This window comes from Tachyglossus aculeatus, chromosome 15 (assembly GCF_015852505.1).
Source record: "Tachyglossus aculeatus isolate mTacAcu1 chromosome 15, mTacAcu1.pri, whole genome shotgun sequence".
Lineage (NCBI taxonomy): Eukaryota > Metazoa > Chordata > Mammalia > Monotremata > Tachyglossidae > Tachyglossus > Tachyglossus aculeatus.
The window spans coordinates 13,346,422-13,418,510 of record NC_052080.1 but is presented as its reverse complement, the minus strand read 5'-3'; the positions used below and the strand labels follow the sequence as shown (position 1 = coordinate 13,418,510).

The window sequence follows — 72,089 nt, the reverse complement described above, 5'->3', positions numbered from 1 at the left end:
ATAATGGGTCTCCCCTGCTTCAAAGCCTTATTGAAGGCACATCTCTCCAAGAGGCCTTCCCTGACCAAACCCTCATTTCCTCTTCTCCCACTCCCTTCTGCGTCACCCTGATTTGCTCCGTTTATTCCAACCCCACACTCCCAGCTTCACAACACTTATATCCATATCTGTAATTTATTTGTATATCTTAATATCTGCCTCTCCCTCCAGACTGTAGCTCGCTGTGGGCAGGAATCACGTCTTCCAACTCTGTTGTACTGTATTTTCCCAAGCGTTTACGTGGCTCAGTGGAAAGAGCCCGGGCTTTGGAGTCAGAGTTCATGGGTTCGAATCCCGGCTCCACCAATTGTCAGGTGTGTGACTTTGGGCAAGTCACTTCACTTCTCTGGGCCTCAGTTACCTCATCTGTAAAATGAGGATTAAGATTATGAGCCCCCCAGGGGACAACCTGATCACCTTGTAACCTCCCCAGCATTTAGAACAGCTTAATAAATGCCATCATTATCATCATTATTATTACAGTGTTCTGTCTGCGGTGAGCACCCAATAAGTTTGATGGATTAACAAATACCACCACCGTTTTTATCATTTTATCGCCAAAGCAAGTCATTTGGTAAATTCATTCAGCTGTATTTATTGAGTGCTTACTGTGTGCAGAGCACTGTACTAAGCGCTTGAGAAGTACAAGGCATGGCACTCATGCTCCCAAACAGAAAGCTCTGATATAGCAGACAGCTTGGTGACAGGAGGCCTAGAACTACAGTGCTTGGGTGATCTGCAGGATTTTTTTTTAAATGGTATTTGTTAAGCGCTTACTATGTGTCAAGCACTGTCCTGAGCGTTGGGGTAGATACAAGTTAATCAGGGTGGATACAATCCTTGGCTAAAATGGGGCTCCAAGTGTAAGTAGGCGGGAGAACAGGTGTTCAATCCCCATTTTTCACTTGAGGAAACTGAGGCCCAGAGAAGTGAAGTGACTTGCCTCAGGTCACACAGCAGGTACGTGGCGGAGCCGGGATTAGAACCCAGGTCTTCTGGCTCCCAGGCTCATGTTCTGTTCATTCCCTTCAAGGCCCTACTGAGAGCTCACCTCCTCCAGGAGACCTTCCCAGACTGAGCCCCCTCCTTCCTCTCCCCCTCCTCATCCCCCCGCCTTACCTCCTTCCCCTCCCCACAGCACCTGTATATAAGTATGTATGTTTGTACGGATTTATTACTCTATTCATTTATTTATTTTATTTGTACATATTTATTCTATTTATTTTATTTTGTTAATATGTTCTGTCTCCCCCTTCTAGACTGTGAGCCCACTGTTGGGTAGGGACCGTCTCTATATGTTGCCAACTTGGACTTCCCCAGCGCTTAGTACAGTGATCTGCACACAGTAAGCGCTCAATAAATACGATTGAATGAATGAATGAACGAATGAATGAATGAATTTAGCCACACTACTTCCATCTCCAGCTTGTCACATTGCTGTTTCAGGCCACCCCTCCCTGCCCTCTCAGAAAGCAAACACAGTATAGCAGTTTTCTCCAGATCTTCTTCCAAGCGCTTAGTACAGTGCTTTGCACACAGTAAGAACTCAATACAATAGAATGAATGAATGAATGCATTTACTGTGTTCCAAGCACTGTGCTAAGTGCTGGGGTAGATCTAAGATAATCAAGCGAGACACTTCGGGCGGGGCAGACTGCTCCTCTCTCCCTTCATTTTCTGCACTCTTACTATTACAAGTTGCGCCGTGTCTTTCTTCTTGCTTTCACTGGCAGAGTGTCACTGGTCATTGTTGTATTGTACTTTCCCAAGCGCTTAGTACAGTGCTCTGGGCACAATAAGCGCTCAATAAACCCGATTGAATGACTGAATGAATGAATATCCGTGTGCCTTTTTCCCTCATTAGATTGTAAGCTCCTTGAAGGCAGGGCTGCGTCTTAAACTTTTAATTCACCCTCATGCAGAAAACACTTAACAAATAGGACTGATTAACTGAAGAAGTGCGGAACCCAGAGAAGCTGAAACGTGTCCAATATTAGATTTTCAAAATCCTTTCATCCACACTAGGCTGAGAAGCCCTTCAGTCTGTCAATTGATAGTATTTATTGAGCTCTTACTATGTGTACTAATCGATAGTATTTATTGAGCTCTTACCGAACGCTTACTATGTGTACTAAACGCTTGGAAGGTATTGTAGAGATGATAGACATGATCCCTGCCCTCGAGAAGTTGACAGTCTAATGGGTTATAAAGTCTTGGAAAACTTTTTAAAGCTGTAAAGCTTTTTAAAGCTGGATTTTAATCGGTTGGAAAACTCTAGTGGATTGTAACAAAGCTCTTTGAAAACTCTAGTGGATTGGAAGTAAGCGGTTTGAAAACTCTAGTGGATTGTTAATGGACTTGTAAGTAATCTCTTTGAAAGCTGTAGTGGATTGTGAGGGGATTTGTAAGTAACCTCTTCGAAAACTCTAGTGATTGTAAGTCAGCTCTTTGAAAACTCTAGTGGATTGTGAGCTTTCTGAAAACGCTAGTGTATTGTAAGCAAGCTCTTTGAAAACTCTAGAGGATTTTAAGCTCTTTGAAAACTCTGGTGGATTTTAAGTCTCCCCCTCCTCCCCCTCTCCATCCCCCCCATCTTACCTCCTTCCCTTCCCCACAGCACCTGTATATATGTATATATGTTTGTACATATTTATTACTCTATTTATTTAATTTACTTGTACATATCTATTCTATTTATTTTATTTTGTTAATATGTTTGGTTTTGTTCTCTGTCTCCCCCTTCTAGACTGTGAGCCCACCGTTGGGTAGGGACCATCTCTATATGTTGCCAACTTGTACTTACCAAGTGCTTAGTACAGTGCTGTGCACACAGTAAGTGCTCAATAAATATGATTGATTGAAGTGAATTTTAAGTAAACCCTTTTTAAGCTCTTTGAAAACTCTAGTGGATTGTTAATGGATTTGTAAGTGATCTCTTTGAAAGCTCTAGTGAATTGTAAGGGGATTTGTAAGTAACCTCTTTGAAAACTCTAGTGATTGTAAGTCAGCTCTTTGAAAACTCCAGTGGACTGTAAGTGATTTGAGAACTCTAGTGGATTTTAAATGAATTGTAAGTAAGCCTTTTTTAAACTCTAGTGGGTTGGAAGTAAGCGATTTGAAAACTCTAGTGGATTGTTAATGGATTTGTAAGTAATCTCTTTGAAAGCTCTAGTGAATTGTAAGGGGATTTGTAAGTAACCTCTTTGAAAACTCTAGTGATTGTAAGTAAGCTCTTTGAAAACTCCAGTGGACTGTAAGTGATTTGAGAACTCTAGTGAATTTTAAGTGAATTGTAAGTAAGCCCTTTTTAAACTCTAGTGGGTTGTGAGCCCTTTGAAAACTCTAGTCGATCGTAAGTAAGCTTTCTGAAAACTCTGATGGATTTTTGGATTGTAATTAAGGTCTTTGATAGCCCGAGTGGGTTGTGAGCCCTTTGCTGGGATGTTGGGTCTGCCCTGTGAGCCCTGGAAGATCAATTGATCAATCAGTCAATAAATCAATCACTCGTATTTATTGAGCCCTTAGTGTGTGCAGAGCACTGAACTAAGGAAGATGGTAATAGTGATAACAATCATATTTGTTAAGCGCTTACTGTGTGCCAAGCACTGTTCTAAGCACTGGGGTACATAGAAGCTCATTAGGTTGGATACAGTCCCTGTCTCAACTGGGCTCAAAGTCTTAATCCCCATTTTCCAGATGAGGTAACTGAGGCACAGAGAAGTTAAGTGACTTGCCCAAAATCACACAGCCGACAAGTGGCAGAGCCGGGATTAGAACCCATGACCTCTGGGGTCAGTTCTTTGGCGCCCACTCCAAATCCTGCCTGGAACTTGATTGGGGCCATATTTCAGGTTTGCCAATAGCAGAGCCACCTTTCCATCTGCACTAGCTGGGAGTGGCCTTGACAACACACCTCTCTGGCCGCAAAAGCAGCGTGAGAATCAGCGTGGCTCAGTGGAAAGAGCCCAGGCTTTGGCGTCAGAGGTCATGGGTTCAAATCCCTGCTCCGCCAACTGTCTACTATGTGACTTTGGGCAAGTCACTTCACTTCTCTGTGCCTCAGTTACCCCATCTCTAAAATGGGGATTAAGAGTGTGAGCCCCCCGTGGGACAACCTGATCACTCTGTAACCTCCCCAGCACCTAGAACAGTGCTTTGCACATAGTAAGCATTTAATAAATGCCATCATTATTATTATTATTATTAAAAGGTGCAAACCCTGAGCTTCTGAGCCTGCAGAGGCAGGTGGAGCCTGAAAATTCATAGCTTTAGACAGATCCACTCAGGAACACCACAAACTATACAGAGGAAATAGAGTAATCCTAGCCCACGATCAACTGGCTGGCTTCCCCATCAGTGCGGCCAAGTGGATCGAGCCCGGACTGGGAGTCGGAAAGATCTGAGTTCTAATCCTGCTGCTTGTCTGCCCTGTGACCTCGGGAGAGTCATTTCACTTCTCTGGGCCTCAGTTCCCTCATCTGGAAAATCAATCAATCAATCCATCGTATTTATTGAGCGCTTACTGTGTGCAGAGCACTGTCCTAAGCGCTTGGGAAGTACAAGTTGGCAAATGGAACTTAAGATTGTGAATCCATGTGGGACAGCGACTGTATCCAACCTGGTTTGCTTGTATCCACTCCAGCCCTTCGTACAGTGCCTGGCACATAGTCAGCGCTTAATAAAAACCACAATTATTGTTATTATTATCATTCTCTATTTGATTAGAACAGTTATGTGTCTATGGCTTTAATCGTTTCTTCTCCTTGCTTCTACTTTTGATTACTGACTGCATTTTTTAAAGAAAGCTCCTCATAATCCATTAGGTAAATTGGGTCATGAAAACTTGGAGAAATATTGCGGTCAATATCTGTAGACTTTAAGCCCCTTTCAAGACCGTAAGCTCATCGTGGGCAAGGGAACATGCAATTCTGTGGCATTTGCAAGTGCTCAGTACCACACTCTGCATAGTACAGCAGTGACGGATGTTTATTGAGCACTTCCTCTGGGTAGAGCGCTATACTGAACGCTTGGCAGTGTTCGATAGACTTAGAAGACACAATCCCTTCCTTCATGGATCTTAGAATCTAGTGGGAAAGTTAGACAGAAAATAATTTCCGGTAGGAGGAAAGAGAGAATGGAAAATGGATCTGTGAATGACTAGTGTTTATTAGTAGAATGTTTCATGTTCAGGTACCTTAATATTTAATGAGAGTTAAGCCCTTTTGTGCTAAGCACTAGAGTAGATACAGCATTAAGCAGATCAGACACAGTCCTTGGGGCTGACAGTTTTTACAGATGAAGGGAAAAAGAGAATGGAAAAATGGATATGAGAGTGATTGTTTATTAGTAGCATGTTTCATATCCAAACACCTGAATATTTAATCATAGTTAAGCACTTATTATGTGCCAAACCCTGGGGGTAGATACGATATAAGCAGATCAGACCCAGTCCTTGTCCAAATGGGACTGACAGTTTTTGTAGATGAGGGAATTGAGGCACAGAGCAGTGACTTGCCCAAATTCGTACAAGTGGTGGAGCTGGGCTGAGAACCCTGGTCTCTTGGCTTCCACTTCTAGACTCCTTTCCCTATGCCATGCTGCTTTACAAATCTTAAAAGTGTACTTGACTGGTTTTCACAGGACTATGCCAAGAGAAAAGGCTCAAGGAAAAACTATTAGGTGAATGAATGAATGAATTCAATCGTATTTATTGAGCACTTACTGTGTGCAGAGCACTGTACTAAGCGCTTGAAACATCTGTTGTGTTGGCCGGGAATCGAACCCTGGCCTCCTGCATGGCAGGTAACAATTCTACCACTGAACCACCAATGAATGAACCTTCATAAACAAATCCCCCGTCCCCTCAAAGAGGAAGAGGAAACAGAGTGAGCAAATGTCTCTCCCTTGTAATCTGCCAGGATTTTTTAAAGAAATTGCCAAAGAAAGCTGTTCAGAACAAGAGGAAAAACCGCTATCTACATCTATCCAATACAAAGGCACGTTTACGGTTCTTCTAGGTGAAGGCGTTGTTGTAAACTGTGGTTTCTGCTTTGGAGCAGAAGTGGCTTGGCCTGGCAGAAAGAGCCCGGGCCTGGGATACAGGGGACTTGGGTTCTCAAGCAGCAGACAAGTGATGGACCCGAGATTCGAACCCAGGTCCTCTGACCCTCGGGCTGAAAAGTCAGAATCCCAGCTTGCTCTTCGATTTGAATCCGCACAGGACGGTTCTGTGAGAAAGCGGTTTTACCCTGCCCCAGGACAGAAGCCTTATAATAATAATAATAATAATAATGGCATTTGTTAAGCGCTTACTATGTGCAAAGCACTGTTCTAAGCGCTGGGGGGGATACAATGTGATCAAGTTGTCCCACGTGGGGCTCACAGTCTTAATCCCCATTTTTACAGATGAGGTAACAGGCTCAGAGAAGTTAAGTGACTTGTCCAAGGTCACACAGCAGACTTGTGGTGGAGCCGGGATTCGAACCCATGACCTCTGACTCCAAAGCCCGGGCTCTTTCCACTGAGCCAGGCTGCTTCTCCTGCATCTGCCTCTCTCCCTCACAACACTTAAAGTAACATTTTTTCCCCAAATGTACTCACTCGAAGCCCCTCAGAATTAACCATCCTAAGAAGCAGTGTGGCCTAGTGGATGGAGCCCGGGCCTAGGAATCAGAAGGACCTGGGTTCCAATCCCGGCTCCGCCCCGTGTCTACTGTGTGACCTTGGGCAAGTCACTTCGCTTATCTGGGCCTCAGTTACCTCACCTGTAAAATGGGGATTAAGGGTGTGGGCCGCACGTGGGACACATGGACTGTGTCCAGCCTGATTAATTTGTATCTACCCCAGTGCTTAGTACAGTTCTTGGCGCAGAGTAACAAGTGCCATAATTATTATTATTCTTGGCAGAAGAAAAGTATGTGTAGAAATCAGGCCTGCTGCTGACCAGATGTGACCTAATGGAGAGAGCACAGGATTGGGAGTCAGAGTTCTAATCCCGACTGCCACTTGCAATCCATCTACCCATCAGTGGTATTTATTGAGCACTTAGCAACTATTATTACTAGAACACTGGCTCATCATCATCATCAATCGTATTTATGGAGCGCTTACTGTGTGCAGAGCACTGTACTAAGCGCTTGGGAAGTCCAAGTTGGCAACATATAGAGACAGTCCCTACCCAACAGTGGGCTCACAGTCTAAAAGGGGGAGACAGAGAACAAAACAACATACTAACAAAATAAAATAAATATAATAGATATGTACAAGTAAAATAAATAGAGTAACAAATATGTACAAACATATAGACAGTGGAAAGAGCCCGGGTTTGGGAGTCAGAGGTCATGGGTTCAAATCCCTGCTCTGCCCATTGTCAGCTGTGTGACTTTGGGCAAGTCACTTCACTTCTCTGGGCCTCAGTTACCTCATCGGTAAAATGGGGATTAAGACTGTGAGCCCCCCGTGGGACAACCTGATCACCTTGTAACCTCCCCAGTGCTTAGAACAGTGATTTGCACATAGTAAGCGCTTAATAAATGCCATTATTATTATTATTATTTTCTTGGATGAGTTATAGTAGCATCCTTAAACATTACTCTCGCCTTCAAGGAGTTTACAATCTCCGTGTCCTTGGGCAAGTCACACAACCTTTGCCTCAGTTCTTCATCTGTAAAATGGGACAAAATACCAAACCTCCCTCCATTTTACTGTGAGCCCCATGAGGGGCAGAAACTCAGTCTGACTCCAATGCATTGTACTCTCCCAAGTACTTAGTACAGTGCTTGTCACATACCAAGCACTTGCTAAATTATACAGTTATTATTAGAGCAACATCAACAGGTGGCTAGTATGGTCTCAAGACTGAAAGACCACAAGAATCCTGGTGGGAAGGAAGGGTGATTATTAATAGTAATAATGGAATTTGTTAAGCACTTACTATATTCTAAGCACGGGGGTATCTATAAGATATTCAAGTTGGACACAGTCCCTGTCCCACATAATAATAATGGCATTTATTAAGTGCTTACTGTGTGCAAAGCACTGTTCTAAGCGCTGGGGAGGTTACAAGATGATTAAGTTGTCCCACGTGGGGCTCACACTCTTAATCCCCATTTTACAGATGAGGTAACTGAGGCCCAGAGAAGTGAAGTGACTTGCCCAAAGTCACACAGCTGACAATTGGCGGAGCCGGGATTTGAACCCATGACCTCTGACTCCAAAGCCCGGACTCTTTTCCTCTGAGCCACGCTGCTTCTCTACATGGGGCTCCCACTCTTAATCCCCACTTTAATAATAATAGTAATAGTAATGATAATGGTATTTGTTAAGCACCTACTATATACCAGGCACTGCACTAAGCCCTGAGGCAGGTACAAACAAATCGGGTTGCAGATGAGGTAACCGAGGCACAGAGAAGCCAAGCGACTTACCGAAGGTCACACAGCAGACAAGTGTCGGAGCCAGGATTAGAACCCAGGTCCTTCTAACTCCTAGGCCCGTGCGCTATCCATGGGGACACACCGCTTCCCTGTCTTGCCTGATTGCTCCCTGTCTTCCTCTTCTTCTGCCTTTTATTCTCCCTGCTCTCTTCTTTTAAAAGTGGCCATATAAATTCCACCCACCAGAAAACCTGACGGGCGAAGTGATTTAGGTTTAGGTTGGCATTTTAAAAATATTTGGAGGCTGCTTGGACTCAGACAGGCACATTTGTCATCTTCAAATTACCAATTCCCCCAAGACTCCCCTTCCTCTCCATCCCTCTCTCTCTCCCTCCCTCGGCCCCTCTATCCCTCCTCTTCATCTTAAAGCCGACTGTATTTTTTTTGGTTCCTTTAAGCGGTGCTTACTCTGTGCAGAGCACTGTAGTAATCAATCAATCAATCAATCATATTTATTGAGCGCTTACTGTGTGCAGAGCACTGTACTAAGCGCTTGGGAAGTACAAGCACTTGGGAGAGTCCATTAGAGTGAGTAGACGTGAGCCCCGTCCACAAGGAGCTGCAGGGAAGATAGACTCTGAAATAAATTTCAAGTAGGGGAAGTAATTGAGTATAAATATGTGAAGTGAACTAAGCACTGTGAGGAGAGGGGTTCATTCATTCATTCATATTTATTGAGCACTTACTGTGTGCAGAGCACTGTACTAAGCGCTTGGGAAGTCCAAGTTGGCAACATATAGAGACGGTCCCTACCCAACAGTGGGCTCACAGTCTAGAAGGGGGAGCCAGAGAACAAAACAAAACATATTAACAAAATAAAATAAATAGAATAAATATATACAAATAAAATAGAGTAATCAATACATACAAACCTACATACATCTCAGCATTCAAGACTGGAAGGTGCACATTGGGTTTGCCCCTTGCTAAACCAGTGACTCCCATGATAACATAATCCTGGATTGCTGTGTGGGCCGGGACAGGTTCCTCAACCTCTCTGGGCCTCTGTCTTACGTTAGGTGGGGATAATATGTATCTGCCTCACAAGGATACTTCCTTGGGAAAAAAAATCAAAACATTCCTGAAATTCAATGCACTATTTTTAAAATGGTATACGTTAAGTGCTTACACTGTACTGAGAAGCAGCGTGGCTCAGTGGAAAGAGCCCGGGCTTTGGAGTCAGAGGTCATGGGTTCAAATCCCGGCTCCACCAATTGTCAGCTGTGTGACTTTGGGCAAGTCACTTAGCTTCTCTGTGCCTCAGTTCCCTCGTCTGTAAAATGGGGATTAAAAACTGTGAGCCCCCAGTGGGACAACCTGATCACCTTGTAACTTCCCCAGCGCTTAGAACAGTGCTTTGCACATAGTAAGCACTTAAGAAATACCATCATTATTATTATTATTATTACTGAGCGCTGGAGCTAATCAGGTTGGACACAGTCCCTGTCCCACGCGGGGCTGTCTCTATATGTTGCCAACTTGTACTTCCCAAGCGCTTAGTACAGTGCTCCGCACACAGTAAGTGCTCAATAAATACGATTGAATGAATGAATGAATGTAAGTCTTCATCCCCATTTGACGATGAGGCTTTAGGCCTGTCATGCTTGCCTGAGGTCACACAGCAGACAAGCGGAAGAGGTGGAATTAGAACCCAGATCTCCCGATTCCCTGGTCCGTGCTCTGTCCACTAGGTCACACTGCTTCAGGACCCGAGGAGTCAGCAGCCCACTGTTGGGTAGGGACCGTCTCTATATGTTGCCAACTTGTACTTCCCAAGCGCTTAGTATAGTGCTCTGCATACAGTAAACGCTCAATAAATACAATTGATGATGATTGATGATGAGTCCTGAAAGAAGCACTGAGGTTTGTGGAGGCATGATTCCGGACAGCAGCTCACCTCTCGACATCCTTAATAAACACGCTTGGCACTTTTGTTCATTCAGTCGTATTTATTGAGCGCTTCCTGTGTGCAGAGCACCGTACTAAGTGCTTGGGAAGTAGAAGTCGGCAACATTCATTCATTCATTCATTCAATCGTATTTATTGAGCGCTTACTGTGTGTAGAGCACTATACTAAGCACTTGGGAAGCACAAGTCGGCAACATCTAGAGACAGTCCCTACCCAACAGCGGGCTCACAGTCTAGAAGGGGGAAACAGACAACAAAACAAAACATGTAGACAGGTGTCAAAATCGTCAGAACAAATAGAATTAAATCTATATAATAATAATAATAATAGTATTTGTTAAGTGCTTACTATGTGCAAAGCACTGGTCTAAGCGCTGTGGAGGTTACAAGGTGATCAGGTTGTCCCATGGGGGGGCTCACAGTTTTAATCCCCATTTTACAGATGAGGTCACTGAGGCCCAGAGAAATTAAGTCACTTGCCCAAAGTCACACAGCTGACAGTTGGCGGAACTGGGAGTTGAACCCATGACTTCTGACTCCAAAGCCCGGGCTCTTTCCACTGAGCAATGCTGCTTCTATATGCACATCATTAACAAAATCAATCAATCAATCAATCGTATTTCTTGAGCGCTTACTGTGTGCAGAGCACTGTACTAAGCACTTGGGAAGTACAAGTTGGCAACATATAGAGACAGTCCCTACCCAACAGTGGGCTCACAGTCTAGAAGACTAAATAGAAGAATAGAAGAATAAATAGAATAGTAAATATGTACAAGTACATTTCTCTTCCCTCCCTTCTCTATTGTGGTGGAGCTTTGGTTGAAACGTGATTCCACTTTATTTTGTTTGGTATTCCTGCTGTTAGCTCATCCCCTGTGGTAATAACCCCCATCTTTCCCACAGCAATGGGAAGCTGAGAGGTTGATTATGAAATTACAAGCGGAGAATTATGACCTTTTGTAACAGAGAGAAGTGGGAGGTGAAGGTCTGGGAGGGGAGAAGTGTTTCAAATTTCACCACCTTTTTTTTTTTAAAAAAAAAGAAATTTTGAATGGCGTTTAGCACTTTCATTCATTCATTCAATCGTATTTATTGAGCGCTTACTGTGTGCACAGCACTGTACTAAGCGCTTGGGAAGTACAAGTTGGCAACATATAGAGACGGTCCCTACCCAACAGTGGGCTCACAGTCTAGAAGACTGTCAGTCCTATCAATCAGTGGTATTGATTGAATACTTACTGTGTGCAGAGCACTGTATTAAGCACTTGGGAGAGTCCTATGCAACAGAGTCGGTAGGAACATTCCCTGCCCACGACCAGCTTAACAATAATAATAATAATAATAATAATTATGGTATTTGTTAAGCACTTACTATGTGCCAGGCACTGGGTGGATACAGGCAAATCGAGAAGGACACGGTCCCTGCCTAAGTGGGGCTCACAGTCTCAATCCCCATTTTCCAGATGAGGTAACTGAGGCCCAGAGAAGTGAAGTGACTTGCTCAAGGTCACACAGCAGACAAGTGGAAGAGCCAGGATTAGACCCATGACCTTCTGACTCCTGGGCCTGTGCTCTATCCATTGTGCCACACTGCTTACTACTATGCCATGCTGCTTCCCATCTAGAGAGGGAGACAGACATTGATATCACAATTCTTCTTATTATTATTATTTTGGACTGAACCCTGCCAAGTTCCAGCACAAATTAGAGGGAACGTTTTGACTCCGATCAGAGACCGATGGGCTAGATTGGGTAGAGCGCTGAACACAAAATCTCCATTTAAAGGGAACCTATTCAAGATCTCTAGCGACTACATTGCAATGGTGAAACGTCTGAATTATTCCTCCGAATCGGCCTCTCCGCAGTCTTTTGATCCTGCATCTGTCCCATCTTCTGTCCCTGCCGTCACCTTTACGGAAATTAAGCATTCTGCTACTTGCTCTACTTTCCGTTGTCAATCCCCAGACGGAGGCAGAGCCCAAAACGTATAATGAAGCCGAGTTTTATGTGACAGGGATTCTCTCCCTCCTGTTCCTAGAGAAAGCCAGACAAGGGAGAACTGTCAGATCAGCGGATGATAAAGGGACGGGGGGGAGAGAGAGGGTGTCTGTCCTTAAACGTTATTTTGGTTTGCCGTTCTCACGCTCCGTGCTTCAGCGGTGATAGACGGGCTGTCTATTTACACACGGCTCCCTTTGGAGGAGTTGAAAGCCTTAGGTTTCTAACCAAAATGAATCGCTACGGGCTTGGGAGTCAGAGGTCATGGGTTCTAATCCCAGCTCCGCCACGGGCCTGCTGTGGGACCTTGGGTAAGTCACTTCACTTCTCTGTGCCTCAGTTCCCTCATCTGTAAGATGTGGATTAAGACTGTGAGCCCCACGTGGGACAACCTGATCACCTTGAATCCCCACAGCGCTTAGAACAGTGCTTTGCACATAGTAAGCACTTAACAAATGATGGCAATATTATTATTATCAGTGTTCAGTTGGGATCAGAGCCGTGTTTTAATTAGGTGAACGACAGGAACACTGAGCCTACCCTTTGGTTTGCAGTCTTGCCTCACTGGGAGATGGCAGGGGCAGGGCCGGGTATAATAATAATTACGGTACCTGCTAAGCGCTTACTATGTGCCGGGCACTGTACTAAGCGATAGGGTCTTGTCTTATGCTGTCGAGTCATGTCTGACCCAAAGCAACCCCAGAGACACATCTCTCCCAGAGTGCCCTACCTCCGCCTGCAGTTGTTCTGGTGGTGGATCCAAGTGATAGGGTGGATAGAAGCAAATCGGGTTGGACATAGTCCCTGTCCCACGCGGGGCTCACAGTCTTAATCCCCATTTTACAGATGAGGGAACTGAGGCCCAGAGAAGTGTAGTGACTTGCCCAAGGTCACCCAGCAGACAAGTGGCGGAGCTGGGATGAGAACTCAGGTCCTTCTGACGCCCAAGACCGGGCTCTAGCCACTAGGCCACGCAGTGTTTACCAAATATCACAGTTTTTATTATTGTGGAATGCCTGTTAGGATTTTCTGAGTTTGTCATCAGAAAACTGTGTGTGTGCGCGCGCATGCGTGTGATATTTAGTGAGACAAAAGGGTTGGGGTGGAAAGTTCTTTTTCTCTTGCAGGGCCAGGATAAATCACTGCTGAAGATATTTGCCCCACCCTTCCCTCAGGCCTTTCCCAGGAATGTGGAACTCGGAGCCAAACCCTGCTTCCCACAAGCAGCAAACTCTTTTCATTCCTGTTACACTTAGCATCAGAGGCAGAACTGAACTTCATTCCATCGATCAATCCAATTTACTGAGTGTTTATTGCGTGCAGATCACTGTACTAAGCGCTTGGGAGGCTCCAGTACACACAAGGAGCTTCTAGTCTAGAGGGGGAGGTAGACATGAATAGAAATTACGGATCTGTAGCTAAGTGCTGTGGGGCTGAGGGAGGGGCGAATAACAGTGCTTTGCACATAGTAAGCGCTTAACAAATACCAACATTATTATTATTATTAAATGGAGCGAGTCGGGCAGAAGGGAGTGGGGGAAGAGGAAAGGAGGGTTTAGTCGGAGAAGGCCTCTTGGAGGAATTGGGCCTTCAGTAAGGCCTTGAAGAGGGGGTGAGTCACTGTCGGTCTGATATGAGGAGGGAGGGCTTTGCAGGCCAGGGGAAGGATGTGGGCGAGAGGTTGGAGGGCGAGATAGAGGAGTTGGAGATGTGATGAGAAGGGTGGCATTAGAGGAACAGGCTCGGAGGAGGAGGAGGAGAATAGTGAGGTTAGGTCGAAGGGGGCATTTCAGAAACGCTCAAAACGAGCTTCCCAAGCCAGGCTCCCTTTTCTTTTTCCCGTGAACAGATGAGAACCCCGCAGAACTTATGTACATACATTTAAATTATATATTATAAATGATCTATATTAATATTTAGCTCCCCCTCTAGACTGGACAGCGCAGCATGGCCTAAGGAGATAGTGCGGCCTAGTGGATAGAGCAAGGGCCTGAGAGGCAGAAGGACCTGGGTTCTAATCCCAACTCAGCCTCCTTGTTCGCTGGGTGACACCAGGCAAGTCACTTCACATCTGTGCCTCAGTTATCTCATCTAGAAAATGGGAATTAAGACTGTGAGCCGCATGTGGGACAGGGACTGTGTCCAACCCGATTAGCTTGTATTTTTCACTCAATCGATTTATTGAGCGCTTACTGTGTGCAGAGCACTGTACTAAGCGCTTGGGAAGTACAAGTTGGCAACATATAGACACGGTCCCTACCCGACAACGGGCTCACAGTATCTACCCCAGCACTTAGCTTAGTGCCCGGCACATAGTAAAGCGCTTAACAAATACCATTAAAAAAAAGCACTCTAGTTAAAACTGAATGATTGCTTGATTTTTCTACTCTGTATGTGGTAAAGTCAAAGGATCACTCTTCCAGTCAGATAAATATTTCCATTGCTTGCCACATGTCTTTCTTTGTGGCTAGTGGTTTCGAAAGGAACTTTTGTCATGGTCAGATTTACACAGGCCACAAACAACGTGTCGGTGGCTAACCCTTAGAGTTTATAAAAGAAGTCAACAGAAACCTATGAAACATTTACGGTGTTTTTAAAATGCACTGATTGAGAATATTAAGAGTAGACTCTTAGGTGGTTTGAATCTCCCTCAATCTCTTTCTCTGCTTCTCTCTCTCTCTCTCTCTCTCTCTCTCTATATATATATATATATTAATGTCTGTCTCCCTCTCTAGACTGTAAACTCGCTGTGGGCAGGGAATGTGTCAGTTTATTGTCATATTTTACTCTCACAAGTGCTTAGTACAGTGATAATAATAATAATGGCATTTATTAAGCACTTACTATGTGCATAGCACTGTTCTAAGCTCTGGGGAGGTTACAAGGTGATCAGGTTGTCCCACGGGGGGCTCACAGTCTTAGTCCCCATTTTACAGATGAGGTAACTGAGGCCCAGAGAAGTTGTGTCTTGCCCAAAGTCACACAGCTGACAGTTGGCAGAGCCGGGATTTGAACCCACAACCTGTGACTCCAAAGCCCGTGCTCTTTCCACTGAGCCACGCTGCTTCTCTAAGCAGTGATCTGCACTCAGTAAGTGCTCAATAAATACAACTGACTGAGACCGCCTCCCCTTCCTTCCCTCTTCCCCTCCCCAGCCGCCGACTAAGTCTCCATCTGAATCATTGTTCTTGTTCTTCAACGCCCCAAACCATCTGCACTTCAGCCCCAACTCATTCGTGCCACAAACAGGAAACAGCAAGAAGGAGACAACGGTTGCCCCTGGTTACCATCCTGAGAACTAGATAACACATTTTTGTTAATGGAATTTGCTAAGCGCTTATTGTGTGTCAGGCACTGTACCAGACTCTGGGGGGGATACAAGCTAATCGGGTTGGACACAGTCCCCGGCCCACATGGGGCTCTCAGTCTTAATCCCCATTTTACAGATGAGGGAACTGAGGGCCAGAGAAATTAAGTGACTTGACCAAGGTCTTGCAGCTAGCAGTTGGCGGAGCCGGGACTACAACCCTGTTCTTTCTGACTCCTAGGCCTGTGCTCTATCCACTAGGCCACGCTACTTCTTGTCCTTCGAGAGAGGTTCAGATTGACACCGAAATCCGATCTTTTCGAAGCTCGCCTCACCCCTTGTTCAGAAAAATATCGTAGGGGAAGGATTTTCTTCCGTTAGATTCCCACTGGAGGTGGTGCTAGACCGAACAAATAATGGAACTCAATGTTTACTGCGAACACCATGCTTCTCGGGGATCAGGAGGCAGAGAGCTCTTCGATGAGTCAGGGCTCATTTAAGGTTTCGAGGGAGTTTCCTCTGACTTCTAATCCAGGTCTGCCTCGAAGGCACGGAGAAACTGCTCTGCAGCCTCTGAAGAGATCCTCAATCCCACTGCTTTTTTCTTTTTTTTTTTTTTATGTTATTTTTAAATGCTTACTATGTGCCAGGCACTAAATCAAGCCCTGGGGTACCCACAAGCTAATCGGGTCGGGCACAGTCCCTGCCCCACATGAGGCTCACACTTTAAACCCCATTTTCCAGATGGCATAACTGAGGCCCAGAGAAGTGAAGTGACTTGCCTAAGTCATGCAGCAGACAAAATTACTGAAAAGGAATATGGTAGAAAGCATGACGGAGAATATTTTCCTCTCCATCCAGTCCATTCTGGGAATTTTAACCCTCATCATTCAACCATATTTATGGAGCAGCTAATGTGTGCACAGCACTGTACTAAGCACTTGGGAAGTACAAGTTGGCAACATATAGAGACGGTTCCTACCCAACAACGGGCTCACCCTCATCATTCAATCATATTTATTGAGCACTTAATGTGTGCAGAGCACTGTACTAAGTGCTTGGGAAACTACAGTACAACAATAAACAGTGACAGTCCCTGTCCACAACAAGCTCACAGTCTGGAGTCGGGGAGACTGACATCAATACAAGTAAATAAAATGACAGAAATAATAATAATAATAATGGCATTTGTTAAACACTTCCTATGTGTAAAGCACTGTCCTAAGCACTGGGGGGGATACAAGGTGATCAGGTTGTCCCCCGTGGGGCTCACAGTCAATCCCCATTTTACAGATGAGGTAACTGAGGCCCAGAGAAGTTATGACTTGCCCAAAGTCACACAGCTGACAAGCGGTGGAGCTGGGATTAGAACCCACAACCTCTGACTCTCAAGCCCAGGCTCTTTCCACTGAGCCACCCTGCTTCTCTACTGTACATTAGAAATGTGCCTAAGTGCTGTGGGGCTCGGAGGGGGAAGAGCAAAGGCAGCCAGTCAGGGTGACTCAGAAGGAAGTGCTTGATAAGGAAAAGTGGGGGATAATCTGGGAAGGCCTCTTGGAGGAGATGGGACTTTAAGAAGGCTTTGAAGCGAGGGAGAGCGGTTGTCTGTCACATTAGAGGAGGGAGGGTGTCCCAGGCCAGAGGCAGGACGTGGGCGAGGGGTCGGCTGTGAGCCAGTATGTATCCATAATTGATTAATTTATATTAATGTTGGTGTTCACCTCTAGACTTTAAGCTCGTTATGGGCGGGTCTACCAACTCTGTTGTAGTTATATTCCCGAGCATTCAATACAGTGTCCTCTACACAGTAAGCGCTCAATAATTACCTTCAATTGCTTATTTTAATGTCTGTCTCCCGCTCTACGCTTTAAGCTCCCTGTGGGCAAGGACCCTGTCTCCAGTCAATCAGTGGTATTTATTGAGCCCTTCTTGTGTGCTGAGCACTGTACAATTCTATCGTAATAATAATAATAATGGCATTTATTAAGTGCTTACTACTTGCAAAGCACTGTTCTAAGCGCTGGAGAGGTTACAAGGTGATCAGGTTGCCCCACGGGGGGCTCACAGTCTTCATCCCCATTTTACAGATGAGGGAACTGAGAGGCCCAGAGAAGTTAAGTGACTTGCCCAAAGTCACACAGCTGACAGTTGGCAGAGTTGGGACTTGAACCCATGACCTCCGACTCCAAAGCCACTATCGTACTCTCCCAAATGCTTAGTACAGTGCTCCGCAGACAGTAAGCGTTGAATAAGTACCGCAGATCGAAGAATGATCTGTTGCCCCGCAACCCCGCTGCTGAAAACCACTTAAAATGCCCTTGAAAACGTAGCTGTTCTTGAAAGGGTAAAACGAAACAAAATAAGATCAGTTACACTTAGAGGGAATCTACCGGTAGGCAGTGTAACTTTCCAGTTTCCTTGTTTTCCTGTTAATCACAACCTTCTGCTTCCAAGTGGTTAAGCAAGACAATTTAGTTGTTGCTAGGGGACCAACTTTATAAACAAAGCCAGTTCCCTTACAGCAGGAAATTGCAGAGGCCACTGGCAGGTTGTACGGGTGCTTTTACTACAGATTTTATTTATATATATATTTATATATTTTAAATAGAAGTTGAGAGGGAAGGCAACACCAACCATCTGGGACACCAGAGCTGTGACGACTTCTTCTGGGCACCTGTGAGTGAGATGAGCTTCCTACATCCAAAAGACTGCCATCCATCAGTGGTATTTATTGAGCGCTTAACTGTGTGCAGAGCACTTGGGAGAGTTCAGTGCAGTAGCTCGTACTCCAGACTGTAAGCTCGTTGTGGGCAGGGACTGTGTCCGTTTTTTGTTATATCGTCCTCTCCCAGGCGCTTAGTGCAGTGCTCTGCACACAGTAAGCGCACAATGAAGGCCATCAAATGAGTACGCAGTGTGGCGCAGTGTGGCTTGGGAGTCAGAGGTCATGGGTTCTAATCCTGGCTCCGCCACTTGTCAGCTGTGTGACTTTGGGCAAGCCACTTCACTTCTCTGTGCCTCAGTTCCCTCATCTGTAAAATGGGGATTAAGACTGTGAGCCCCATGTGGGACAACCTTGATTACCTTGTAGCCCCCCCCCCCAGCGCTTAGAACAGTGCTTGGCACATAGTAAGCGCTTAACAAATACCAACATTATTATTATTATTATTATAGGCACAAAAGGAACAATCAATCAATCAATGGTATGTATTGAGTGCTTACTGTGTGCAGGGCACTGTATTAGACGCTTGGGAAAGGACAATGTAACAGAGTTGGTAGATGCATTCCCTAGTCACAACAAGCTTACAGTCTAGAGGACAAACTTACAAACTGTGATATCGCTTAGAACAGTGCTCAGCGCTTAGAACAGTGCTTTGCACATAGTAAGCGCTTAACAAATACTATCATTATTATTATTATTATATCATCCAGATCAATCAGTAGAGTTTACCTACACTCTTCGGTTCTGACTTTGGGCAAGTCACTATCTTCTCTGTGCCTCACTTTCCTTATCTGTAAATTGGGAAAAAATTCCCAGCTGCCCTTCCGTTTTAGACTGTGAGCACCAAATGGGACAGGAACCAATCTGACTGAATCCTATCTATTCCAGCGCTCAGTACAGTGCTTGGAACATAGTAATCGCTTAACAAATGCCACAGTTATTATTCTAACTTTGCACAGAGCTCTGTACCAAGCTCCTGGGAGAGTGCAATAAGGAGCACTTAACAAACACTACTAGTATCATTAATTTTCTAACCATGTATAGAGCACTCTCAAAGCACCTGGGAGAGATCGATGGAAGTAGAAGACCCAATTCCTGCCTATAAATAGTCAACATTATAGTGGCTTAATGGGGAACCGAGACGGAGTTTCTCAAGAAACCACTAGTGAAGAATCCACTTCTGTTTGTTAAAAATAACGATGCTGCAATAAGAGATTGTCAAGAAGCCGCATTGCCTAGTGGATAGAGTGATAGAGAGTTGGAGGACTTGGGTTCTAATCCCGGCTCCGCCACTTGTCAGATGAGTGACTTTGGGCAAGTCACTTCGCTTCTCTGTGCCTCAGTCACCTCCTCTGTAAAATGGGGATTTAAGACTGTGAGCCCCATGCGGGGCAGGGACTGCGTCCAACCCGATTAGCTTGCATCTTGCCCGGTGCCTGGCATAAAGGAAGCAGGGAACATGTCTAATAATAATAATAATTGGCATTTGTTAAGCGCTTACTAAGTGCAAAGCACTGCTCTAAGAGCTGGGGAGGATACAGGGTGATCAGGTTGTCCCATGTGGGGCTCACAGTCTTAATCCCCATTTTACAGATGAGGTAACTGAGGCCCAGAGAAGTTAAGTGACTTGCCCAAGCTCACACAGCAGACATGTGGTGGAGTCGGGATTCGAACCCATGACCTCTGACTCCAAAGCCCGTGCTCTTTCCACTGAGCCACGCTGCTTCTCTAAGTGTCTACCCACTCTCTTATATTGTACTCTCCCAAGTGCTTAGTATAGTGCTCTGCGCAGAGTAAGCGCTCAATAAATACGGTTGATTATAATAATAATAAATTGTAGTATTTGTGAAGTCTTACTACGTGCCCGGCACTGTACTAAGCGTTGGGGTGGAGACAAGCAAATCATGTTGGACACAGTCCCTGGTCCACGTGGGGCTCACAGTCTCAATCCTCACTTTACAGATGAAGTAAGTGAGGCCCAGAGAAGTGAAGTGACTTACCCAAGGTCACACAGCAGACAAGTGGCGGAGCCGGGATCAGAAGCGTCGAGTGATGGACCGCTAGGTAGTCAGTGTTTACAAATACCAGAAGAAATGAGTGTCATAGAGATTGTGGGACAGTCAAAAGTGTGAGCCCCGAGATAACTTATTCTGGCAACCAAAAACCGGCCCGGTTGTGAAGCAGGAAGTTCACACCCATCTCCAATTAGTGGAACAGCGAAACTGCCTGCTGTGGAATGAGTCATGATGATGATGATCACCCTCCTCTGAAAGTTTCTGCTTCCTTATGAAGCCAAATGAAGTGTTTAATGTTTCAGCAGTACTAGGAAGCTATTAGTTAATTATAAGGCACTTCATGAATTCCAAAGCCTTTGAAACTCCGAAGGAATTAACCACCCCCTGTGAAGAACGTTAATTCTTGGTGGCACTTACCACGTGCCCCACAGTGGAATAAGCTCCAGGTTAGATACAAGATCATCAGGTTGGACACGGATCTCATTGACTATCCGTTCTCCCTCCTTCACCCTCACAATGATGATAAGAATAATAGTGATGATAATTGCTGTGTTTGTGGAGCCATTACCGTGTTCCAAGCCCTGTACTAAGCCCTGGGGTAGATACAAGATAATCAGGATGGACACGGATCCGATTAAACACCTGCTCCCCCTCACACATCGTAATAATGCTAGTAGTAACAATGCTAGTAGTACTAATGGTGGGGTTTGTTGAGGGCTTACTGCGTGCTATAATAATAATAATAATGGCATTTATTAAGCACTTACTATGTGCAAAGCACTGTTCTAAGCGCTGGGGAGGTTACAAGGTGATCAGGTTGTCCCACGGGTGGGGTGGGGGGGTTTCAAAGTCTTTATCCCCATTTTACAGATGAGGTAACTGAGGCACAGAGAAGTGAAGTGACTTGCCCAAAATCACACAGCTGACAATTGCCGGAGCCAGGATTTGAACCCATGACCTCTGACTCCAAAGCCCGTGCTCTTTCCACTGAGCCACGCCGCTATAAGCACCGTACCAAGAGCTGGGGTAGATACAAGCTAATCAGGTTGGACCCAGTCCCTGTCCCACGTGGGGCTCAGAGTCTTAATCCCCATTTGACAGATGAAGGAGATGAGGCCCAGTGAAATGACTTTCTCAAGGTCACACAGCAGATAAGTGGAGGAGCTGGGATTAGAACCCAGGTCCTCTGACACCCAGGCCCAAGGCTTACATTGCTACTGGTGGAAGCACTGGAAATTCTGCTGGGGTTTTTTCATCCCATCTCCAGAGGAAAGGACACTGCTCTGGAAATCGGGAAAACAGGGTCCTGCTGGCTGGATTTTGCTGACAGAGGTGAAGACTTCTGATTGAAGAATCAATCAGTCTATCAATGGTACCTATTGAGCGCTTCCTCTGTGCAGAGCACTGTACAAAGCGCTTGGGAGAGCACACTACAACAAAGTTCATTGATTCAATCGCATTTATTGAGTGCTTGGGAGAGTGCAGTATAATAATAAACAAACACCTTCCCTGCCCACAAGGAGCTTAGTGTCTAGAGGGGGAGACAGACATTAATAGAAATAAATAAATAACGGATATGGACGTATGCGCTGTGGAGCTGGGAGGAGGGGTGAATAAAAGGCCCAACAGCGGGCTCACAGTCTAGAAATTAATTAATAAATAATTAATAATAATGATGGCATTTATTAAGTGTTCACTATGTGCAAAGCACTGGGGAGATTAGAAGGTGATGAGGTTGTCCCATCTGGGCTCACCGTCTTAATCCCCATTTCACAGATGAAGTAACTGAGTCCCAGAGAAGTTAAGTAACTTGCCCAAAGTCACACAGCTGACAATTGGCAGAGCTGGGATTTGAACCCATGACCCCTGACTCCAAAGCCCGGGCTCTTTCTACTGAGCCACGCTGCTTCTCTATTTTGCGGTATTTGTTCCCAAGACAGAACACCTACTGGGATAATAGCTCGAAAGCACGGCCTTGGCACTGTCTTGCAGTTACTTGGGTTGCAAATGAGCGCCATTCAGAAAAAAGTCTCTTTCCCACACTTTAAAATGGGAAATGTAGGCAAATAGGCTATTTACTATTTGCTCTCTGTGCCCTTATGTCAAAAAGTCTAACAAGTAAGAAGTGGTGAGGCATGATGAGAAGCAGCCTGAACTAGTGGAAAGAGCACGGGCCTGGGAGCCGGAAAACCAGAGTCCTATTCCCGGCTTTACCTATGGCTTGCTGTGTGACCTTGGGCAAGTCACTTCACTTGTCTGGGCTTCTGTTTCTTCAACTATAAAATGGGGATTCAATACTTGTTCTCCCTTCTACCTGGAGCCCCATGTGGGACAGGGACTGTGTCCGACCCAGTTTGCTTTGTATCTACTCCAGTGCACATAGTAATAATAATAATAATAATTGTATTTGTTAAGCACTTACTATGTGCAAAGCACTGTTCTAAGTTCTGGGGAGGTTACAAGGCGATCAGGTTGTCCCACGGTGGGGCTCACAACTTTAATCCCCATTTTACAGATGAGGTAACTGAGGCACAGAAAAGTGAAGTGACTTGCCCAAAGTCACACAGCTGACAGTTGGCGGAGCTGGGATTTGAACCCATGACCTCTGACTCCAAAGCCCGGGCTCTTTCCACTGAGCCACGCTGCTTCTCCACTCAACAAATACCACAATTATTATTATTATTATTAATAGTATTATTATCCCATCGTAAGCACATAAGAGTTTCCATAATAATACTGGTTTTAGCAGGCAGATTTCCATCTGTTTTTTGCTTAATAAATGGATATCGTTTTGTCATCATTTAATGACCTTTTGGACTGTGAGCCCACTGTTGGGTAGGGACCGTCTCTATATGTTGCCAATTTGTACTTCCCAAGCACTTAGTACAGTGCTCTGCACATAGTAAGTGCTCAATAAATACGATTGATGATGATGATGTTTTTTGCTTAATAAATGGATATCGTTTTGTCATCATTTAATGACCTTTTGGACTGTAAGCCCACTGTTGGGTAGGGACCGTCTCTCTACGTTGCCAACTTGTACTTCCTAAGCGCTTAGTACAGTGCTCTGCACACAGTAAGCGCTCAATAAATACGATGGATTGATTGATTGATTGAAGCAGCATGGTGTAGCTGGTAAAGCACGGGCCTGGGAGTCAGAAGGTCATGAGTTCTAATCCTAGCTCCGCCACTTGTCTGCTGTGTGACCTTGGGCAAGTCACTTCTCTTCCCCCCCACCTTACCTCCTTCCCCTCCCCACAGCACCTGTATATATGTTTGTACATATTTATTACTCCATTTATTTTACTTGTACATATTTATTCTATTTATTTTATTTGGTGTATATGTTTTGTTGTCTGTCTCCCCCTTCCAGACTGTGAGCCCGCTGTTGGGTAGGGACTATCTCTCTATGTTGCCAACTTGTACTTCCCAAGCGCTTAGTACAGTGCTCTGCACACAGTAAGCGCTCAATAAATACGATTGATTGATTGATTGATTGAAGCAGCATGGTGTAGCGGGTAAAGCACGGGCCTGGGAGTCAGAAGGTCATGAGTTCTAATCCTGACTCCGCCACTTGTCTGCTGTGTGGCCTTGGGCAAGTCACTTCTCTTCCCCCCCACCTTACCTCCTTCCCCTCCCCACAGCACCTGTATATATGTTTGTACATATTTATTACTCCATTTATTTTACTTGTACATATTTATTCTATTTATTTTATTTGGTGCATACGTTTTGTTGTCTGTCTCCCTCTTCTAGACTGTGAGCCCGCTGTTGGGTAGGGACTATCTCTCTATGTTGCCAACTTGTACTTCCCAAGCGCTTAGTACAGTGCTCTGCACACAGTAAGCGCTCAATAAATACGATTGAATGAATGAATGAATTTAATGATCACAGACCATTTGCTGTCAATGGTTTCTTGCATTCAGATTCAGAATGGTGATCTAATAAGTGCCTCTGGTTAGGAGGAGGGCAATTGAATTCAAACCTGGATGCGGAAATATTATAAGCTAAGTCACTGATTTCATTTTTTCAGTTTGATGAAACGTATGATTGGGTTAGAACCTTGCCCACCTGCACACATGGATCGGTCTTCAGTTTCAAAGATGTCATGATCGAGGGTGAGATTTTTGTCGCAGTGTACAAAGTGTAGGCTGAACAAAACACCACTCTGTCCTTGCCAGGTTTATCAATCAGTCAGTCGTATTTATTGAGCGCTTGTATGCAGGGCACTGTACTACGCGCTTGGTAGAGGACGGTGGAACAGAGTCAACAGGCCCACAACGAGCTTACAGTCTTGCAGGGAGACAGACATTCATACAAATAAATACGTTATGGATTCGTATACAAGTGCTGTGGGAATGAGGGAGGGGTGAGTAAAGTGTGCATAGCTGGGAAGCCTACTGCACAGGGCACAGGATTGGGAATCAGAGGTTCTCTGCCACTTGCTCGCTGTGTGGCCTTGGGCAAGCCACTTTACTCCTCGCTACCTCAGTTTGTCATCTGTAAAATGGGGATTCAATCCGTTCTCCCTCCTATTTTAACTGCGAGCCCCACGTAGGATCAGGTAGACTGCGGGACAGGCACTGTGTCCGATCGGATTACCGTTTATGTACCCCGGTGTTTAGCAGAATGTTTGGTGACTAGTAAGCACTTAACAAATATCACATCATATTATTATGATGATGATGATCATCATCAATCGTATTTATTGAGCGCTTACTGTGTGCAGAGCACTGTACTAAGCGCTTGGGAAGTATTGGCAACATATAGAGACAGTCCCTACCCAACAGTGGGCTCACAGTCTAAAAGGGGGAGACAAAACCAAACATACTAACAAAATAAAATAAATAGAATAGATATGTACAAGTAAAATAAATAAATAAATAAATAAATAGAGTAATAAATATGTACAAACATATATACATATATACAGGTGCTGTGGGGAAGGGAAGGAGGTAAGATGGGGGATGGAGAGGGGAGATGGGGGGATGGAGAGGGGATGATTTGGATGATGATTTGGATAGCTGTCTGAACACAAGTAGTGACTTTAATGTTCTTTCCTTTGTTTCTCTTCTGTATGTTGAACAGCAGAGATAGAAACAAAAAGCAACAGAATCCAGTCTTTAACATGGGGATTCAGGTAAGAGAAAATCCTCTACATTCATGCAGAAACAGATACGACCAATATTAAAAATATTTCCATCTTGTGGCAATATAGAGGTGGGCTGGGTCGCAAAAGAATGATTCAGTGGAAAGGAAGCTAATGTATTCTTTTTTTAAAAAAAATGGCATTTGTTAAGCACTTACTGCCGGGTAGATACAAGCTTATCAGGTTGGACACAGTCCATGCCTCACATGGGGCTCCCAGTCTTAATGCCCATTTTACAGATGAAATATCTGAGGCGCAGAGAAGTGAAGTGACTTCATCAAGGTCATTCAGCAGACAAGAGGCAGAGGTGGGATTAGAACTCAGGTCCTCTGACTCCCAGGCAAACTGCTTCTCTTATTCCTAGTCTGCAGGCTTATTCCCATTGTGTTTCTATGCTGCACCAAAAAGGAAGACCAAAACCAGATCACATTAGTAGTATTCTGTGATCTTTTAACTAGATAGTCGACTTAAACGCCAGTTTTAATTAGCCATATAAATTCAATAAAAAAATAATGGTTGGCCATTTGGTTACACTTAGATATTTTTCTTCCCTTAGAAAGTAAATTGCTGCTTTGCTGTCTTTTTTCCCTCTCTCCTTTGGGATTGAGATGTTTGTGGCTGTCAGGAAACACCTGGCCAAGGTTTTTCATTCATTCATTTGTTCATTCAAACGTATTTATTGAGCGCTTACTGTGTGCAGAGCACTGTACTAAGTGCTTGCGAAGTACAAGTCCCAACATCTAGAGACGGTCCCTACCCAACAGCGGGCTCACAGTCTAGAAGGGGGAGACAGACAATAAAACAAAACATATTAACAAAATAAAATAAATAGAATAAATATGTGCAAATAAAATAAATAGAGTAATAAATCCGTACAAACATATGTACATATATACAGGTGCTGTGGGGAGGGGAAGGAAGTAAGGTGGGGGGGATGGAGGGGGGAGAGGGGGAGAGGAAGGAGGGGGCTCAATCAGTCAATCGTATTTATTGAGCGCTTACTGTGTGCAGAGCACTGTACTAAGCGCTTGGGAAGTACAAGTTGGCAACATATAGAGACGGCCCCTAACCAAAAGTGGGCTCACAGTCTAGAAGGGGGAGACAGAGAACAAAACAAAACATATTAACAAAATAAAATAAATAGGATATGTACAAGTTAAATAAATAGAGTATTAAATACGTACAGTCTGGGAAGGTTTTAATTCCTCTTCTGCAGAAGAGAAGGTTTTCCAGGATCAGAGAGGTAGGAAGGTGTTTGAAATGAATGAAAGTGGCGGAGCGGGATTAGAACCCACGACCTGTGACTCCCAAGCCCGGGCTCTTTCCTCTGAGCCCCGCTGCTTCTCTCCTCAGCACCGCCCCTTCCCTCCCACGCTCCGCCCCCCCTTTTAAAATGGCATTTATTAAGCGCTTACTATGTGCCAAGCACTGTTTTAAGCGCTGGAGAGGTTACAAGGTGATCAGGTTGTCCCACGTGGGGCTCCCACTCTTCACCTCCATTTTCCAGAGGAGGGAACTGAGGCCCAGAGGAGTGAAGTGACTCGCCCAAAGTCACCCAGCAGACGAGTGGCGGAGGAGGGATGATGATGATGATGATGATGGCATTTGTTAAGCGCTTACTATGTGCCAAGCACTGTTCTAAGCGCTGGGTAGGTTACAAGGTGATCAGCTTGTCCCACGTGGGGCTCCCACTCTTCATCCCCATTTTCCAGAGGAGGGAACTGAGGCCCAGAGGAGTGAAGTGACTCGCCCAAAGTCACCCAGCAGACAAGTAGCGGAGGAGGGATGATGATGATGATGGCATTTGTTAAGCGCTTACTATGTGCCAAGCACTGTTCTAAGCGCTGGGGAGGTTACAAGGTGATCAGCTTGTCCCACGTGGGGCTCCCACTCTTCACCCCCATTTTCCAGAGGGGGGAACTGAGGCCCAGAGGAGTGAAGTGACTGGCCCAAAGTCAACCAGCAGACATGTGGCAGAGGCGGGATTAGAACCCACGACCTGTGACTCCCAAGCCCGGGCTCTTTCCTCTGAGCCCTGCTGCTTCTCATCATCATCATCATCAGTCGTATTTATTGAGCGCTTACTATGTGCAGAGCACTGTACTAAGCGCTTGGGAAGTACAAATTGGTAACATATAGAGACAGTCCCTACCCAACAGTGGGCTTCTCTCCTCAGCCGGCCCCCTGCTCTCCCACGCCCCGCCCCCCTTTTTAAAATGGCGTTTATTAAGCGTTCACTATGTGCCAACCACTGTTCTAAGCGCTGGGGAGGTTACAAGGTGATCCGATTGTCCCACGTGGGGCTCCCAGTCTTCATCCCCATTTTCCAGAGGCGGTCACTGAGGCCCAGAGGAGTGAAGTGACTGGCCCAAAGTCACCCAGCAGACAAGCGCTTAGTACAGTGCTCTGCACACAGTAAGCACTCAATAAATACGATTGACTGAATGAATGAAGTGGCGGAGGCGGGATTAGAACCCACGACCCGTGACTCCCAAACCCAGGCTCTCTCCTCTGAGCCCCGCTCGTTCTCTCTTAGAGCAGTGAGCCCGCTGTTGGGCAGGGACCGTCTCTATATCTTGGGCGAGTCACTTCACTTCTCTGTGCCTCAGTTCCCTCATCTGTACAATGGGGATGAAGACTGTGAGCCCCCCGTGGGACAACCTGATCACCTTGCAACCTCCCCAGCGCTGAGAGCAGTGCTTTGCACATAGTAAGCGCTTAATAAATGCCATCATCATTATTATTATTCCCGCCAACTGTCTGCTGTGTGACTTTGGGCAAGTCACTTAACTTCCCTATGGCTCAGTTACCTCATCTGGAAAATGGGGATTAAAACTGTGAGCCCCACGTGGGACAACGTGATCACCTTGTAACCTCCCCAGCGCTTAGAGCCGTGCTTTGCACATAGTAAGCGCGTAATAAATGCCATCATTATTATTATTATATGTTGCCAACTTGTACTTCCCAAGCGCTTAGTCCAGTGCTCTGCAATCAGTCAATCAATTGTATTTATTGAGCGCTTACTGTGTGCAGAGCACTGGACTAAGCGCTTGGGAAGTCCAAGTTGGCAACATATAGAGACAGTCCCTACCCAACAGCGGGCTCACGGTCTAGAAGGGGGAGACAGAGAACAAAACCAAACATACTGACAAAATAAAAGAAGTAGAATAGATATGTACAAGTAAAATAAATCAATAAATAGATTAATAAATATGTACAAACATATATACAGGTGCTGTGGCCTTCAGGAGGCCTTCCCAGACTGAGCCCCCTCCTTCCTATCCATCCCCCCTCTTCTTACCTCCTTCCCTTCCCCACAGCACCTGTATATATGCATATATGTTTGTACGTATTTATTACTGTACTTATTGATTTATTTTACTTGTACATATCTATTCTATTTATTTTCTTTTGTTAATATGTTTGGTTTTATTCTCCGTCTCCCCTTCTAGACTGTGAGCCCACTGTTGGGACTGTCTCTATAGGTTGCCAACTTGGACTTCCCCAGCGCTTAGTCCAGTGCTCTGCACACAGTATGCGCTCAATAAATACGATTGATGATGATGATGATGATTACTCTATTCATTTATTTATTTTACTTGTACATATCTATTCTATTTATTTTATTTTGTGAATATGTTTGGTTTTGTTCTCCGTCACCCCCTTCTAGAATGTGAGCCCACTTGTTGGGACTGTCTCTATAGGTTGCCAACTTGGACTTCCCAAGCGCTTAGTCCAGTGCTCTGCACACAGTAAGCGCTCAATAAATACGACTGATGGATTGATTGATTGACAGTAAGCGCTCAATAAATACGATTGATTGATTGACAGTAAGCGCTCAATAAATACGATGGAATGAGTGAATGAACAGTGCTTTGCACATAGTCAGCGCTTCATAAATGCCAGTATTATTATTATTATTATTCTCTCCTCTGCCCCAAGCGCTTAGTACAGTGCTCTGAACACAGTAAGCGCTCAATAAATTCGATTGATTGATTGGCCCGCCCCTCCTGTCGTCTGCCCGCCCCCTGCCCGCCCTCCCTCCTCCATAGGCCCGCCCCCCGTGCCGCCCACCGGCTCTCCGGGCGGCTGATCGTCGGTGCCCACCGTGCCACCGCTGCCCACCGGTCGCCATGGGCCGCTGCCCACCCTGCTCCAGCCGGGGACCCCCCGCCCTCCTGGTCCTCCCTCTCCTCCTCCTCCTCCTCGGACCCCCGGCTCCAGCTACAGGTACCCCCCCATTCCCCCCGTGCCCCAGCCCTGCACCCTTGGGCACCCTCCGACCAGGGTGGGCTTCCAAACCCTCCAACCCCCAGATTCCCACCCGCCTATAGGCCTGGGGAAGACCCCCTCCCCACCCCCGGCACCCCCGCGGAGTTGGGAAAATCCCTTTTTTTCCTCCCCCCCATGGGCGTGGGCTCTGTGGTTTGGGACAAAAGAAGAGGCAGAGTTAGGCTAAGAGAGCTTGGAAAAATCACTTTATCTCTTCTGGCCGTACTGTGTGCAATCTAGGACCTCCTTCCCTTCCCCACAGCACCTGTATATATGTTTGTACATATTTGTTACTCTATTTTACTTGTACATATCTGTTCTATTTATTTTATTTTGTTAATATGTTTGGTTTTGTTCTCTGTCTCCCCCTTTTAGACTGTGAGCCCACTGTTGGGTAGGGACTGTCCCTATATGTTGCCAACTTGGACTTCCCAAGCGCTTAGTACAGTGCTCTGCACACAGTAAGCGCTCAATAAATACGATTGATTGATTGATTGTACATATTTATTACTCTATTTTACTTGTACATATCTGTTCTATTTATTTTATTTTGTTAGTATGTTTGGTTTTGTTCTCTGTCTCCCCCTTTCAGACTGTGAGCCCACTGTTGGGTAGGGACTGTCCCTATATGTTGCCAACTTGGACTTCCCAAGCGCTTAGTCCAGTGCTCTGCACACAGTAAGCGCTCAATAAATACGATTGATTGATTGTACATATTTATTACTCTATTTTACTTGTACATATCTGTTCTATTTATTTTATTTTGTTAGTATGTTTGGTTTTGTTCTGTCTCCCCCTTTCAGACTGTGAGCCCGCTGTTGGGTAGGGACTGTCTCTATATGTTGCCAACTTGGACTTCCCAAGCGCTTAGTACAGTGCTCTGCACACAGTAAGCGCTCAATAAATATTGATTGATTGAGAGGCCCAGTTGGATGACAGCCCAGCACCACTCCGAAAAGACTTTTTATGAAAGGAATGTGCGTGTTGGGGAGGGGCCCGGGAGAAGAGAAGCCGAGTGGGACACCAGCCCGGCACCACTTGAAAAAAGACGTTTTGTAAAGTTTGTCTAGGGCCCCTTCCCTGGCCCGCAGCGAAAGCCAGAAACAAACAAAAAAAACCCACTTTCTTTTCCCCAGAATTGAGGGTTTAAAACAAAACCCGTGCCCAACGTGGTTAGGATAGTGTTGGTTGGAGTTCTGAAATTTCCCCGAATGAGAAAAGTGTGGGGAGAGATTGGGGGGGGGGGGGGGCGGGCTTTCTCTTTGACAGGGTGGGGGGCACATAACTAGCTTGCAAGGCCCGATTTGTTGGTAATAGGCGGGTGGTGGGAATTGGTTAAAGTCCAGATGGTTGTTTTGATGTTTCACAGACAGGCCTGGGGTGTGGCTTTATTCCAGTCCTAGCCTGCGATCAGGAAAAGGGGTGGTTTTTAACCACTATTAGTAATAGCAATAAAAATGATAGTATTTAAGTTCCTACTGTGTGCCAAGGAGCGTGCTAAGCACTGCAGTACAGGTCTGACAGTGAGTGGGATTTTAGTTCTAATCACCGACTGTTGATCCCTCTACCGTTTCAGGACTTCTGCTTCCAGAGGGTGTTTTTTTTAAGATGGAAGTTGGGGATTCGAATAGGCATGCACGGGGAAATTTAGGAAGCCGAGCATCCCGTACTGGAATTTCCTCCCAGTTTCCCGTGTCATCGTTGCTGTTCCTTTGCCCGTTTCAGGACAGAATGATAAGTTCATTCATTCATTCATCATATTTATTGAGCGCTTACCGTGTGCAGAGCACTGGACTAAGCGCTTGGGAAGTCCAAGTTGGCAACGTATCAACGTATAGAAACGGTCCCCACCCAACAACGGGCTGGTGGAATAAAATCTTAATATTTATGTGATGCCTCCCCAGGCAGGTGGCCCGATATGAAGCGTTGGGGGTTCAACAACAGTCATGGGAGAGTTAAGATTATAGAAGGCTGTGGGGGTTTTTTAGGAAGGAGAAGTGAATTTTAAATATCGGACAACTGGCCAGACTGCCCTGATTTATCGGAACTCTTGCTGCCGCTATTTCCAACCAACATAAATGCGTTCACGATTGCTTTCTTCTGAGTTTTTATTATCACGTTTAACAAGTCACCTTTCGGCTTGGAAACATTTTAACATCTGTTTTTATCAATCAGTTGTATTTATTGAGTACTTACTCTGGGCTCTGCATTGTAATAATAATAATAATGATAGCATTTATTAAGCGCTTACTATGTGCAAAGCAATGTTCTAAGCGCTGGGGGGTTACAAGGTTAACAGATATTAATAGTAGTAGTAGCAGTGGTAATAATAATAATGATTATGATAGCATTTATTAGGCCCTTACTATGTGCAAAGCACTGTTCTAAGTGCTGGGGGTTACAAGGTTAACAGATATTATTAATAGTAGTAGTAGTAATAATAATAATGATTACCAACGCTTGGGAGAGTACAGTAGGCTTTGTAGATGTGATTCCTGTCCACAAGAAGCTTGCAGTCTGTTAACATTCGTTTCTTCCTCTGCAAGTCACTTTTTTGCATTGAAGGGAGCAATTTTCTATTCTTTTTCATTGCTCCATCTTGGAGCAGGACAAAATATGGCTGTCTGTATTTAACTGAGAATGAATGCAAATGCGGTGCCAGGATTTCATTAAAATTGCATCACGCAAACCCCATCTTACAGTGCTTTGTGTTAAAAGAAATCAATTCTTCCAACTGTAAAAACCATTTTGCATTTTGCTGACAGACACAGATTCTTTTTTTCACAGTACAGGTTTTTCTAGCCAAAAGTTAGAGGAGCAGGAAGTAAATACCACTTGGTGAAGTGAGAGGACCATTGGAATGATTTTATCTCTCCTGAAAAGCAAACCATCAAGACATTTTTGACAACCAGGGCTATTAACAACAGCATGTGCCTCTGGGCGTTTAGTAGATTCTGTAGATTTAGTAGAGGCAACTGACTGCTTTTGATAAAACTGCACATGAATTCCTCATGGTCAGGGATCATGTCTACCAACTTCGCTGAATTGTACTCTCCCAAATGCTTTGGAAATCAGAGAACCTGGGTTCTAATCCCAGCTCCGCCACCTGTCCTCTGTGTGACCGTGGGCAATCCACTTCACTTCTCTATGCCTCAGTTCCCTCATCTGTAAAATGGGGATTAAGATCGTGAGCCCCATGTGGGACATGGACTGTGTCTAACCCTATTAGCCCGAATCTCCCCCAGTGCTTAGTACGGTGGGTAGTAAGCACTTAACGAATACACTAAAAATAAAAAGGTGTGCAGTACAGTGACTTGCACACAGTAAGCAGTAAATAACTGTGTGCAGAGCACTGTACTAAGCTCTTGAGCACTGTGGTATGCATTCAGAAAATACCATTTGTTAGTGAACACAGCCGAATCCGTCCCCATTTGAATCCAGAGTCAAATGTTGGCCTTCACTCTGTGGTGGGGGCCTTGTGAATTCAGTTATTCGGTTTAGAAAGACAAGCGCCTTCAAAATATCATCAAATTTGTGCAATTCCTAAAAGGGTTTTCCTAAATCCACAAGCGAGCGGTCGTTGTGGGTAGGGAACATGTCTACCCAGTCTGTCATATTGGACTCTCCCAAGAAGCGCTTAGTACAGTGCTCTACACACAGTAAATGCTCAGTAAACGTGGTCGGTTGGTCCATGGTGGGTTTGTCCCATTGATGTAAAGGAGATAGGAGGGCGATTAGATACCACGACCTTAAAACCAAGAGGTCGGTGGACATCAGGAAGGGGGAATTGTTTTTGGTTCTTCCAGGCATCTTCCTGCCCTTGTCAGAAGCAGAATCCCCGGCTGGGTTGGAAGAACAGATGGGGTGAGGTCGAAAACATGCTCCCATCTAGATGAAGGAAGTGCTCTGATTTAAGGGAGCTCATCATTTTCCCAAGATCATCTCCAAGAGACTTCCCTAACCAATCAATCGATCGTATTTATTCAGCGCTTACTGTGTGCAGAGCACCGTACTAAGCGCTTGGGAGAGTACAGTACAGTCGGAAGATGTGTTTCTTGCCCAGCACTTAGAACAGTGCTTTTCACGTAGTAAGCGCTTAATAAATGCCATTATTATTATTATTATTATTATTGTTATTACAAGGAACTTACCCCCTAGAGAGGGACCCGGCCTTGACTATTAATCGATTACAGATACGTGCCTCAGTGGGGCTGTGGATGGGGTGAATATCAGGCTCCCAAGGGGACAGTTCCAAGTCCAGAGATGACGCAGATGGGAGAGGGAATTGGGGAAATGAAAGCTTAGTCAGGGAAAGCTTCTTGGAGGAGATGGGATTTTAAGCCAAATCAAGCACGATCGGAACAATGGCCACTTTAAATGAGAGCTGGATTTACCGAGGTTGGGATAGGTTCTTGGCAATGACAGGCTTAAAAACATTACTTAGGCTTATTAAACAACGAGAGCCAAAAAGAATCCCTACGTATTGGTGTCCGATGCCATTTATTTTGCCCAGCTCTTAGGCCCGTCATTGTGCTTTCCAAAGCCAGAGGATACATAAAGAAATACTGGACCAAACGCAACTTCTTTTTCGACGGGAGTAAGCTCACTTATGGGGAACGTGTCTACCAACTCTGTTATACCATACTCTCCCAAGTGCTTAGTACGGTGCTCTGCGCACCTGTAGCGCTCAGTAAATACCATTGATTGCCATGTACATAAATGCTGAGGGAGTGGGGATGGGGGTTAGCTAAGCGTTTAAGGGTGGGGATTAACGCATGGGGGAGGCAGGAAGGAGGGAGAACAGTGTGGGGTGATAAGAGGTCAGTCAGGGAAACCTTCCTGGGGGCGATATCCTTTTAGAAGGGATATGGAAAAGGCTGGTGTGTCAGATAGGCAGGGGGAGGGAGTTTCAAGCAGGAGGGAGGGGCGGAGAAAAGGTTGGAACAGCAGCGGAGGCGAGGGTGAGGGACACTGAGTAGGTTGGTATGAGCGGAACAAAATATCCAGGCCGGTTGTAGCGGGAGAGGATCAATTAAGCGGTTTGGGGATTTTGTTTTTTCTTTAAACATTAAAGTTTTCAGTCAGTCATCTTTCACCTAGATCAACTAAGTATGTCTGGGCAAGGAAAAGTTTTCCAAAATTAGTTTGTATTTACAGATCCATAAATAGACCGGTTCCATATTCTAGATGGACAGGACAGAGTTTTCTGGACTGTAAGCTCATTGTGGGCAGGGAACGTGGCTACAGATACTGTGGTATTGTGCTCTCCCAAGTGCTTGGTACAGTGCTCTGCGCAGTTAGCGCTCAATAAATACGATTTGATTGCTTTTCCGGTGAGGATGGGAGAATAGAAGGCAAAAATCAACAAGAATCCCGTTCTACTGAGAGTAAAAGCACACACAAGAGGTTTAGGCCAGGACACATTGGAAATTATTTGTGACGTAGTCCGGGATGTGAGATCAAAGAACAGCTTAGCTTCGGTTGGTTGGAGAAAGAGCCTGAAGAAATCATGAACTTTTAAGGAGACAAGTCAGCCAGGGAGTGGAAGCTGAGTTAAGTAGTGCTGTCTCTCTGGCTTTTTTATGACTCAGAGTAACTCTTTTTCTGCTCCGCGTTTCCTTTCAGCAGATTCGTAGATGGGTTTTTTTTCCCCCTCAACAAAGAAATCACATTTTTTGTTTGCCACTTTTAGCTTGGATTTAGTTGATCCAGGAACTGGGGCGTGTTTGTGACAGGATTTCTCAGCCTGGGTGATTTCTTTGAGCTGTGAACATAGAACAAACCTAACGGAACATTATCCAATTCCTCTGTCTTTGGGCTGGGTGAATCCAGCCACGATCTCTGCTGGTAAATGCTTGAAAATCCTTAGAATTGGACTATCCAATGTGGCGGGCTCCTACGGGGTTAGGGAACTGTTTTTCTAATGATGAACAGATGAATAAGAATGGTGATACAGAAGAAGCCTTCCATCTGGGAAATCTGTTTTCACTTGAAGTTTGGTGGAATTGCAGGGCTTATTCAGGTTTTCAGGGTGACCCCGGGTAATCAAGCAATCATTGGTATTTATTGAACGCTTACTATGTGCAGAGCACTGTACTGAGCACCTGGGGGAGGACAACACAACAGAATTAGCAGACACGTTCCCTGCCTGTAGATGGGATGTCTTGCTCTTTGGCTTTTCCTAGAGGGGAGAAAGTCAGGGAGGGTGTTGGGAAGGGAGTGGGGGGGTCTTGCTTGTGAGGGGAAGTATAACTTGTACTTCCTAAGCACTTAGTACAGTGCTCTGCACACAGTAATCACTCAATAAATAGGATTGAATGAATGAACGGATTACTAGGCCATGCCGCTTCTCTGTAGACCCTGATGTAGACTTCGCGAAAGAAGTCCCCTCTGGCTTTCAAAATTATTATTAGTCGTAGTGATATTAATAATAGTAGTATTATTAATTGTTGATAGTAATATTAATTATTGATAGGAGTGTTAGTAATACTATTACGACTGATAATAACGATGGTGTTTGTTAAGTGCTTGCCATGTGCCAAGCACTGTACTAAGTGCTGTAGCCCGTTGTTGGGTGGGGATTGTCTCTATCTGTTGCCGAATTGTACTTTCCAAGCACTCAGTACCGTGCTCTGCACACAGTAAGCGCTCAATAAATACGACTGAATGAATGACTGAATGAGTGGGGAGAGAATAATCAGATCAGGACATAGTCCCTGCCCAACATGGGGTTCGCAGTCTAAATAAGAGAGAAAACAAGTATTGAATCTCCATTTTACAGGTGAGGAAACTGAGGCCCAGAGAGTGAAGCGACTTGCCCAAGGTCACAGGCAGACAGGCGGCGGAGCCAGGATTAGAATCCAGGTCCTCTGACTTCCCAGGCCTGTGCTCTTTCCCCTAGGCCAAGCTGCTCCTGAGCAGCCCCAGGGCTAATAGGAGGCTATGAGTCATCTTCCAGTCTGGGTCCAGAGGCTGCAGAAAAGTCACAGGAGAATCCCCAGGGCAGGTTCAAATCAATCAATCAATCAATCGTATTTACTGAGCGCTTACTGTGTGCAGAGCACTATACTAAGCGCTGGTCTCATAATAATAATAATAATAGCATCTATTAAGCTCTTACTACGTACAAAGCACTGTGTTAAGTAAGCTCTGGGGAGGTGATCAGGATGTCCCATGGGGGGGCTCACAGTCTTAATCCCCACTTTACAGATGAGGTCACTGAGGCACAGAGACGTTAAGTGACTTGCCCAAAGTCACACAGCTGGCAATGGGCGGAGCCGGGATTTGAACCATGCATCGTCAATGGCCCCCCACCCACCCTTGTCCCCCCCTCGCCCCTGGCAACCTCCACCCTATCCCACTCCTGTCTACTAAACGTCACTGAACTGGATTTGCCCCGGCTCAGGTCAGATGTCCCCGTCAACTGACAGCTGGTAACCTAAAAGTAGCAACTTTCTTTGTTGGTCAGAGCAGGCCCTGGGCCGCAGTGAAATTTATTGAGTACTTACCATGTGCAGAGCACTGTACTAAACACTTGGGAGAGTACAACAGAACAGTGCAGCAGACATCCCCTTCCCAGAATGAGCTGACAGTTTGGAGGGGGAGACGGACGTAAATGAGGGTCTGGGAGGAGGGGTGGTTGGAGAAGCAGCGTGGCTCAGTGGAAAGAGCCCGGGCTTTGGAGTCAGAGGTAACGGGTTCAAATCCTGGCTCCGCCGCCGTGTGACTTTGGGCAAGTCACTTCACTTCTCTGTGCCTGTTATCTGTAAAATGGGGATTAAGACTGTGAGCCCCCGTGGGACAACCTGATCACCTTGTCACCTCCCCAGCGCTTAGAACAGTGCTTTGCACATAGTAAGCGCTTAATAAATGTCATCATTATCATTATTATTATTAAGGGAGTGTGTCAGGGTGATGCGGAAGGGGGTGGGAGACGAGGAAAGGAGGGCTTAGGCGGGGAAGGCCTCTTGGGCCTTCAGTAAGGCTTTGAAGGGGGAAGAGAAATTGTCGGATTTGAGGAGAATGTCCCAGCCCTTCCTCCTTGCTAGGGGCCTCCGTTCCCTCCCGACACATTCCCTCTGCAGGCTCTGATTTCGAGGCGGGTCACACGGAGTGTTCGGGAACGTTTGGGCGACCCCTCGCCCCCTCCTCCTCTCAGAGCAGGCCCCCACCGCCCCCCGGGGACGCTGTCAGCTTGGCCAGCCCCATGGTTTGAGGGTCCTGAGGGTGGCAGGGTTTCCTCTGGGGGCCGATTCCCCTGGCTTGCCCTTCCTCAGGCCTTTCAATCAATCAATCAATCGTATTTATTGAGCATTTACTGTGTGCAGAGCACTGTACTAAGCGCTTAAGGGGGTGGGAGACGAGGCTTAGGCGGGGAAGGCCTCTTGGAGGAGTTGGGCCTTCAATAAGACTTTGAAGGGGGAAGAGAAATTGTCTGTCGGATTTGAGGAGAATGTCCCAGCCCTCTGACAACTCCTCTCTCCCAGCCTTCCCATTCTTAGAGCCTCCGTATCGGCAGGCCTCGGCTGGCATCCAGGCCTCTTGGAGAAGCAATCAATCAATCAATCAATCGTATTTATTGAGTGCTTACTGTGTGCAGAGCACCGTACTAAGCGCTTGGGAAGTACAAGTCAACACATAGAGACAGTCCCTACCCAACAGCGGGCTCACAGTCTAGAAGGGGGAGACAGAGAACAAAACCAAACATACTAACAAAATAAAATGAATAGAATAGATATGTACAAGTAAGATAAATAAATAAATAGTGTAACAAATATGTACAAACATATATACATATATACAGGTGCTGTGGGGAAGGGAAGGAGGTAAGATGGGGGGGATGGAGAGGGGGACAACAGGGAGAGGAAGGAAGCAGTTTGGCTTAGTGGACCCGGGTTCTGCCACCCCCTTTTTTTTTTCGTAAATGGTATTTGTTGATGATGATGATGATGTTGGCATTTGTTAAGCGCTTACTATGTGCGAAGCGCTGTTCTAAGCACTGGAGGGGGATACAAGGTGATCACGTTGTCCCACGTGGGGCTCACAATCTTAATTCCCCATTTTACAGATGAGGTAACTCTCAGAGAAGTTAAGTGACTTGCCCAAGGTCACACAGCAGACATGTGGCAAAGTCGGGATTAGAACCCATGACCTCTGACTCCCAAGCCCGTGCTCTTTCCACTGAGCCACGCTGCTTCTCATTTGTTAAGCACTTACTATGTGCCAGGCACTGTACTAAGCGCTGGAGTAGATTCAAGGCCATCAGGTTGGACACAGTCCATGTCCCACATGGAACTCACAGTGTTTCAGGCCCATTTGGCAGGGGAAGGAACTGAGGCACAGAGAAGTGAAGGGACTCACCCGAGATCACACAGCAGACGAGTGGTGGAGCCGGGATAAGAACCCAAGTCCACAGAACCCAGTAAACCACATGCCTACTGTGGGACCTAGGGAAAGTCACTTCCCTTCTGTGGGCCTCTGTTTCCTCATCTGAAAAACAAGGCTTCAATGTCCATTCTTTCGCCTGCTTAGATCAGGAGCCCCGTGTTTATCCTGTATCCACCTCAGCATTTAGCCCAGTGCTTGGCACATAGTAAGCACTTAACAAATACCGTCATAATTGATAGCCTTATGATCCCTGTCCAAGGACCTGCCCATCCAGGACTTGCAGCTGTCTGGGCTTCTGTCTCCGTAGATTTCCTTCCTGGACATCTCACTGATCCAAAAATAACTCCTCCAGAAAGCATAATCCACCTACCTGTCTGGCACACAGAAATCCACACTCACACCTTTCTCAATTAGTCAGTCAATCAGTCAATTGTATATACAGTGCTTAGTACAGTGTCTGGCACATAGCAATTAAATGCCATAATAATAATATATTATTATTATTTTTCTTATTATGTATTGAGTACTTACTGTGTGCAGAGCATCATACTAAGTGCTTGGGAGAGTACAATAGAACAGAAACATTCTCTGCCCACAGTGAGCTAAACTCTAGAGAGAGAGACAGATATTAATAGAAATAAATGCCCCAGCCCCCAAACTCCAACTGAATGACGGTCAGGGAGCTCTGGATTGCCCTTAATAATCATAATAATAATGACATTTATTAAGCGCTTACTATGTGCAAAGCACTGTTCTAAGCGCCGGGGGGGGATACAAGGTGATCAGGTTGTCCCACAGGGGGCCCACAGTCTTCATCCCCATTTAACAGATGAGGTCACTGAGGCCCAGAGAAGCAAAGTGACTTGCCCAAAGTCACACAGCTGACAAGTGGTGGAGGTGGGATTTGAACCCATGACCTCTGTCTCCAAAGCCCAGGCTGTTTCCACTGAGCCACGCTAATGAATCAGTCACCATCTGGGGACCTTATGGGCCACTGTAGACCAGGGTAGGGGGCTGCTCAGTCCTTGGTATTTATTGTGCACTTACTATGTGCAGGATGCCGTGGTACCTCCGATTGCTTGATTTATTTAACTGATTGGGCAGAGAACATTCTGCCAACTGTGTTGTATTGGACTCTCCCAAATGCTGAGTAATAATAATATTAATAATAATTAGGGTATTTGTTAAACGCTTACTATGTGACAGGCACTGTACTAAGCACCGGTGTGGATACAAACAAATTGGGTTGGATGCGGACCCTGTCCCACTTGGGGTTCACAGTTTCAATCCTCATTTTACATATCAGGTAACGGAGATCCAGAGAAGTGAAGTGCCTTGTCCAAGGTCACACAGAAGACAAGTGGCAAATCAATCAATCAATCAATCGTATTTATTGAGCGCTTACTGTGTGCAGAGCACTGTACTAAGTGCTTGGGAAGTCCAAGTTGGCAACATCTAGAGACAGTCCCTACCCAACAGTGGGCTCACAGTCTAAAAGGGGGAGGCAGAGAACAAAACCAAACATACTAACAAAATAAAATAAATAGAATAGATATGTACAAGTATAATAAATAAATAAGTAGAGTAATAAATATGTACAGACATATATACATATATACAGGTGCTGTGGGGAAGGGAAGGAGGTAAGATGGGGGGAATTAGAATTAGCCGGAATTAGAACCCATGACCTTCTTACTTTCAGGCCTGTGCTCTATGCACTACGCTGTACTGCTCTTCATTATACAATGTTGTTAGTACAGTGCTCTGCACATAGTAAGTGCTCGTTTTAGTGTTATAAAGACTTTCTGATGTACGTTGGTGATGACACGGGATACTAATAGTACTCACAGATTACTTATCTCCTGTCCATGTATAACCATGTTAAGGAATTAGAATTTCCTTGCCATTAAATGTAAGCATATATTAGAGTGAAAGCTCCTTGTGAGCAGGATGCATCTCTTCTGTTCTTTCTGTTCTACATTCCCAAATACTTAGTACAATGTGCTTAGAACAGAGCTTCGCACTTAGTAAGCGCTTAATAAATGCCATCATTATTATTATTATCATTATTATTTCACTCTGTGGGTGCTCAAAAAATGCCACCAGTACTTTAAGATTTGCCCTTTAAAAACAAATATAGCTATAAAATAATAATAATAATAATAATTATGGCATTTGTTGAGCACTTACTATGCGCTGGGATAGATACAAATTATAAGTTGTCTAGACTGTGAGCCTGCTGTTGGGTAGGGACTGTCTCTGTATGTTGCCAACTTGTACTTCCCAAGCGCTTAGTACAGTGCTCTGCACACAGTAAGCGCTCAATAAATATGATTGAATGAATGAATAAATACCATTAATGGATTGCAGTTGCTAAGTGTGACCCAGGGAATGTATTCCAATATGGATCCACTGTAGAAAATGGTCAGTGAATATTTCTCATGCTTCTTGCTGGGAGGAGCCAGAGGGTTGGGGCCGTGGAATCGTATCTGCTCACATGGCCGTGCTCTCCCCAGCACACAGAAAGCGCTCAATAAATAACGCTGTATGATTTATGCCCCCCCTAGACTTTAAGCTCACTGTGGGCAGGGAACAGGCCTGCCATTGCTGTTTTATTGTACTCTCCCAAGGGCTTAGAACAGTTCTCTGCACACAGTGGGCACTCAATAAATACCATTGCTTGAATGATTCCCCCCTTTAGACTGTAAGTGGGTTGTGGGCGGGGAATATGGCTGTTATATTGTTCCTAAGTGCTTAGTACAGTGCTCCGCACATAGTAAATGCTCAATAACATGATTGATTGATCAGAGATGGAAGCGGTACCGGTTGTGGGGTATAATTAACACAGTGTCCGGCACAGGGTAAGTGCTTAACAAATACCCCAATTATTGTCATCATCATCATTATTATCTTTCCTGAAATGGTATTTGTTAAGGGCTTACTCCATGTCAGACACCATTCTGAGCACTGGGGTGGATAGAAGCTAGTCGGGTTGGACACAGTCCATGACCCACGTGGGGCTCCCCATCTGAATCCCGGTTTTACAGAGGAGGGAATTGAGGCGCAGAGAGCAGCTATGCCAAGCTGGGCAGGGCCTGTAATATACGCGAGCTGCACGGCAGTGACAGGACAGTGACACGGTGGGGCTGGCTCGGGCCTGGCGGCCTTCAGCTGTGGCCAAGCGGCTCGTGTCACGTGGTGTCCGCTCTTTGGGAATTTCCACCAGCTGGAAGGTACCTGGGGAGTCACGGGGGGCCGTGCAGGACTGAGGCTGGAACCAAACTGGCCTTGGGGCTCCCTCCTGGCCTTGGGACTCCTGACACCGGCCTTCCCGGAACTGAGGAACCGTGGGAATTCCAGCCCGGCCTCCCCCCGGAATTCCAGGGCTGCTCTGAAATAGGCCTGACTCCAGTAATAATCATAATAATAATCAGAATCGAGGTATTGGTTTTTTTTTTTTAAAGTGCTCGCTATGTGCCAAGCACTGAATTAAGGGCTGGGGTCTATACAAGCTAATCAGGCTGGACCCAGTCCCTGCCCCACGTGGGGCTCAGACTCTTAATCCCCATATTACAGACGAGGTAACTGAGGCACAGAGATGTGAAGTGACTTGCCCAGGGTCACACGACAGACAAATGGTGGAGCCCAGGTCTTTCCGACCTCCAGGAGGCCACGCTGCCTTGCCTTTCCACATGGTTTGGCTACAGAAACGTCCGGAAACGGCTCACTTGGGCTCGGAATGTGGAAACGGTGGAGCTGCAGCAGCTCTGGACTTTTGTCCTGGCCGGGGCGAGTGAGTAACCAAGAAGGGGCTCAGACCCACTCAGTGTGAGTCACCCTCACATGCCAAGCCACCGAACATCCGTTTTGCTCGCAGTTGCGAGAAACGCATTCTTCTGTGGCTGGGATTTCTGAGCGGGCACATTTTTTATAGCCCTGCCGTCCCGGGTGCCACTGACATTACAGACAAAACCCAACACAGCGGGCCTTTTAGAGTGGTACGCAGGACAAAACCGAAGCTTCTGCTTTGGGCTTGGCTAGTCACGTGGAAGGCTGGCTCTCTCTCCTCCTGTGCTTGGGCTGGAAGGCAAGCCAAGGGATGGCACGCATGTAAACAGGGAGGGAATCGAGAGGGTGGAGAAGCAGAGGAGCTGCTGGCCCCGGGCGTCAGAGGACCAGAGTTGTAAATCGCCTCTACCACTTGTCTGCTGTGTGAACTTGGGCAAATGACTTCACAGGTAAACAGGGAGGGAAGAGAGAGGACGGAGAAGCAGAGGAGCAGCAGGTTCAATCAACCAATCAATCATATTTATTGAGAGCTTACTGTGTGCAGAGCACTGTACTAAGCGCTTGGGAAGTACAAGTTGGCAACATATAGAGACGGTCCCTACCCAGCAGTGGGCTCACAGTCTAGAAGGGGGAGATGGAGAACAACACAAAACATATTAACAAAATAAAATAAATAGAATAAATAGGGACAAATAAAATAGAGTAATAAATACGTACAAACGTATATACATATATACAGGTGCTGTGGGGAGGGGAAGGAGGTAAGGCGGGGGGATGGGGAGGGGGAATTTGTTAAGTGGTTATTAAGTGCCAGGCACTGTACTAAGCGCTTAGGTGGATACGAGCTATTTGGGTTAAACACAGTCCCTGTCCCACCTGGGGCTCACAGTCTCAATCCCCACTGTACAGATGAGGCGAGTGAGGCCCAGAGAAATCGAGGTGACTTGCCCAGGGTCACTTCTCTGGGACTCATCAGTAAAATGGGGATTAAGATGATGAGCCCCCTGTGGGACAGGAACGGTGTCCAACCAGATTATCTTGTATTCACCCGGGTGCTTAGTATAATGCCTGGCATAAAGAAAACAGGTAACAAATACCATAAAAGAAGGGTTTATTGGAGCAGTCACTAAAGCCTTAAACGATATTGACTTGGAGCCCCACTGGAGAGAAGGATTCAGTTTCTGTTCTTGCTCCTACTTAGTAAGCCCTATATGAGACAGGGACTGTGTTCTACCTAATTAATCAATATCTGCCCCAGTGCTTAGAACGGTTCTTGACACATAGTGTTTTTAACAAGTGCCATAATTATTGAGCTGTAAGTTTTTGCTGGGAAGAGCCTGTATCTGCCAACGGACGTACCCTTCAGAGTGCTTAATACAGTGCTCTGCACAAAGTAAGCACTTAGTAAATATCACTGATTGATTATTAAATATAGGGAAAGACAGAGGTTTTTTTTGTTCTTTGTTGTTTTTTTCTTTTTAATGGTATTTGTTCAGCGCCTGTTCTGTGCCAGGCATTGTACTAAGCACTAGAGTAGATCCAAGCTAATCAGGTTGGACACAGTTCATGTCCCATGTGGGGCTCCCAGTCATAAGCCCCATTTCACAGATACGGTTGAATCAAACCAAGTAACTATAACGCCGCCTCAGGCTTGAGTTTCTTGGGTTGAATTGAACCGAACAGCTATAACCAAGTAACTGTAACGCCGCCTCAGGCTTGAGTTTCTTGGGTAGAATTGAACCGAACAGCTATAAAGCCACCTCAGGCCGAGAGGTGATTCCAGCTTTGGAGTCTTCAGATTCTTGGGTCGTAATTAACGCAGAGAAAGAGTGACATTTACGATGGATGAGAGCGGGACAGTGCTTTTGGAAGAGAAGGAAAAGACAGAGAAAAGAGAAGCCAAGGAGGAGGAGACTACGTTCATTTCTTCCCAGTGAGCGTTTTCACTACCCATTTTGGCTAGAACTCAGAGGGGGAATCAAGAGGCACTTCTGTCTGGATACAGACGGGGACTGTCTGAAGAAAAAGGTGTTTCCTCGTGTGTGGCACATCTGCCGCGATGAACACTACGGAGTGAGGTTTCCGTAACGTGGATTTCGGCAAGAATGGTATCCCCATGTTACAGGGAACTAAAGTACAAAGTCACAAGACTGTACACTAAATATGCAGTTCTCCGTTAGATGAACTGACAGTTAAATACTGAGTCCTGAAGCAAGGACCTTGTCCCAGATTTAATTGGCTTTTAATTGTTGTGATCTCCTCCATTTTCTCTTCTGTGTCTTACCTGACTGTGTTTTCACCTAGGTCAAGATTTTGATTTATCTGATGCCCTTGAAGATGTTGGTGAGTAAACTCTACAAAAAAAAAAAAAAAAAACCTTTGGTTACTTTTAACTTTCATTCCAGCAAGACTCTTAATTCAGATCTTCCCTTTGTAGAAAACTGGGGTCCAAATACTGATGTCGTTTTTATGACTTGGAAGTTATGAGTACAATTAAAATAAGTAGAAATCTGTCCTGATGCAGTAGTGTCTCTCCTTGAGGAATATATCTGGAGAAGAATAACAGCAATTATAAGACTAATAAATAGTACGTCGAACCCGAATGGCCCTTTTATTTCCCCAAAGCACTTTAAAATGAAACCTCTCACTCTGTCCTCTCATCATCTCTCGGAGGCAGGGAGGGGAGTCTCATCATCCTTTCATTTTACAGAGGAGACTACTGAGGCACAGAGAGATTAAGGGACTCGTGAGGGGTCGCACAGCAATCCGGTGATAGGCCTGGGAATCGAACACAGGAGCTTATTGTGGAAAGGGGATGTGTCCACCAACTCTGTTGGATCCTACTCTCCCAAGCGGTTAATGGCAGTGCTCTGCACACTGTAAGGGCTCAGGAAATACCACTGATTCAGTGACTGATGTCCTGACAGTCAGATCGAGACTCTTTCTACCAGGTTGAGAAGCAGTGTGTCCTAGTGGAAACAGCCCAGCCCTGGGATTCAGAGGACCTGAGTTCTAGTCCCGGCTCTGCCTCTTGTCTCTTGTGTGACCTTGGGCAAATCATTTCTCTGTGCCTCAGTTTTTTCATCTATAGAGTGGGAATTAAGTCCTACTCCCTTCTACTTCGACTGTAAGGCCCCTAGGGGACCGGGATTGTCTTGAACCTTATTATCAATCAATCAATCAATCAATCGTATTTATTGAGTGCTTACTGTGTGCAGAGCACTGTACTAAGTGCTTGGGAAGTACAAGTTGGCAACATATAGAGACAGTCCCTACCCAACAGTGGGCTCACAGTCTAGAAGGGGGAGACAGAGAACAAAACCAGACATATTAACAAAATAAAATAAAATAGAGTAGATATGTACAAGTAAAATAAATAAATAAATTATCTTGTATCTACCTAAATACTTAGTACAGTGCTTGGCACAGAGCAAGCACTTAAGTACCATAATAATAATAAGGTTACACCAGGTGACTGCAGACCTTCATACCCGCCCTGAAACAGTGATTTTTTTTTTTTGTTAAATGGTATTTGTTCATTCATTCAATTTATTGAGCGCTTACTGTGTGCAGAGCACTGTACTATTTGTTAAGCCCTTACTATGTGCCAGACACTGTACTGAGCTCTGGGGTAGATACGAGGTAATCAGGTTGGACGCGGTCTCCGTCCCACTTGGGACGCACAGTCTAAGTAGGAGGGAGTAGGATTTAATCCCCATTTTCCAGGTGAGGAAACTGAGGCATAGAGATTTTAAGCAGCCCACAGCAAGCTATGGGCAGAGTGGGATTAGAAACCAGGTCCTCTAACTCCCAAACCCATTCTTTTTCCATTAGGCTGTGCAGCTTCTCATGATACTAATGATGGTGGTATTTGTTAAGATCTTATTCTACGCCAAGCACTCTACTCAGCGGTGGGGTAGATACAAGGCCACCAGGTTAGACGCAGTTCCTGTCCATCCAAGGCTCTCCGTTCACGGGGGAGGGAAAACAGTTATCTTATTTCCCCGTGAAGCTCTGTCATTTTTATCCACGCGCTCCATTCTGAAATGTATTGCAGTGTGACCTGAAAGTGGTTTAAGATTTTCTTCGATTTAATTCCCCTTTTTAAGGAATGGTTAACATTGGGAGGGAATTAGGTCAGTAGACATTTTATTGACTATCACCTTACTTTCCCTTAGAGAAAATAACGAAGAAACCATCCGTTCCCACCAGAAAGCCAAGTTCCGGTGAGTAGAAAACTTGGGATGTTTTAACAATGACAATAATAATAATATCATAATAATTTTAGTGTTTCTTAAGCACTTGCTTTGTGCCAAACAATGGGGTAGGTTTGAGATAATCAGGTCCCACATGGGGCTCTCAGTCTAAATAGGCGGGAAAGCAAATATTGAATCCCTACTTTGCAGGTGAGGGAACTGAGGCATAGAGAAGTGAAATAATAATAATAATAATGATAGCATTTATCAATCAATCAATCAATCAATCGTATTTATTGAGCGCTTACTGTGTGCAGAACACTGTACTAAGCACTTGGGAAGTACAAGTTGGCAACATGTAGAGACGGTCCCTACCCAACAGTGGGCTCACAGTCTAGAAGCGCTTATTAAGCGCTTACTATGTGCAAAGCACTGTTCTAAGCACTGGGGATCAGGTTGTCCCACGGGGGGCTCACAGTCTTAATCCCCATTTTACAGATGAGATAACTGAGGCACAGAGAAGTTAAGTGACTTGCCCAAAATCACACAGCTGACAGTTGGTGGAGCTGGGATTTGAACCCGTGACCTCTGACTCCAGAGCCCGTGCTCTTTCCACTGAGCCACTCTGCTGCTCTCCAAGGACACGCAGCAGACATGTGGAGGAGCCGGGATTAGAACTCAGTTCCTTTGACTCTCAGGCCCCAGGCTGTATCCACTAGGCCACCCTGCTTCTCAACTAGGTGTTAACTAGTGCAATCCTGAGGTATTTTAGAAGTACAGTGTCTAGAACGTAAGCTTGTTGTGGCTCTACCAGCTCTGTTGTATTGTACTCTCCCAAGCGCTTAGTACAGTGCTGTGCACACAGTAAGCGCTCAGTAAATAGGGTTGATGATTGATTAACGTTTGGTAACTCGGGCCCGTTTCTCTAAATTCAAGTTTAAAATGAAGAGCCGTTAGAGAGGAATTTGCGGGTGCCACTTTTCTTGATGGTTCAGTATCCCAGCCCCAAAGAGCAGCAACAGGTCATTGCGGGGGGCGGATTTCCGAGTCTCGATGGGAGAAGTACGATTGCTTATTGTCATCATCAGTGGTCAGCCCCCCTCAAGTACTTCCCAAGCGCTTAGTACAGTGCTCTGCACACAGTAAGCGCTCAATAAATATGATTGAATGAATGAATGAATAAATTTGCTGTGGGCAGGAAATGTGTCTGTTATATTATTGTTTTGTACTCTCCTATGTGTTTAGTACAGTGCTGTGCACACAGGAAGCGTTCGATAATTACCACTGAGAGATACAGTGCAACGGAGTTGGGAGATATGTACCTTGCCCGTGAAGTTTCAGTCTAGAGGGAGAGGCAGACATTAGTCAGTTAATAGTGGTATTTATTGAGCGCTTACTCGGTGCAGAGAACTGTACTGAGCACTTGGGAGAGGACAGTACAACAGAATTGGGAGACATGGACCCTGCCCACAACAAGCTTATGATTTAGAGGGGGAGACAGACATCAGTATGAATAGAAATATAATAATGATGGCATTTATGAAGCACTTACTATGTGCAAAGCACTGTTCTAAGCGCTGGGGAGGTTACAGGGTGATCAGGCTGTCCCACGGGGGGGCTCACAGTTGTAATCCCCATTTTACAGACGAGGTCACTGAGGCCCAGAGAAGTTAAGTGCCTTGCCCAAAGCCACACAGCTGACAGTTGGGGGAGCTGGGCTTTGAACCCTTGACCTCTGACTCCAAAGCCCGGGCTCATTCCACTGAGCCACACTGCTTCTCTGTAAAGCCATACCTCCTTGAAGTAAAGGGACAGAGAGGGGAAACAACTTGTAGTGGGGTAGATCAGAGGAGATTAATGTACAAAGCTTATCGCCATATCTATAATTCTATTTATTTATAATGATGCTACTGAAGCCTGTTTACTTGTTTTAACGTCTGTCTCGCCCTATCTAGGCTGTGAGCCCATTGTGGGCAGGGATTATCTCTATTTGTTTATGAACTGTACTTTCCAAGCGGTTAGTTCAGTGCTCTGCACACCGTAAGCGCTCAATAAATACAACTGAATGAATGACCAGACTATAATGTCAGGAGAATCATGTGAGTCGAAGTGCCTAAAATCACTTGCTTTATAAGATGCTTTCTGCGTTAATCATGCTCTGCTGTCTCGTAGACCTGGATTTGTCCGATGCCTTAAGTGAAGGAAACGGTAAGCTCCTTGCCCTTATTATTATTTCTCATGTTTATGAAACACTTACAATGTCCAAAGCCCTGTGTTAAGCACTGGGGCATAGACCAGGGTTCAGGTGCCAGGCCCCCCAGTAGGCTCACCAAATCAGGGAAAGAAGCCAGACACACAGAAACAGGAAAATCCACTGGATACCACAGTGAAAATGAATTGACATTCATAACAAAGACGCTAGGTAGGACTATATTGTAAGCTCCTCCACTATCTATGACTATATCGTAAACTCTTCCACTAGAGTATAATCTCCTTGAGAATAGGGATTGTGTCTACCTACTCTTTTCTTTTCCTTACATTGTATTTGTTGAGCGCTTACTGTATGCCAGACACGATATTAAGCGCTGAGGTAAATTGGACGTCATCTGATTGGGTCCTATGTGTATGTGAACGGTGTATGTGTGTTTGTATATATGCTGTGTGTGTACGTATACACACACAACATATATACATATATATAGTGTTTATTTATGCATATTTATTCTATTTATTTATTTTGTTAATATGTTTTGTCTTCTTGTCTGTCTCCCCCTTCTAGACTGTGAGCCCACTGTTGGGTAGGGACCGTCTCTATATGTTTCCAACTTGTACTTCCCAAGCGCTTAGTACAGTGCTCTGCACACAGTAAGCGCTCAATAAATACGATTGAATGAATGAATGTAGTGTGTGTGTACATACATATATGTATATACATATGTATATATGTTTGTACATATTTATTACTCTATTTTACTTGTACATATCTATTCTATTTATTTTATTTTGTTAATATGTTTGGTTTTGTTCTCTGTCTCCCCCTTCTAGACTGTGAGCCCACTGTTGGGTAGGGACCGTCTCTATATGTTGCCAACTTGTCCTTCCCAAGCGCTTAGTGCAGTGCTCTGCACACAGTAAGCGCTCAATAAATACGATTGAATGAATGAATATAGTGTGTGTGTACATACATATATGTGTATACATATGTATATATGTTTGTACATATTTATTACTCTATTTATTTTACTTGTACATATCTATTCTATTTATTTTATTTTGTTAATATGTTTGGTTTTGTTCTCTGTCTCCCCCTTCTAGACTGTGAGCCCACTGTTGGGTAGGGACTGTCTCTATATATTGCCAACTTGTACTTCCCAAGTGCTTAGTACAGTGCTCTGCACACAGTAAGCGCTCAATAGATACGATTGATTGATTAAACACATACATGTGTGTATACTTATACACATATACACATACGTATGAATGGTGTGTGTGTTTGTATATGTTTTGTGTGTGTGTATGTGAGCCCACTGTTGGGTAGGGACCGTCCTTATATGTTGCCAACTTGTACTTCCCAAGTGCTTAGTACAGTGCTGTGCACACAGTAAGTACTCGATAAATATGATTAAATGAATTAATGAAGGAAAGAAGTATTTCCACCAGTTTGATGTGGGTGAGATTAGGGATGGTAGAGATTCCAGGCATTTTATTTTACCCTGTCTCTTACACATTTGTGTCTCCCTCTCTTGTCGTTCACAGATGACGTGAATCCCAAACCGCAACCTCAGCCCCCTCCCAACCCTGGAAATTCCGGTGAGCCCACTGACATTGTGATGAAAAGCATGGCTTAGTGGCTAGAACACAGACCTTAGAGTCAGAAGGACCTGAGTTCTAATCCCGACTCCACCTCATGTCTGCTGTGTGACCTTGGGCAAGTCATATCACTTCTCTGGGCCTCGGTTACCTCATCTGGAAAATGGAGATGAGAGTGTGAGCCCCGCGTGGGACAGGGACTGCGTCCAACCTCGTGAACTTGTACCTGCCTCAGTGCTTAGAACAGTGCTTGGCAGATAGTAAGCGCTTAATAAGTATTATTATTACTATTGTTATTATTATTATTAACAATAAAAGGAAGCTGGCACTGAGGCCTGGGTGGAACCAGAGATGTTTGGATCAGTTTACCCGGTACCGATCCCATCTTTCTGGGGTTCGGAAAGCAGATCCTGGTGATGTTATTTCCAGAGCTTAGCAGTGCCTCTTCCCCCCTTGTTAAAATGCCAGTCGAGCTCGCGTTCTGCCTTTTCCAGAAATAGCAGACCAGACAATCTATGTCCAACCCAGTTATCTTGTATCTACCCCAGCGCTTAGGACAGTGCCTAGTACAAAGTAAGTACTTAATAAATACTGTTATTATCCCGGCTCCGCCGTTTGTCAGCTGTGTGACTTTGGGCAAGTCACTGAACTTCTCTGTGCCTCAGTTCCCTCATCTGTAAAATGGGGATTAAGATTGTGAGCCCCACATGGGACAACCTGATCACCTTGTATCCTCCTCAGCGCTTAGAACGGTGCATTGCACATGGTAAGCGCTTAACAAATACCAAAATGATGATGACGATTATAATTATTAGCCTTAAGTAGGAGGGAGACTAGGTATCGGATACCCATTTTTGCTGAGGTGGGAACTGAGGCCCAGGGTGGTGTGAAGCGGTTTGCCCATGGTAATCCAGCGGTTAATTCATTCACTCATTCATTCAATCGTATTTGTTGAGCGCTTATTGTGTACAGAGCACTGTACTAAGCGCTTGGGAAGTCCAAGTTGGCAGCATGTAGAGACGGTCCCTACCCAACAGCGGGCTCACAGTCTAGAAGGGGGAGACAGACAACAAAACAAAACATATTAACAAAATAAAATAAATAGAATAGATATGTGCAAGTAAAATAAATAGAGTAATAAATATGTACAAACATATATATATATATATGCAGGTGCTGTGGGGAGGGAAAGGAGGTAATATGGAGGGATGGAGAGGGGGAGGAGGGGGAGAGGAAGGAGGGGGCTCAGTGTGGGAAGGCCTCCTGGAGGAGGTGAGCTCTCAGTAGGGCCTTGAAGGGAGGAAGAGAGCGAGCTTGGCGGATGTGCGGAGGGAGGGCATTCCAGGCCAGGGGGATGACGTGGGCTGGGGGTCGACGGCGGGACAGGCGAGAACGAGGCCTAACGGTGAGGAGGTTAGCGGCAGAGGAGCGGAGGGTGCGGGCTGGGCTGGAGAAGGAGAGAAGGGAGGGGAGGTAGGAGGGGGCTAGGGGATGGACAGCCTTGAAGCCGAATGCTTCTGTTTTGTCCACAACAGGTAGCATCTCTGACGACGATCTCATCGATGCAAACCCCAACCCGCATCCTCGCCCGGGAGGTAGATGGACTGTCTCTTCTCTCCCCTGGGCTACCTTCTCTGGTGGCCCATCCTATCAACCACAGTGGCACGCTTAGCAACGCAGCTGTTGTACGTGCAGGTGATAGAGCCTGGGCTTAGGAGCCAGAAGGACCTCACTTCTAATTCCGGCTCCTCCGCTTGTCTACCGTGCGACCTTGGGCGGGTCACTTCTCTGGGCCTCCGTTCCCTCATCTGTAAAATGGAGATTAAGACCGTGAGCCCCATGTGGGACAGAGACTGTGTCCAACCTGTTTAGGTTGTACCCCAGCACTTAGAACAGTGCTTGGCACACGGTAAGCGCTTCATAAATAGCAACATCGTCATCATCATCATGATATTATTATTATAATTATAATAATGGCATATATTAAGCGCTTACTATGTGCCAAGCGCTGTTCTAAGCGCTGGGAAGGTTACAAAGTGATCAGGTTGTCCCACGGAGTGCTCACAGTTTTCATTCCCATTTTACAGATGAGGTAACTGAGGCACAGAGAAGTTGTGACTTGCCCATAGTCACACAGCTGACAATCGGCGGAGCTGGGATTTGAACCCATGACCTCTGACTCCAAAGCCCTTGCTCTTTCCACTGAGCCACTATAATAATAATAATAATGTTACTATTATTAGTCTGTCCCATTTAACTGTGGTAGGCTGGTCTGTGTGGATTCACCTGTCCAATTAGGGTGCAAGCTCCTTTTTATTTGTTAAGCACTTATTATGTGCCAGGCACTGTACTAAGTGCTGCTGTACATTTAAGCTAATTAGGTTGGCCACAGTCCATGTCCCAGATGGGCTTTATGGTCTGAATCTCCATTTTCCAGATGAGGGAACTGAGGCCCAGGGAAGTGAAGTGACTTGCCCACGGTGACAGAGCAGACAAATGGAGGAGCCGGGATTCGAACCCAGGTCCTTTGAGAACCCGGGCTCTGGCCACTGGGCCAGTTGGCTCCTCGCGGGCAGGCACCATCAGATCCCACTGTGGATGGGATAGTGGTTGAACTGGAATGGATATTGGTGACTGTACCTTTGTACCTTTTTTTTCATGTGTGGTATTTCTTATGCGCTTGTATCTACCCCAGAATTTATTACAATGCCTCGCAAATAATAAGCACTTAACGAATTCCATAAAAAATAAAGCCATTACTTTGTGCAAGGTCCTGTTCTAAGCACTAGGGTAGATACAAGCTAATCAGGTTGGACACGGTCCCTGTCCCACCTGAGGGCTCACAGTCTTAATCCCCTTTTTACAGATGAGGTCGTCGAGGGTCCATTCATTAATTCATTCAATCGTATTTATTGAGCGCTTACTGTGTGCAGAGCACTGTACTAAGCGCTTGGAAAGTCCCAGTCCAGAAAAGTGAAATTCATTCATTCAGTCGTATTTATTGAGCGCTTATTGTGTGCAGAGCACTGTACTAAGCCCTTGGGAAGTACAAGTTGGTAAAGTATAGAGGCGGTCCCTACCCAACAAGGGGCTCACAGTCTAGAAATGACTTTCTCAGGGTCACACTGCGTGCCAAGTGGCAGAGCTGGGATTAGAACCCAGGCCTGGGCTCTACTTGAGTGGCTCCCTCTGATCGAGCCAGGAGGCTCTGTCTGATCGTCCCTTTCTCAGTTTTCCAATTCAGTCAATCAGTCGTACTCATTGAGCGCTTACTTTGTGCAGAGCACTGTACTAAGCGCTTGGGAAGTCCAAGTTGGCAACATATAGAGACAGTCCCTACCCAACAGTGGGCTCACAGTCTAGAAGGGGGTGACAGAGAACAAAACCAAACATATTAACAAAATAAAATAAATAGAATAGATATGTACAAGTAAAATAAATAAATAAATAGAGTAATAAATATATACAAACATATATACGTATATACAGGTGCTGTGGGGAAGGGAAGGAGGTAAGGCAGGGGGGATGGAGAGGGGGACGAGGGGAGCATCACAACAGGAAGAATTCTATGGACGCCAAGGTTTTCAGGGATTGAGGTGCTCAGAGGATGGAATTTGGCGGTTGGACACATCAAAGGCCGGGATTTAAGGCAAATCAAATTGAACGTTTGGGGATTTCTCCATGCGGAGCCCAGGAGCCACTCAAGTCCCAGACCTTGAAAAACTATCAGTCCAGTTGAGCCAATCTTTTCTGATTTTTATTTGATTCAGAAGGCAGAGACCCACATATAATCTTCAAATAGAGTACAGGGTACAATTAGAGAAGCAACGTGGCTCAGTGGAAAGAGCCCGGGCTTGGGAGTCAGAGGTCATGGGTTCTAATCCCGGCTCCGCCACATGTCTGCTGTGTGACCTTGGGCAAGTCATTTAATCAATCAATCAATCAATCAATTGTGTTTATTGAGTGCTTACTGTGTGCAGAGCACTGTACTAAGCACTTGGGAAGTACAAGTTGGCAACATATAGAGGTGGTCCCTACCCAACAGTGGGCTCCCAGTCTAGAAGGGGGAGACAGAGAACAAAACAAAACATATTAACAAAATAAAATAAATAGAATAAATATGTACAAATAAAATTAGTAGAGTAATAAAGACGTAAAAACATATATACATATATACAGGTGCTGTGGGGAAGGGAAGGAGGTAAGGCGGGCTCTGAGCCTCAGTGACCTCATCTGTAAAATGGGGATTAAGACTGTGAGCCCCATGGGGGACAGCCTGATCACCTTGTATCCCCCCAGCACTTAGAACAGTGCTTTGCACAAAGTAAGCACTTAACAAATGCCATTATTATTATTACATTCCCCCAGGTTTGTGGTCGAATGCTTATTGCCATTTGCAGTTTCCGTTGTTTTGTTTTGTTGTCTGTCTCCCCCTTCTAGACTCTGAGCCCACTGTTGGGTAGGGACCGTCTCTATATGTTGTCACCTTGTACTTCCCAAGCGCTTAGTACAGTGCTCTGCACACAGTAAGCGCTCAATAAATACGATTGAATGAATGAATGAAAGTTGTGAAAACTAGGTGTGTGGGGAATTGTGATCTTCTGTGAAAGAGAGTATCTCCAACACACCTATCGTTCACCTCATGGATTCCCACTGTCCTAAATCGGTTAATCTTTTGTAGGTCATGATCAGCCGGATTCTAATCACAATGAACAGTCAGATGGTAAGTGCCTGATATTTATAATATGTGCGGTCTCTAACCAGGATAAGAGAGGGTCAACACAGTCAAAATTCCTAAATGAGAGTACAGCACCATCTCCATTTTATGAACCCAATAAAAGCCCATTGGGTCCAGTCAGAAAATAAGGCGGTGATCAGTCAGTGATGCAGTTGTTCATTCAGTCATATTAACTGAGCACTGACTGTGTGCAAAACACTGTACTTAGTGTTTGGGAGAGTACAATATAACAATAAGCAGACACAGTGAGTTTACAGTGTAGGTGCCTCAGGAAGACTTCTCTGTTCCTTGGCTTCCATCCTCTCTGGCCTCCTTAGGAATTCTCTTTTCTGTAAGGAGGAGAAGTGAGTGACCATTATTCATTCATTCAGTTGTATTTATTGAGCGCTTACTGAGTGCAGAGCAGTGCACCTAGCGCTTTGGAGAGTACGATATAACAGATCTGGTAGAAACGTTCCCTGCCCAGCTGGAGCTTACAGTCTTGGTGGTCTAGATTTCCGCCTCTGCTGCCAAAGTTTTCCCGCTGCCGGACATTTGAGGGCCAACCATTCTTGACGTGTAGGACAAGCGGGAGAATCCAATAAATGACAAATTGCTAGGCTGCCGAAGCTTACAGACCATCTTCTTTGATCGCATTCGGCCTTTGGGCGCCAAGCCCCGCTTCCTTCAAGGCTCCCTAACGTGTAAAATGGAGATTAAGACTGAGAGCCCCCCGTGGGACAACCTGATCACCTTGTAACCACCCCAGCGCTTAGAACAGTGCCTTGCACATAGTAAGCGCTTAATAAATGCCATCATTATTATGTCCCTTCTAGACTGTAAGCTCACTGTGGGCAGGGAATGTCTGCTTATTGTGTATTGTACTCTCCCAAGCACTGAGTACAGTGCTGTGCACTCAATAAATAAAACTGAATGAATGAATAAATGAATTCTTCCCAGAATGGTGGTTGGTCAGGGCAGATCATTCTACATACTTATATTTCTATTTATTTATATTGATGCTCTTGATGCCTGTCCGCTTGTTTTGTTTGGTTCTGTTGTCCGTCTCCCCCCTTCTAGACTGTGAGCCCATTGTTGGGTAGGGATTGTCTCTATTTGTTGCCAAATTGTACTTTCCAAACGCTTAGTACAGTGCTCTGCAGACAGTACGGCTCAATAAATACGATTGAATGAATGAATGAAACTAAGTGCTCATTAAATACCATTTAAAGGAATGAATGAATGAATGGTGGGTTGTGGGTTTCTCCCCTTTTGGGAAAAGAAAATCGGAGAACTGATGTAATAGTAAAAGGAAAATGACTTGCCGCTAGACTGGAAGCTTGTTGTGAGTGGGGAACATGTATGCCAACCCTGTTGAGTTGTACTCTGCCAAGCATTTAGTACAGTGCTCTGCACATGGTAAGCGCTTGAGAAATAACCTTGATTGGGGTTGAAAAGACACTTCTGTGGGCAGGAAGGGGAATTCACATCCAGAGGAGAAACCGGGCAAAGAAGAGGCTAGCAGGGAATGTCTTTTAGGATGAGTATCTTATAAATCCTGATTATCTAGCCTCTTTCCCAGTTATTTAGGGGAGGATTTCTCAGCCAAGGACAGTTTTCTTGTTTGCAGACGGGGGCTTTGCCAACCACAAACTGTTTTATTAACTCTCTCTTCCTCCTGCAAATTGAATTGGATTGATTTTGTTCTTACATAAGAGAGTCGGAGACAGTGCTTCCACTGGGCCATTTTGTAGTCTCTTTGCTTTCTGGTCTTGTCTAAGGAATAACAGGACTTCAAGAAAAAAAACCAACATTTTATTTCTAAAGTACTACCCAAATAAGAGCCGTTGCTGGCATTTTTCTCTGAGGAGTTTTCAGTTGTGCTTAATACAGTGCTCTGCACACAGTAAGCGCTCAGTAAATGTGATTGAGTGCTGACTGTGTACCTATAATCCCTGAATCCAGTTTGAGAAGAGAATGATCAAGCCCCGAATGCAGGTCTGTTTTGGAACTAGAAACATAGCACTAAATTAAGATCTTAATTCTCCATCTTGCAATCATTCTCACCGTCGGTGCCTTTATTTAAATCTCTAGATAACTCTCCTGGCGTGATCCCTGGAATTGTAAGCGCTGTGGTTGTGGCCGTGGTGGGAGCTATATCTAGCTTTATCGCCTACCAGAAGAAGAAATTCTGCTTCAAAGGAAACGGTAAGATGGAAAATCTCTCTCTGGCCACCCCATTTATTCCCTTATTCAGTTAGATCGGTCCCACTCAGGAATGAAGAGAAGAAACTCCCCTTGAGGCTGCTTGTGTGTGATTTATGGAGGAGCTTGTATCTTTTGGCGCTGGGGTGGAGAAATCACCGTTGCTGTGGCATAGTGGGTCTTCGATGCTAAGCTGTATGATCCGCAGTCATGATTTTACTTGTACATATTTACTATTCTATTTATTTTGTTAATGATGTGCATCTAGCTTTTATCTCTGTTTATTCTGATGACTTGACACCTGTGCGCATGTTTTGTTTTGTTGTCTGTCTCCCCCATCTAGACTGTGAGCCCACTTTTGGGTAGGGGCCGTCTCTATATGTTGCCGACTTGTACTTCCCAAGTGCTTAGTACAGTGCTCTGCACACAGTAAGCGCTCAATAAATACGATTGAATGAATGAATGAATCTTGGGTAGGGACCGTCTCTATATGTTGCCGACTTATACTTCCCAGGTGCTTAGTACAGTGCTCTGCACACAGTAAGCGCTCAATAAATATGATTGAATGAATGAATGAATCTTGGGTAGGGACCGTCTCTATATGTTGCTGACTTGTACTTCCCAAGCGCCTAGTACAGTGCTGTGCACACAGCGCTCAATAAATACGATTGAATGAATGACTAAGAATAACAATAATAATAGCTTACTAGGGGTCAAACTTTGTACTAAAATTTTTGTTGTGGTAGATGATAATAATAATAATAATAATTGTGGTATTTGTGAAGTGCTTACTACATGCCAGGCACTGTTCTAAACGCTGGGCTAGTTACAAAGTAATCAGATTGGACACAGTCCCTGTCCCACATGGGGCTCAGAGTGTTAATTCCCATTTTACAGATGCGGGAACCAAGGCCCAGAGAAATAAAGTGACTTCCCCAAGGAAGTCACACAGCAAGCAACTGGTGGATGCGGGATTAGAACCCAGGCAGGTCCTTTTAATTCCCAGGTCCATGCCCTTCCCACTAGGCCATGCTGCTGCTTAAACACTTAACAAATACCAAAAAAAATTAGAAAGCACCACTAAAAAAATCCCCACAAGATTACAACTCTCTGGATTAGTTGTGGGAATAAGAGAGGTTTTAAGCGGCTGTTGAAGGCACTAATTGGAAATTGTGTTTCCCAGGAGCAGACAGACGAGGAATTTAGTCTGGACGTTTCTTCTTTAATCTTAGTTTATTGGCTAATTTTGGAGAACAAGGGGAAGTAGAAATGTCAGGGATTAAACCCCGAGCTCTATCCCTTTAAGCTCGCTGAGGGCAGGCAATGTGTTTACCAATTCTGTTGTATTGTACTCACCCAAGTGTATAGTCCAGTGCTCTACACATAGTAAGCGCTCAGTAAATACCATCAATTGATTAACATTTGTCTCCCCTTTTGACTGTAAGCTGTTTGTAGGCAGGGAATGCGTCTACCAACTCTGCGTTACTGTTCTTCCCCACACTTAGTACAGTGCTCTGCACATAGTAAGCGCTCAGTAAATACCATTGGCCAGTTGATTAACTGATTGCTTATTGTCTGTCTCCCCCTCTAGACTGTAAGCTCCTGTGGGCAGGGAAAGTGTCTACCATCTCTGTTCTCCCAAGTGCTTAGTACAGTGCTCTGCACATAGTAAGCGCTCAATAAATACCCCCGATTGACTGATAGAGCTTTGTGGAGCAGCAGAAGACATCGTGTGCTCAGGGAAGCAATGTTTAGCTTGAGCAGGATGTTTAAGAGGAAGGCAGGATATGACGTTACTTCTGTCACCCCAAATATAAGCCCTGCCCTTCCCCAGAAAGCCTTTGAGAAGCGACATTTTCCTTTGGACGCCTCTACTTCAGCCAGGCCTAGTGACTAGAGCCCGGGCCTGAGAGTCAGAAGGACCGGTCTCCTAACCCTGGCTCTGCCACGTCCCTCTGTGTGACCTTGGACAAGTCACTTCCCTGCTCTGTGCCGTCTCCTCAACTGGAAAATATGGAGTAAATTTCTGTTCTCTCTCCTGCTTCGACTGTGAACCCCATTCGGGACAGGGACTGTGTTCGCCTCGCTCAACTTGCATTTACGCCAGTACTTGGAACAGGTTTCGACATTTAATGAGCGCATAAAACGTAAAACGAAACAAACTCTTCCCTTTGATACGTGTCCTGAGATTCTCTCCTTCTTGACCTTGCAGAGACAGAAAACGCTGCTAGGAACCATGGCTATATACCATGGCTATATATTCCCCTTAAGTTTTCTGTGAGCAGCCAGCTGGCATACCGTGATGCCCTCGGGCTGGCTGTGTACTGAGCGCCTCCTTCCTCCTCCCCACCCTTTACAGCAGGCTCGGATGGCTGTTGCTGAGTTTCATTATCACTGCAGCTTTCCCAAGGCTTCCTGTTACTGCTCTTTCCTGGCTTGCACATCTTCTAGTCGGCTTCTGCCCGTCTCTCTCTCCTTGGGAAAATCCCTGCTCGGGCCTAGCTCCGGGATCTGTTTCCATCATCATTTTTGAATTGCATGAGCTACCGGCGCTTTAGGCTGCTGCCGTTCTGTGAAGGCCATTTGATCATTGCTTGGTGGGTTCCATTCACCTGGCTCTCCCCCCACCCCATCTCCTTTCTCTCTCTCTCTGTCTCTCTCTCCCCCTCCCCCTTTTCTTTTCCCTCCCTTTCTCTTCCTCTCTTTCTTTCCCTCCCCTTCTTTCTCTCTCCCTGTCTTTCTCCCTCCCCTCCCATTTCCCCTCTCTCTCCCTTTCCTTTTTCCTCTCTGTCTCTCCGCTCTCCCCCCCCTTTCTCTCTCTCTCTATCTCTCCATCACTCTCTCTGTCTCTCTTGCTCTCTCCCTCCCTCTCTTTCTCTGTCTTTATTCTCTTTTCCTCCCTTCGCCCCCTCTCTTTTTCCCCCCATCTCCCCCCATGCCCTGCACCTTTCTGCCTTGTAAGCTGCCCTCCTGAGCCAAGACAGTTGGCAACAGGGAGGATTTGGCAGCAACCCTGTCTGGAATTTTGATTTCTTTTTCTCTCTTTTCTTTCAATCTTCCCTTTCAGATGATCCGAAGATCTAGGCCTATGGAGGGAGCATATGAGAAATAGACACTTCATGATCAACCAGACCTGAATTTTTTTTTTCTTTTTTTGCCTCATAAAGCTTGGGACTTTGGCTTGAGCCCAGTTACTTAGCTGATCAGCCCCCAGAGCAGAACTTTAGGCTGTTTTTGTTGTTGTTGTTTTTATTCTATCTCTCCCTTCAGAGAGAGCTGTAATTCTCTCCTCCTCAAACCTGCATTTCTCCTCAGATTGGGACAGTGCTTTAAGTCAGGCCTCAGAGGTCAGGGAAAGACCATCTTAACATCATGGAAGGGCACCTCGATACATTTCCCTTTTCTTCCCTTGTAGAAGCCATCTTCCGAAAAGGGAAGGAGCATGGGCTAGTGGAAAGAGCCCGGGCTCGGGAGTCTGAGGACCTGGGTTCTAATCCTGACTCCGCCACTTGACTGCTAGCTGACCTTGGGCAACTCTTCTGGGCCTCATTTCCCTCATCTGCAAATTGGGGATTCAATCTCTGTTCTCCCTTGTTCTTAGACTTTGAGCCTCTTGTGGGACTGATGATATCGAATCCACCCTAGTGCTTAGTACAGAGCTTGGCACGTCATAAGCGCTTAACATAAGCGCTGAGAAGCAGCATGGCTCAGTGGATAGAGCCCGGGCTTGGGAGTCAGAGATCATGGGTTCTAATCCCGGCTCCACCAATTGCCAGCTGTGTGACTTTGGGCAAGTCACTTCACTTCTCTGTGCCTCAGTTCCCTCATCTGTAAAATGGGGATTAAGACTGTGATTAAGACTAAGATGGGGATGATTGAGACGATTAGGACTAAAATGGGGATTAAGACTGTGACCGTGGGACAACCTGATCACCTTGTATCCTCCTCCCAGTGCTTAGAACAGTGCTCCGCACATAGTAAGCGCTTAACAAATGCCATCATTATTATCATTATCATTATTATTATTAACAAATACCACAATTGTCATTTCTATTCTGAATTTGATTCCTCTCCCTTTACCCCACGCCAGTTCCTCTCTGCTGGGAGAAACAGAGAGGGTGTTTATGAGTATTTGCCATCACTGGTCATACTCACCCCAGATTTGGCTATGGCAACAAGAACTCCTGTCATTGTCAGCAGATGGACATCAATCGATCAGTCACTCGAAGGCATCCATTGACCGCTTATTGTGTGCAGAGCTCTGTACTAAGCGGTTGGGAGAGGACAAGAGTTGGTTCCCATAAATCCCCACTTTCAAGGAGCGTATAGTCTAGAAGGCGCACACTAAGCAATTAACAAACACCACAATCATCATTAGAAGAAGAGGGAATATGATCATAGCTCGTTTTGCTAAGGGAACAGATCTACCAACTCTGTTACATTAGACTCTCCCTAGCTCTTAGTCCACTGCTCTGCACCAAGGAAGCACTCAATACATGCGATTAATTGATTACTAACTGCGATTGATTGATAGATTATAGGTGGCTGGGGAGATTACCCTGCTGTCCGTTTTGCTTGTCCTTCTGTCCTGGCTTTCCTTCAGTGATGTGCTCTGAAGACTTTAGCTGCCAGTTTTGCCTCATCCACACAAGTCCATTACCAGGAAGGGCGATGAGTCAGTTTTTGGCACCCATTTGGAACAGGGCCGTGTCTGAGATTCAGTGCCATTTTACTCACTGTGCTCCGATCTCACCAGTTTCACCACCGACCCCTTTCCCACAACCTCCCTCAAGCCTGGAGCTCCCTTCTCCACCACTCTCTCCACCTTCAGAGCATTATTAAAGTCACACCTCCTCCACGAGGCCTTCCCCGATGAAGCCCTCTTTCCCCCGGCTCGCTCTCCCTTCTGTGTCGTCTTGCATTTCGATCTGCGACCTTTGGACATTTGACATTCGACATTCGCCCCAACCCCACGGCACTTACTTACACGTCTTTAAATTATATATTTTAAATTATTTATTCATATTATTTGTCCGTCTCCCCTTCTAGACTGTAAACTTGTCGTGGGCAGGGAAAGTTTCTGTTAATTCTGTTGGATTGTACTCTCCCAAGCGCCTAGTACAGTGCTCTGCACATAGTAAACTGTCAATGAATTGGATTTATTGATTAAGCCAGCTTTCCCCATGCTCCCAGCTTTTGATTCCCAGGCCCTCCTCTTGAAGTTCCTTTAGAATAGTCTACCGAGGCAGAGGTCTGCCCTCTCCTCGCCTCTTCCATTCCTTCACACCAGCAGTGAGCAGGTGGCAAGGAAAGAGCACGCTTCTAGGAGTCAGAGGACCTGGGTTCTAATTCCAGCTCTTCCACGGGCCTGCTGTGTGACCTTGGGCAAGTCCCTCTGCTTCTCTGGCCCTGTTTCCTCCTCTTTAAAATAGGGATCGAATACCTATTCTCCCTCCCATTTAGGTTGTGAGCCCCAAGCGGGACAGATGTGGCTGACCTGATTCTCTTCCATCTCACCAGTGCTTAGTGACAATAACTCTCCCCTCCTGCTAAGCCTTATTGAAGGCCCATCTTCTCCAAGAGACCTTCCCTGACAAAGCTCTCCCTTCCTCTTCTCCCACGTCTAGCACTATTTGCAGTTATAGTAATAAAGGAATAAAGGTTTTGACTATGACTGTCTGTTGCTTTTGTGTGCTGTTGACCTTACCTGGGAATGAGAGGTGAATTAGTTAAAGAAAAAAATGCTTCTGGCAAAAGAAGAGGAATTCAGAAGATGCGAGGAAGGGGCTCTGAAGGCAAAATGACTCATTCTGCTTACACACTGAAACTCGTAATCTTTCGGGGTTTCCCATCGGCTTTTGAGGGCAATTGTGCCTTGATAAGTGGGGAGGAATTGGTTGCCATTTGCTGGCAAATGAGCGAGGGTGGCTTAGGCCTCTTTTCCACCCTCCTCTAGCCCCTTTAGAGGCCTGGTTGAAATAAGGCTAAGTAGTTTTCCACTAGCTCCCTACTCCCAGGGGTCTCTGGCCTTGTTAACCCATAATAGTAATAATAATTGTGGTATGTGTTAGGCACTTACTATTTGCCAGGCACTGTACTAAGCGCTAGAGAGGATACAAGCAAATCGGATTGGACACAGTCCCCGTCCCATGTGGGGCTCACAGTCTCAATCCCCATTTTCCAGATGAGGTAACTGAGGCCCAGACAAGTGAAGTGACCTACCCAAGATCGCACAGCAGGCAAGCGTGACTGTAAACTCGTTGAGGGCAGGCCATGTGTCTGTTTATTGTTGTGTTGTACTCTCCCAAGCTTAGTATGGTGCGCTGCATACTGTAAGCGTTCAGTAAACACGATTGAAAGAATGAATGAATGAAGGTGGTGGGCCAGGATTAGAACCCATGACCTTCTGATTCCCAGGTCCATGCTCTATCCACTCCACCATATTGCTTCTGACCGTTGACCATCCTCCATCTTTGGACCTCAGTCCCTTCCTGGGGGCAAGCGGGAGTCCAAACCAGGGAGTAGAAGTGCCAATGGAAGTTTATCCTTCCGGAGTCTGGGTCCCCATCAAGACACAAATTATCAAGGTCTAGGGAAGGCAAGCCCTTGCATAAATACGAAGCAGATTGGGCTGGAGAAAATAGCATGGCACCGTGAGTTGGGAGACCTGCAGAAACCCCAGAAAGGAATAACTGACAAGCTTATTACAGGCAGGAAACATTTCTGATAATTCTGCTGGATTGTACTCTCCCAAGCGCTTAGCACAGTGCCCCGCTGTGCGACTTTGGGCAAGGCACTTCACTTCCCTGGGCTTCAGGGACCTCATCTGGAAAATGGAGTTTGGGATTCTGAGCCCCATGTAGGACCCGACCCGATTTGCCTGTATCCACTCCAGTGCTTAGTACAATCCCACAGTTGTTATTATTACTCCCCACATAGAGAGGGCTCAGTAAATACCAATGATTGATTTGGTTTTTTCAACAGCAACAACACAGAGAAAATGATTTTTGTGTGTGTCCGGGAATGTGCCTGTTATATCATGTCATAATCCACCAAGCGCTTAGTGCAGTGCTCTGCGTGCAGTAAGTGCTCGATAAATACCATCAATTGATTGACCTGTTGGATGCTTTGGATCTTGGAGAACCAAGAGAATCAATCAATTGTATTTATTGAGTGCTTACTGTGTGCAGAGCACTGTACTAAGCACTTGGGAAGTACAAGTTGGCAACATATAGAGACGGTCCCTACCCAACATTGGGGTCACAGTCTAGAAGGGGGAGACAGAGAACAAAACAAAACATATTAACAAAATAAAATAAATAGGATATGTACAAGTAAAATAAATAAATAGAGTAATAAATGCGAACAAATATATACATATATACAGGTGCTGTGGGGAAGGGAAGGAGGTAAGGCGGGGGGGGTGGAGAGGGGGAAGAGGAGGAGAGGAAGGAGGGGACTCAGTCTGGGAAGAAGAGTCTCTCTCCTACTTAGACTGTGCGCCCCATGTCGGATGTGGACTTTGTCCAACCTGATTAACTTGTATCTACCCCAGCGCTTAGAACAGTGCTTGACATAGTAAGCGCTTAGCAAATACCATAATTATAATAACCTGAGTTCTTGTCTCAGCTCTGCCACTGGCTGTGTGACTTCAGGCGATTTGCCTAATGTCTCTGTGCCAGGCTTTCCGAATGGGGACAATGATAGTTTCTTCTCTCTTCTTCATTCATTCATTCACTCATTCAGTCATATTTATTGAGCGCTTACTGTGTGCAGAGCACTGTACTAAGCGCTTGGGAAGTACAAGTTGGCAACATATAGAGACGGTGCCTACCCAACAGCGGGCCCACAGTCTAGAAGGGGGAGACAGACAACAAAACAAAACATTAACAAAATAAAATAAATAGAATAAATATGTACAAATTATATAGAGTAATGAATCCATACAAACATATATACATATATACAGGTGCTGTGGGGAGGGGAAGGAGGTAAGGCAGGGGGGAGGGGGAGGAGGGGGAGACGAAGGAGGGGGCTCAGTCTGGGAAGGCCTCCTGGAGGAGGTGAGCTCTCAGCAGGGCTTTGAAGGAAGGAAGAGAGCTAGCTTGGCGGATGTGCGGAGGGAGGGCATTCCAGGCCAGGGGGATGACGTGGGCCAGGGGTCGACGGCGGGACAGGCGAGAACGAAGCACGGTGAGGAGGTTAGCGGCAGAGGAGCGGAGGGTGCGGGCTGGGATGGAGAAGGAGAGAAGGGAGGTGAGGGAGGAGGGGGTGAGATGATGGATGGAGAGCCTTGAAGCCGAGGGTGAGGAGTTTTTGCCTTTTTTCACGGGGAGTTGTGAGAATACCCAATATAATCAATGCAGATAAGAAGCAGTGTAGCCTAGTGAATAGAGCACAGACCTGGGGACCAGAGGACCTGGGTTCTAAGCCCGGATCTGCCGCTTTTCTGTTTCGCGTTCTTGGACAAGCCACCTCACTCCTCTGTGTCTTAGTTCCCTCATCTGTGTAATGGGGATGAAGACTGTGAGCCCCGTGTGGGACATGGATTGGCTTGCATCTATCCCAATGCTTAGTACAGTACTAAAGTGAAGCAGTGTGGCCCAATGGATAGAACACGGGCCTGGGACTCAGAGGACCTGGGTTCTAATCCCCGATCTGCCACTTGTCTACAGTGTGACCGTGGGCAAGTCACTTCACTTCTCTGTGCTTCAGTTACCTGAATAATTAAGACTGCGAGCCCCTCATTGAACATACCTCCTTCCCCTCCCCACAGCACCTGTATATATGTATATATGTTTGTATGGATTTATTACTCTATTTATTTATTTATTTTACTTGTACATATTTATTCTATTTATTTCATTTTGTTAATATGTTTTGTTGTCTGTCCTCCCTTTCTAGACTGTGAGCCTACTGTTGGGTAGGGACTGTCTCTATATGTTCAACTTGTACTTCCCAAGCGCTTAGTACAGTGCTCTGCACACAGTAAGCGCTCAATAAATACGATTGAAAGCGTGAATGGACCATGTCCAACCCGATTAGCTTAGGTCTACCCCAGTGGTTAGTACAGTGCCTGGCATATAGTAAGCACTTAACAAATAACATAAAAAAGAATGTGCTGTACAAGTTCAAGTTGATATCAGCGTGTAGGAAAGTAGAAATTCCATCACATCCTACCAACTCTGTAATGTACTCTCCCAAGCGCTTAGCTCAGTGCTCTGCACAGAGTAAGTGCTCATTAAATGCCATTGATTAATGGATAATAAATGTGGCAACTTCATGTGGTGATCTTTGAAAAAAAATTGATGGGCAGTTCTGAGTGCAAGGGAGGAGGGAACTCCCATTTTTCTTGAGAGGTCTGGAAATGTGGAGAACTGAGGGGCTTGATGTGTTGTGTAGTACAGTGCCTGGCACGTAATAAGCGCTTAACAAATACCATAATAATAATAATTATTATCTGTAGACATAATCCCTGCCCTCAAGGAGCTTGCAAGGTAGTGGAGGAGACAGACATTAAACTTAATTACAGGGAGGGGGAAAGAACAGAGTTTAAGAGGTATGTGTTGTGATGTGTTTCTCTATCTTTTTATTTTAGAAGATCCAGAAACTGTCCGGGCGGAAGGTTATGAAGATGCAAATAAAGAACCTCCTGGTAAGATAGAAATAAGCAACTCCACCAATGATGTGTTCATGGATTTTTATTTAAAACCAGACCCAATCCGTAAAATGTTTAGAGATGTCTGGTTTCTCTCTTCTGCCATGCCCTTCTGCATCACCCCTCAACTTTCATTCATTCAATCGTATTTATTGAGCGCTTACTGTGTGCAGAGCACTGTACTAAGTGCTTGGGAAGTACAAGTTGGCAACATATAGAGATGGTCCCTACCCAGCAACGGGCTCACAGTCTAGAAGGGCGAGACAGACAACAAAACAAAACTTATTAATAAAATAAAATAAATAGAATAGTAAATATGTACAAGTAAAATAAATAGAGTAATAAATCTGTACAAACATATACAGGTGCCGTGGGGAGGGGAAGGAAGTAGGGTGGGGGGGAAGGGGGGAGGAAGGAGGGGGGATTTTTTCCACCCTTTAGTCACCCCTCCCTCAGCCCCAGGTTTTTCCATCCATATTTGTAATTTCTTTATCTTTATTAATGTCTGTCTCCCACCTCTGAACTGGGAGCTCATGGGCAGGGAGCGTGTCTTCCAGCTCTGCTATATTATACTCTCTCAAATGCTTAGTACAGTGCTCTGCACAAGGTAAGCACTCAATAAAAACCATTGATTGATTGATTTGGTTCTTCATCTGCCTGTACCCTTGTTAACCTGTCCTGTTCAATCAATCAGGGCTATTTATTGGGCGTTGCCTGGGTGCAGATCACTGTACTAGGCACTTGGGAGAGTGCACACAGAGACCGTGAGCCCAACGTGGAACAGGGACTGTATCCACCCCAGAGCTTGGTACAGTGCCTGGCACGTAGTAAGCGTTTAACAAATGCTGTAATTAATCATTGTTATTATTACCAACTCTGTTATACTCTCTCAAGCACTTAGTAAAGTGCTCTTCACACAGTAAGCGCTCAGTAAGTGTCATTGATTGATTAAAGATTAAAAAATGGGATCCACAGGGCAGCAGCTTCTCTGTTGGGATTAGAATGAGGATGAACCTCTTATTAGTGGGCTCTGTATGCTTCTCTCCTCTCTATTAAATCACTTCAGACTGTGGTTCTCGGTATCTCAAGTCTTCATTTTCCTCTGCTTCTCCTCAGGTTCTCATTCCTCTCTGTTTTGTGTTCATCCTTTCATGCCTATGACTTGCCTCATCATTCTACTTCCTCAGGTTTTGCTGTCTCAAACTGGAGGCTTTTCTTCCAACCCTGAAGGAAAATCCCCTCAGCTTTCTTCTCTCAATTGTTTTCTTTGTCTTCTAATTAAGCAAGCATGGAGGAGGTAGTAGAAATAATCATTTCTCTCTTTTCTGTTCCAGTGCAGAGTACTCTTTTGCAGTAATAATATGAGAATCAAATCACGGGAGAACCAAGATGAACAAACTGCGATTGGAAAGTCTTGCTATCTGCCTCAAAGGATACCATTTAAGAGAGGAAACATTGTATAAGAATGTGATCCTGTCAGACGATTTTGGAGTAGGGATCTCTAAAACAATGCAAATAGTTTCAGTATTCTAGCCTGGGATGGGGTACTTGGTTCCCCAGGAGTCTGCAGTTGGACCTTTTAGTTCACCATTGCCTTTTAGACGTTGACAAATAAGTAAGATTTGAACGGTTGGCAGTTAACATTCAGTTTTTGGCCTTCTAACCAAGTACCCCTCTAATTCCTCTGTTGGAATCTAACTTTTCACGCTCATCTGTGTCAGAGTGGTATGTGAAGCTGAAGAACCCTCCAGAAAACCTCCAAAAAATTATCCTCAGCATTTCCCCGCTTCCATTTCTGAATCCATTATAGCTTAGCAACTAAGGAAATGTGTGGGCTGGACCTGAAATCTCTGCCCGGGTGGCTTCCGATTTTAGTCACAGACCAGATTTGTGTGTTACCGTTATTGAGACTGAGACTAAACAGAGTTGTGAGGTTTTATTTTTTTTTTTGCCCCTACCCAGTTTTCCTTCTTTAAGTCTGATGGTTGCAGATTTGGAGTGTTCAATCTGTACTGACATTTGACTGTTGACTGAAGAGAGGTATTAACGTCCACGCCTAACCATTTTTATCTTATGCTACCAAATAGTCTACCACTTTGAAGCATAACAAATTGGGTAATTAGTGACTTGTTTGATTTTTTAATATTTTTTTTAACGTTCTTTACCTAGTCCCCTCAAAAGTACTTCAAAACAGAGTTAAACCGTCTTTTCCTTCCAGAGTTCCAGGCATGTTGTATACTTATATCTAATGCATGGACTGCTATAGGGGAGGTTTGTAAAAGAAAACAATTTAAATAGGTTCTTCTCTGGGAGTTTGAGGGGGAGCCTTAAATGGGTTTTAATTTTTCTAAGGGGGGAAACTGAAGTTTTCAAGCCCAAATTTGCAGGGAACATATGCAGACTCTGTTACATTGTAATCTCCCAAGCATTTAATGCAATGCTCTGCATACATTAAGCGCTCAATAAATACGATTGGCATTCAAAATTGTCAGGCACGTTTAATGAATTTTTCCGTTCACTGTATCACCGTGTTCTGAAGCCGAGACAATCCTGGTTTTTAAAATGGACTCCCAAAATCCAATGCTTCTGGAGGGAAAACTAATCTTCCATTGGGATTCTCACCAAAATTTTTCTCATGATTTAATAGTTGTTCCTTCTCTTTTTCTAACAAGTATAATGAAATGTGACCAGGCAAACTTTTTGGCTCGCCTGTCTGTCTGTTGATTACTGCAGTCTCTTCTTCAGGTTCCTCCTCCTCCCACTTTAAGGAATCTTTTCTTCCACTGCAGGCCTTTCAGAAGGCTCTGATGATGGACTCTGAAGATATTCTCTGCCAAGAAGTTGAGATCTCTAGAAGGGTAGTGCTCCTCATTCACGCACCTTCCCATACTCTCAGTTTCAGCCACAGTCCTCTGTTTCTCTCTTCTGCCCATCTCCTGTGACTGATGCTGTGAAGGAGTGAGCACCTACACTTCAGAAGGCCAAGAGATGGAAGGCAGAGGGATTGTTGGAAGAGAAGTTCTAATTCAGATCGATCACAGGGAGAGACTCAGATTTTGTAAGTAAGACAGTTTGTAGGTGGGTCAGTGTGTGTGTTTATGGAGGAGAGAAGGAAGGAGGAGGAGGAGATGGCAGAGCAAAAGGGTTCACTATATTGCATGTAGTTTTTTTAAACCTCTAGTGTAAGATAGAACCTATATTTAGGGAGCTAAAAATAGTTAAAAATAAAACTCATCTTCGCTTCAAAGCAATGTGTTATTTTAACGGTGGACAAAGTGGAGTCATGGAAGTTTGGACTAATTTTGCAGGAACCAACCTTTGGTTCTGGCTTGTTATTGCAGACTAATATTATCAGTCTGTTCGTATGGTGAAAATCAAATTCAAGCACATCCCAAGCCAAATAAACATCTCTGGGCTTGTCAACCAAGGCCCCCTGAATTATTCAGTTACTACCAGCCCATAGGCCCCCCCCAAACCCCAAAGAAGTGAAGTGGCTTCTCTATAGGGATTTGACAAAAGTCGTGAGCTTTCTCGATCTGTGAACTTGTTGAACTTTTACAGTCGGACTTGACACGTGGTTGTTTGGTGGTTGTTGGGTTTTTTTTTTTAAATAAAAACATTTGGGTAAAAAACTATTTTGTGATCTGCTGAATGTAATTTAATGCTGCTGTATTCCAACAATTCTACTAGTAGCTGACTACGGTTGCAAAAACTTTGCGATTGAATGCAAAAGGAAAATTTGCAAATGGACCTGTGAGCATCACGTAAGTAAACCAAGAGCTAATAATCTGCCGTCATCCACAGAAGAAAATGTTTCCAGTTAAATAATTCCTCTCACATTTTTATTCCAAGTCCTCTGTTTTGGACATTGGAGGAAATAGTCCAGGGTGACCAGCTTCCTACACCCTAGGTGCAAGTTACTTTACTTTTTAAATTCCATTAAAAATAGGTGATTTAGCAAGAGCAATCCAGATGGGAGAGGAGATAAAGATCATCCGTGCGATTTGAACCTGAAATACTGGTAAGTCATCCAGTCTCCATTTTCTACCCAATTTGATCATGTTCTGTGCAATCCAAAGCGGTAACCTGTAAAGTTAATTTTATATCCTGGATTGGGAATAAAGGTTATTGAGGAGCAGCCTGGCCTAATGGATAGAGCCTGGGAGTCAGAAGGTCATGGGTTCTAATCCTGGCTCCACCACTTGTCTGTTGTGTGACCATGGGCAAGTCACTTCACTTCTCCGTGCCTCAGTTACTTCATCTGTGAAATGGGGATTGAGGCTGTGAGCCCCATGTGGGACAAGGACTATGTCCAACCTGATTTGTTTGTACCCACCCCAGGGCTTAGTACAGTGCACATAGTAAGAGCTTAACAAATACCATAATAATAATAACAACAGCACCTGCTGCACGTAGCAAATACCATAGCAATTATTCTTATTTTTGTATGGTTCTTGTGCAATGTTTCTGACAGCTATCATG

General features: G+C 45.2%; 1 protein-coding gene across 2 annotated transcripts; it reads left to right on the top strand.

Moving 5' to 3' along the window:
* The first annotated feature begins 25,542 nt into the window (after positions 1–25,542).
* On the top strand, positions 25,543–71,242 carry CD99 (CD99 molecule (Xg blood group)). Of its 2 annotated transcripts, XM_038757036.1 has the most exons (11): positions 25,543–25,564; positions 29,626–29,803; positions 45,326–45,364; positions 47,200–47,247; positions 49,390–49,425; positions 50,974–51,027; positions 52,563–52,622; positions 55,709–55,750; positions 57,839–57,952; positions 67,548–67,604; positions 68,942–71,242. In XM_038757036.1, exons 1-11 carry the CDS (start codon positions 25,553–25,555, stop codon positions 68,962–68,964), a joined length of 663 nt encoding a protein of 220 aa, XP_038612964.1. In that variant the 5' UTR covers positions 25,543–25,552; the 3' UTR covers positions 68,965–71,242. The 2 variants fall into 2 exon arrangements, with proteins under 2 accessions (XP_038612964.1, XP_038612965.1); XM_038757037.1 differs by lacking the exon at positions 49,390–49,425.
* The last annotated feature ends 847 nt before the right edge of the window (positions 71,243–72,089 follow it).

Bases quoted from the DNA above. Each gene is read 5' to 3' on its own strand.
- CD99 (XM_038757036.1), top strand. The intron at 47,248-49,389 runs GTGAGTAGAAAA...GCTGTCTCGTAG, and splicing joins CACCAGAAAGCCAAGTTCCG to ACCTGGATTTGTCCGATGCC. The intron at 55,751-57,838 runs GTAAGTGCCTGA...TTAAATCTCTAG, and splicing joins TCACAATGAACAGTCAGATG to ATAACTCTCCTGGCGTGATC.